The 72,089-nt window shown below is 37.2% G+C and overlaps 1 protein-coding gene across 1 annotated transcript; it reads right to left on the bottom strand.

Moving 5' to 3' along the window:
- Window positions 1-19,633: 19,633 nt before the first annotated feature.
- Window positions 19,634-66,529, bottom strand: Galnt1 (polypeptide N-acetylgalactosaminyltransferase 1). Its single transcript, XM_042675023.1, has 11 exons — window positions 66,279-66,529; window positions 58,673-58,847; window positions 47,235-47,401; window positions 41,131-41,338; window positions 37,925-38,095; window positions 35,708-35,825; window positions 32,985-33,165; window positions 31,885-32,024; window positions 23,777-23,875; window positions 23,162-23,296; window positions 19,634-21,566 (listed from the first exon to the last, which is right to left on the bottom strand). Exons 1-11 carry the CDS (start codon window positions 66,415-66,417, stop codon window positions 21,420-21,422), a joined length of 1,680 nt encoding a protein of 559 aa, XP_042530957.1. The 5' UTR covers window positions 66,418-66,529; the 3' UTR covers window positions 19,634-21,419.
- Window positions 66,530-72,089: the final 5,560 nt, after the last annotated feature.

The following is a 72,089-nucleotide window of genomic DNA, read 5'->3' as shown; positions in this document are numbered from 1 at the left end:
GGGCTACCTAGAACACCTCTGGTAGCCCAAGGACGCCTTGAGGGCTGTTGGGAGGAGGCAGTTGACCACCCCTTGGGTCAGGCCCACAGTCAGGGTTTTACCCCTCTGTTTTCTAGTGTTATTTCCACAAGAGGCTTAAAACGAGCTGTGGGACCACTGACTCAGGAAAGTGGGAGACCTAGCACAGTGTTCCCCAGCCTGCTTTGAAGCTGCACTAACCTATAGCGTGCCCCTGTGCCCCTAGAGACCACCTTGGGGAGGGGTTTTTCTGGATGAGGAGTAGCTCCTTTATAAAATTTCAGCCTCTCACACTCTGAACTATTTCATACCATAGCCTTGAAGAAAGGTGTCCATGATTTTTAAAAAAGGAGAGAAAAAAAGGTTTATAAGTCACGTGCAAGGCCCTGGGCAGCCTCCACCTGTGGTCTCATGGGCATTATTACCCACCTGTACAGGGACTAGCTGGGGTTCTGGCTCCCCCAACAGCTGCAGATGACCCTATGGGAAGAATTCCTGGGCTCTGAGTGAGGCCTGTTGTTCCCCCAGAGACACCTGCAGGCAGAGTGTGCATGAGTCAGTTGTCTTTCCCTCTCTCTCAGGATTGGGGACAAATCTCTTGACCTCTAGCCTGTGCGAAAGCCTTATCTAGAAGAGGGCCTTGGATTAGACACCTTAGTTGCTTGGCACCCATAGATATTTCCCCCAGGGGGCGCTCTGCCCACAGAAGTTTGCTTCTTCATCTCACATCCCAGGCTGCAGTCGTGTTGGGTGACAGAGGTGTTTGCCTAACCAGTCTCTAGACGTGAGTCCTTAGGGAATCCACCTTCCACCTGGGAAATTCCTGATAAACCCTTTTCCATTGTAGACGTGTTAAAGCATCAGATTCAACATCCTCTCATTAAACAAAGGAAGCTGTGCCCTCCATAGCTATCTTCTCTTGTCCTTGTCAGTGCCCCCTCCAACTCCTGCTCTGCCTGTCATCAGCCTGTGTGTAGGATAGCTTGAATTAGTCTTTTTGATGTCTTCTGGGCCCCTTGCAGCCTTCCCAGGTGCGAAGCCAGAGTGGGAGCTAAGAAAGCACCCCAAACTGATGCCATGTAAGGATGAAGATGACGTCAAACTAAAGGGCACAGCTTTTGCCCAATCTTGCTTTTTACTGAAGGCTTGTCCTGTAGATGTATTCCAGTGTCATGGAAACCCTCCTTGGAATTCCTTTCTGGAATTATCAATTCATGGGAGAAAGGTGACATTTGATCTAGACCTGCTCCTCTTTCTCTAATTCCTCTCTCCTTATGCTACTTTCTCTCTCTCTCTCTCTCTCTCTCTCTCTCTCTCTCTCTCTCTCTCTCTCTCTCTCTCTCACTGTCTCTGTCTCTCTCCTCTCTCCCCTCTGTCTCTGTTTCTGTCTGTCTCGTTGTCTCATTTCTGTCTGTCTCCTATGTCTGTCTGTCTTATGGAGAGGACATATAAACTTTTAGGTTACACTGGGGTTTGGAATTTTTCACTTTTCTTTCATGTGATGCTCTTGGGAAAATAGCAGATCATAAAGCTATGTTCTTGTCTTCTATTAGCTGTCAGGTGTTCAGAGGTTCAATGATCAATCCTGCATATGTCGGGGAGGGCTCCCATCACCCCTACTCTACAATAAGTATTTATTGACACCCAGATCAGTTGCTAAGCTGAGGCTAAATCTCCTCCTGGAGGATGAAATTAATCTGGGATGAATGAATCTAATCTCATAAAAGGAGGCACAGTGAATTCCAGAATCACATCTATTGAGGAATCTCCGTAATGGCATTGGGGCAGGTTTTCAGCTCCACATTCTCACTGTTTGGAGGTGTGTGTGTGTGTGTGTGTGTGTGTGTGTGTGTGTGTGTGTGTGTGTGTGTGAACTAGGCTGGCCCAAGTCCCATTCCTATTGCTAAATGACACCTGGCTCTTCATTCCCCAGTGTGGTGTACAAAATCTGGACCAGGCTTGAAAAAGGGCATCAGCTGTAGTGTTCCAAACACAGTAACATACACAGGAGGGCTGGGGCTTAGGAGCAGATGGTCCCTTGTGGTCTTCTCTGGCCTTACCACACCCCTCCTCCCAACCACACCCTGCCCACGTTCCAGTCCATTCAAATCCTGCTGAATTAACAACCTCTTGCACAGAAGCCGAATTCTTCCAGCTGCTCTGACTCCTTGTTTCCTGCGGTTAAAAATAGGTGGAAACTTATAGAAAACATCACACCTTTAGGTTTCAGAAGCAATTCTAGTCATTCTGGGGGATTTTTGCTTTAAGGATCCATAATGTGTGTCAGTAATTAAAGCCTGCTATTCTCTGGCAAATGAATTCCTTTTAGGAGCGCATTATTTCAGACTTTAAAAATAGTAAATGACTTATTCCTAGTGGGGCCTGTGGCCTTCAGGAATGGGTTACTACAAAGCCCTCACCATGAGAATCTGAGGTCCCAGGGCTGCAGGAGTCTCTCTCATTCATCAGGAAGGATGATGAAGGAGGCCCCAGCATTAATAATAATAATAATAAAAAACAACTGTGTGTCACTCTAAGGGTGTTGACTCTAGGTAATCAGACCACTAAGTGATGAAACCTTGTTGGGTCTGTTCAGTTGGGGATGTGTGTGCGCATGTGTGTGGGGGGAGAGGGGAGGAAGGAGGCAGTGGTGGTACAGGGGTTGGAAGACAGGGCCTTATGCTTGTGAGAATGGTGTTCTACCACTTGACCCACAACCCCAGCATGTGTTGTCTTAAACGTAGAAAAAAAAGAGTGTGCTTTCACTGAAAATTAGAACCAAGTGCAATGGACTCAACCCATGGTGAGTGCAAAGCAGATAAGTACAGCCAGAAGACAAAAGACTCCTTAGCTGTGTCATGTAAGAAGGCCATTGGAGACAACGGTCAAAGTAGTCTCTCTGAGAACAGAGAAATCAACTGACTTTTATGATAAGGAAATAAAATCGGGTTCTTAGACCCCCAGGTTTAAAGGCCAGGAGCCCATAGCTAAGATATGGAACCAACCCAGATGCCCCTCAGTAGATGAATGGATCAAGAAAATGTGGTATATATACACAATGGAATTCTATGCTCCATCAGAAAGAATGACATTGCCCCATTTGTTAGGAAATGGAAAAACTTGGAAAAAATTATATTAAGTGAAGTAAGCCAGGCCCAAAGAAACAAAGGCCCCATGGTTTCCCTTATTTGCAATATCTAGTATAGGTATGAGTCAAGCGGAAAAGGTCAGATAATGTGATGTCAGGAAAATGAACCCTTAGATATGTATTTTAATGTTTTTTTCTTTCATGCATGTGTTTCTAACGCATTTATAAGATTATCTCTTTGTTGCTTTGTATGTCCCTCCCCCACAGTATAACCCCTGCTTTCACTATATTTGATGTCAGTATAACTTGTGGAGGAGATGGGGAAAAACCAGTTGTTTAAGGATACAGGTGGACCTGTTGCAACAATGAGAAGTACAAGTTGTCATGTCCAAAAGGAGCTTTACAATGTCAGTGCGGGGGGTGGGGGAGGGAGAAGGAGGGGAAGGAGAAGGATTGGGATTGGGGGGGAGGGGGGAGGCTGGGAAGGGATGTGAAGGGTAAACAAAGGAGGAGGCTGCAATGCTTGGTAAGAAATGTACGCATTATCCTGCCCATGTAATTGTAACCCCTCTGTACAGTATGTTCACAAATAAAATTAAATTAAATTAAAAAAAAATAAAGGCCAGGAGCCTCAAGATAGGTCCAGCCACTCACACCCCCTATACCAAATAAAAAGATAGAGTGATAAGCAGAGAAAGATGTATTATATGGTAGCCATGGTGAGACCCTAGCCTTCTGGCAGCCTGTAGAGGCCTAAGATAATCACTGCTGGGGCGGGGGGGGGGGGGGGGGAGGGAAAGGGGAGCGGGGGGAAAGGGAAGGGGGGAGAGGAGTGTTCAGGATAGTCTGTCCTGTGTCCTGGGAAAAGAAAGGGGGGTTGACGGGGGAGATTACATTTCTTCAATGACATATTCTGCCTCCCTGGAGTGTCATGAGGCCAGCCTGCCCCCTGCCCCCCACCAAAAGAGTCCAAGGGAGTTGGTGAGGGTGCTACTCCCATTCACCCATCCTCCGAGGCTTTATGTCCAGTGGCAGCTATGCAGGTTGAAGGCACCCAGTCTTGGTCAGTTTATACATTGAGCACTGAGGGAGGACTTTATCCTTCCATTTTCTCCAGGTTCTTTGGCCAGGCTGCAAATGAAAGTGACATAAAACAGATGAACAAGAGAAACATTGGATATTATGACATACATAGACATAGCAGTCCCCCAAAATATATAACTCAAAAAGAGTCAATTGATTGAAGCTTACATAGAGCATCCTGAGCTGCAGGAGGGAGTAGGGGCCAGGGGCTCTGGAAGGTGCTAGGTGGAGAAGAGAGAAGAAAGGAGAGGGGAGGGGGGGGGAGGGCAGGAAAAAGAAGAGGAGGGGAGGGGAGGGAATGTTTGACATGTAGTGCCTTGTTATGCAGGTTAGTCTCTCAGGCAATTCATGTTCTCTACTGACAGCTTTCTTAATGTAGCTGTCTTTCATAGGTTTAACTGTCTTTTGGGAAAAAGCAGCTTTTCAGAGTGACTCCCATATCTGCAATTCTCAGAATAACCTGCTCAAAATACACCGAAGAACTATATTTGGGGTGGCATATTCTGGTCTCCTACAGTCACATTTTGAGGCAATGCATCCCAGCTCATAGCTGGGACACTTAGGGGGCCACTAGGAGTAGTCTATGCATGGGTGGGTTGGGAGGTACCCGTAGATCCCAAGGAATTGCACTTTTCATTAACCCAGGAAAACTTGCCTTCACACACTGAGACCTGGCCCTCAGACCACGCAGAGTTTGGAGAGTGTGAGCCATAGGCTTATTACAAGTTTGTGATATTGTCATAAAAAGGAATTTTAGAACACATTGAGATAGAAACCAAGAAGGTCTATTAGCAAAAGAAAGAAAGGATAGTACACATCCAGACATGGGAACAGAAAAGATAGGTTCACCAGATGCTCCTTTCAAACCAGATGTCCACACTTGAGATAAATATTTTCCTTTGTAAGCACTTTTGTGATCAAAAGAGTCATTTCTCAAAAGTATTATTCCTGGGACAGGTGTCTTTAAGATATTTTTGCTCAGTTCCAAGTGTGCTCTACTATTAAGGCAAGTAGGCCAAGTCAGAACTCTTTTGTTTATTGACTGATTGACCTTGGTATGTGCTGCAGCTCAGTGAGGAAATGTAAAGCTAAGAGCAAATAAAGTATTGCCTTTTTTTTTTCTAGTTCTGGAGCTTGAAGTCAGGGCCTGGGCACCGTCCCTGAGCTTCTTTTGCTCTAAGCTAGTACTCTACAACTTGAACTACAGTACCACTTCTGGTTTTTTTTTTCCTGTTTATGTGGTACTGAATAATGGAACCCCAGGGTTTCATGCATGTTAGGCAAGCACTCACTACTAAGCCATATTCTCAGTACCTTGTATGCTTGTAATCAAGCTATATTTTCTTTTTCTTTTGTTTTGGGATATGAATTTAGTGTCTGAAACTTTCACTCATTGGCTGGCTTACTACAACCTAAGCCATGCCTCCAACCCCTAAGCTATTGCTTAATACAAATGCTTATTTCTGAATTTCTGACTGTTATTTTCATATCTCATTTCCCTCGATCTATCCTGCTTCAGTTGCAATTTGGTAAACTCTTACTAAACACATGAGGAGGATACCAACCTGCTGTATCTGACAGTCAACCCAGAGCTTGTAGCCCAACAAGAAAGGGACTGTTCGGGATCTTTTATGCTCTGGTCTTGGATGCAAATACAAATGAAGTCCTCAAAGGCTAGAGCCCTTTCTTTATGCAAGCCTTGAGCTAGTTCTGGAGGCTTGCAGGTATATAAAGAGTCTACTGCCCTCCTCTTCCATTTCTTCCCTATCCTCTATCCTCTTCTCATTTAATTCTCCACCTCTAGATATTCTACCAACTGAATTATCCAGGCTCACAATTCTCCACCTCTTGCAGCTCAGTTAAATCCTCCTGCCATCACTGGGCCTTTCAAGTACATCCATGATGGGAGGGGCTGGCCCAGATGCCTCAACCACCTGGGTGTAGGATCTTTGCAGGATTCTATGCTGCTCCACTTCTCCATTCTGTCAAAGCCCACAGTTGTTTATTAACCCAGAGGCTTAGCTCCCTACTTGGCTGTGTGATCTCAGCTAAGACTTCCTGAAAATCAGCCTTCCTTCATCCCTGTACTGGAGCTGAAGAGAGCCAAATGAAGGCAGAGGAAGCCTAGGTTCTTCATGACAATTATTTTTGGTATCCTTATCAAAATGATGAAGACATGAGCAGGTACCCCCCACCTCCATACAGTAGCAGTCTGAGGGCTACCCAGAAAATCCCATGGCCTACACCCACCCAAGTACCCCAGGAGAGGAAGGTGGGGGCACTCTTTAGCTTGTTTTTGCCTCTTGGACCTGAGACTGGAGCAGTGGCCAAGGTACTGGGTAACTGGGTTCCCAGGCAAGCATGCTTTACCTTACACCATTTGGATTGAAAGGGCTTTGTACTGTTAAAGTCTGGATATAATTTAGAAGTGTTAAAGGCTTCATGCCTAGGGTGATACTATTGGAAGCTGTAGTGTCTTTAAGAGGTGGGGCCTGGTCAGAAGTCCATAGGTCATGGGAGGCATGGCATGGAGGAGATTTTGGATTTTCTGTCATCTCCTTTCTCTCTTGCTTTCCAGACAAAGGTGAGTCGGGTTTTTTTTTTGGTTTTGTTTTGTTTTGTTGTTGTTTAAAAACTCTTCTATAGTCTTTGACCATGATGTACTGCTTTACCATAGGCCCAAAGTAATGTGGCTGACAGAGCCTTCAAAACGTTGATCTTCCTCAGGTTTATTATAGTGACTGAAGGTGGACTAACACACTGTGCTGTGAAATGCGGATGCTCAGGACAATGCTCTGAAATGCAGATGCTCAGAGCGCTGTACTGGCCGTTCTCATCTACAGTGCTTCTGTACGGTTTGCAGGCACTTTCCATCAGGCACCGTCTAGTCTAGCAGCCCTGATAACAAAGTTTGGCACATCCTCCCTCTGTTGCTATGGGCTGGGAAGGGGAACTGAAGGGCAAGATTGACCTAAAAGCAAAGGAGCCAGGATACGGATGCAGACACATGCCACATGAGTCTCTGCTCACCTCTTTATCTAGTCAGGTCCATTATAATCACTGTCTGGGGCCTTAAAGAGGAAGAAGGAGACCAAAGATAGGGATAGAGTGATAAAAATGTGAGCATGTGATTGACTGTTGCTGGTTTTGAAGATAAGGTATGCAGAGGTGGAGGAACCAATAAAGAACGCAGGAGCCCTTTACCACTTGGAAAGGCCAATACCTCTCCCCCTATGAACCTACAAAATGGAACTGTCCCCTGCAAATATCTTACTTTTAGCTCATATCAGACTTTTGGCCAACAGAATTGCAAAATAATGCATCTGTACTGTTTTAAGCTGCAGAGTTTTTGGTAAGTTGTTGCAATAGCCTTTGGAAACACATAGAGATGGTAAAAGTGGGGAAGCCCTTGTAAGCCTGGCATGTTGTGAGATGTGCTACTGACTTCATAAAGGAGACTGTAACAGCTGTCCTAAGATATGTTCCAAACCTCCAAATATTTGCAAATGTTAAGTGAAAGGGAAATAAAATGGAATAGTACACTTCTTCTTATTTGTCCTGCTGAGAATAGCTAAGGCACCAGAATATTGTAACATCAAACAACACAGGACGAGACTGAAAGGTGGGTAAAGAAGTGAGGAATTAGGACCAAGGAACAACATGATGGCATGTTTTGTTTTGTTTTTTTGCTTGATGTAACTTGGACTAGATTCTGGTCATGGCTGAAACCTGGAGAGACTAACACACACACACACACACACACACACACACACACACACACACACACACACACACACACACACACACACACACACTGCAAAAAAATCCAAAAAGTCCATCAAGGGAGCTTGAGCCAAGGAAGATGAAAATATTCCAAATTTGAGAAAAGATATAATCCTACAGATTCACAAAGTTGAGCAAAATCTCAAACCCAAAGAAAGGTACAAGAGGTACAAAATCACCATTCCAAAAACTAAACACAAAGAAATAATTTCTATTCAGTGAGAGAAAAATGACACCTTGTATACAAGGAAAAGCTATTCACATGACATTGAATTTTCTCATCAGAAACCACAGAGGCCAGAGGAAGTGGCACAACATTTTTCAAGTGCGAGAAGAAAAGAACTGTCAAGCCAGAATTCTGCATCCAGTGAAAATATGCTTTGGGAATGCCAAGTAAATAAAAATATTCTCAGATGAAGAAACACAAGACAATATGTTGCCCACAGAATCACGCCATAAGAATGGCTAAAAGAAGTTCTTAAAACAGAAATGATGGAAGAGTGAATCTGATTCCCGGTCTTATTTCATATATTAAAAAAAATTATCTCAGGGCTGGGTATGGTGGCATGTATGTGCACCCCCAACTATTTGGTCTTTCAGTGTTTGGTTTGTTTGTTTTGCCAGTCCTGGGCTTGAACTCAGGGCCTGGGCACTGTCCTGGAGCTTCTTTTGCTCAAGATGAGTACTTTACTGCTTGAGCCATAGAACCACTTCTGGCTTTTTCTGTTTATGTGGTACTAAGGAATCAAACCCAGGGCTTTTGGCATGGTAGACAAGCACTCTACCATTAAGCCACATTCCCATCCCCAGCCCCAGCCCCAGCTACTTGGGAGGCTGAGGTAGGAAGATCACTTAAGACCAGGAATTTGAGACTAGTATGAGCCCATGGTACACATAAAACTAAAACATAACTATAAACCTAAGTTTAAGAGTACTTAGAAGAAAGAGAACATGGGAATAAATCTTTGTGACTTCACTTTTGGCAATGGTTTCTTTTGACCCCAAAGTACAATCCTTCCCCCCCCCACACACAATTGTACTCCATTAAAATTAAAAACCAATATCTTCACAAAAGAATATCATTAAGAAAGTGAAAACAGTCCATCCAATGGCAGAAAATATTTTTAAATTGAAGCCAAAGGAATTGAAAAAAACAAACAAACAACACTTCTCTAAAATATTCAAATAACTAATAAGCAGAGGAAAGAGGGCTGGTTCAACAGCATTAGTAATCGGGAGGTCAAAGCAGAACCATATTGAAATAGCTCTCCATATTCACAAAGGTGGATGTGATGGAACAAAAGTAATAGGTATACAACAACCCTGAAATGAATGACAGTGAAAATGCAACAAATCAAAATGTGAATGTCAAGAAAGACAGTGTTGAGGGGGAAAAAAGCTAGATAAATGCTTATATATAAAATAACAAAGAAAGAAGGGGGAGAATGCAGTCATAAAATTTAATGCAATCCTATAAAATTTAAGAAAAGTAAGGGAAGGGGTAGATAAAAGGGATGGGAGGGAATGTTAAAAAAAGGCGATATTGATCAAAATTCATTGTATTCATTTAACTGGTTTTTTTTTTCTCACTAAAATATTCCTTTTTAGGGGCTGGGAAGGTGGCTCAGTGGTAGAGCGCTTGCCTTGCATGCTCGAGGCCCTGGGTTCGATTCCTCAGCACCACATAAGCAAAATGAAAAAAGCCGGAAGTGGCGCTGTGGCTCAAGTGGTAGAGCGCTAGCCTTGAGCTGAAGAGCTGAGGGACAGTGCCCAGGCCCAGAGTTCAGGCCCCACAACCGGACCCAAAAAAAAAAAAAAAAATATATATATATATATATATATTCCTTTTTATTCATTTAACTGTTTTGAATGGCAATTCCTTTGTACAACTACTTAAAGATAAAAATAATGATGAGGTAGTGAATATGTTAATTAACTAAGTTGAATCATTCAGCAACACACCATATTTCAAATCATAATGTTGCACAGAACATATACTAACTAAAGTAATTAAATATTTGTTTTTCAAAGGACATCTCAAATCAATATGTAAATCTTAGATTGAGAAACCAGATCAAAATCAGCCCAAAGCAATCAGATTAAAGGAAATAAAGCAATGGAATTAAGAATGAAAATACACACAACTATGTTTATTGCAGCATTATTTACCATAGCTAAGATATGGAACCAACGCAGATGCCCCTCAGTAGATGAATGGATCAAGAAAATGTGGTATATATACACAATGGAATTCTATGCATCCATCAGAAAGAATGACATTGCCCCATTTGTTAGGAAATGAAAAGGCTTGGAAAAAATTATATTAAGTGAAGTAAGCCAGGCCCAAAGAAACATAGGTCCCATGGTTTCCCTTACTTGCAATAACTAATACATGTCCGAGACAAGTAGAAATGGTCAGATAAGTTGATGTTAGGCAAAATGAACCCCAAGGTAAGGACTCAAATGTTTTTTCTTTCTTGCTCTTGTTTCTAACATATTTATAAGATATTTCTTTGTTGCTTTGTATGTCCCTCCCCCACGGTATAACCCCTGTTTTCACTGTATTTGATGTTGGTATACTTTGTGGAGGGGAAGGGAAAAAACAAATTGTTTAAATAGGGTGGACCCATTGCAACAATGAGATGTACAAGACATTATGTCAAAAACGAACTTTACAACTTTGGCTGGGGTGGGGGTGGGAGGTGGGAGGGATGGGAAGGGATGGGAAGGGGAAACAAAGGAGGAGGCAACAATGCTTGATAAGCAATGTACTCATTACCTTGCTCATTATAACTCATTGCAATTGTAACCCCTCTGTACGGTATTTTCACAATAAAAAAATAGAAGAAAGAAAAAAGTAATAGAAAAGAATCACTGAAAGCAAAATAGACTTACTGAAAAGATCAATATTACTAACAAACTCCTAGCAAGCTAACAAAGAAAATAGAGAGGCCAGGCAAAGGTGGACCATGCCTATAACCTAGCACTTAAAAGGCAGAAGGAAACTTGAAAGTTCAAGGTCAGCCTGGCCTATATACACAAGACCCAATCTCACAAAAACAAAGTAGAGCAGGGAGAAGAAGATAAAACAGCAACATCAGGAGTGCAACAATGGAGAAAATTACGACTCTGCAGACATTAAAAAATCAACAATGTAGCTGAACTTGACCAATTCCTCAAAAAGAAAAAGGTACCAAACTCACTCCATGTGAAATACATCATTTAAATTCCCCTATAATCACTTGGAAAAATTAAATCTGTAGTTAAAAAATACTGTAAAAGGAGTTTCCAGGTCCAGATAGTTTAATTGGGGAGGTCTACTAAACATTTAAAAGATTCTAAAGTAATTCTATATAATCTCTTCATAAAAATTGAAAGGAGAGAATACTTCCCAATCTAATTTATAAAGGCAGAATTAACCTAAAAACTATACAATGGTAGTACAAGGAAGTAAACAGTAGAACAATATCCCTTGTAAATACAGATGAAAAAAATCCTTAACAACATGCTATCAAACATCACCCAACAATCTATAATAAAATTCTATATAAAGACTTAGGGCACTAATTATATACCTTGTTCAATATATGAAAATCAATGTAACCTACCATGGTATTATCTTCATATTGCTGTGGTAACAAATTACTACAAAGTAGTGGTTTAAAAACACACTTAAAAATTCTAAGGATTCTGAGTCCAAAATGAATTTCATTGGGCTAAAATTAAGGTGTTAGTAAGGCAAGGTTTTAGAGGATAATTTGACTTTTTGAGACGGCATGACCCTCTCTGGAGGTCTTTATCTATAATAACTTACCTTCTAGACTCTCAAAGATTCACTTGAATCTTCTATGTAAGGTCTTAGCCCAAGATTTTGGGCTAAAATGTAAAATAAGTCTACCTAGATTCAGATTTCCAAATTTCATCACAGAAATCAAACAATCCTGTGTGTACAAACTAAAGTAGGGCAAAATTATCTATGTGCTGATTACTCAAAACATTTTGTTTTCCCCTGGACATTAGAACTAGAACATAACCCATCTTGTGTCATAGCAACATAGCCTCCTGGATTCACTGTGGTTCTTGTCAAGGGGCTTGATCTCTGGGTCTGGGCACTGTTGCTCAGCTCTTTAGCTCAAGGCTAGCACTCTACCATTTGATCCATAGCACCACTTCTGGTTTTCTGGTGATTTATTGGAGAGAAGGATTTCATGGACTTTCCTGTGTAGGCTGGCTTTGAACAGCAATCCTCAGATGTCAGCCTCCTGAGTAGCTAGGATTACAGGCGTCAGCCACCTGCACCAGGCTCACTGTGGTTCGAAAGTCATTGGTACCCATCCTTCAAACTGTAGCATTGCTATATATATATATATATATATATATATATATATATATATGTATGCATGCATGCGTGCATGTATGTGTGCATGTATGTATTTATGCTGTTCCTGGGTCTTGAACTCAGCCTGGGTACTGTTCTTGAGCTTTTATTACTCAATGTTAGTGTTGTACCACTTGGGCGATGTTTTCTCCTGCTTTTTGGTGGTTAGAGATAGGAGTCTCATAGGCTTCACTGCCAGGACTGGCTTTGAATCACAATAATCAGATTTCAGCCTGCTGAGTTGCTAAGATTACAGGCATGAGCCACATGTTTGCTCGCTTTTTTTACTCCTTTGCACACCAGGCTCTACTTTTGATTATGTCCTCAGCTCAAGGGTTAGTTTTGCTTTCAAAATCTTCAGAGAAAATTCTTCCTGAATCTCTGCTGCCACTGTTAGTTCCAATAGGTTCCCATCCAACAGACAGTTGGACTTAGGTCAGCTCATGCTACTCCTAGTCTCCAAATCACATTCATATTTAAATCAAAAGTCCTGGCTACATGGTCTGACTTCTGCCTGCTTCTCATCCCTGTCTTGGACCCTGTCCCTCTCATTATACCTGGCCATCCTACCTTGCCTAGTCTTGCAACTTTCTGGTCTTGCTTCTGTTCCAGAGCTTTGCCTCCACTGTTCCTCCATCTCAAACATTGCCCAGTTGACACAGGGCTTGGTCTTTAGTGCTTTTTGGGCTCTGCTCAACTACACCTTCCTCAGGTACTGTTCACCTGCTCTAGAACTTCCCTTTTCTTTAGTCATTCTGCCAACTGCTTTAGTTCTCTTCATGGTGATTTGTTTCCATCAGTTTCCCTCCCTGTGTCATAGAAGTTCCATGAGGACATTCTAAACCTTTTAATGGCGAACAGTGTGTAGCCGGTGAATACACAACATTAAAGAATGTAAACAAATATTGCTCCTGAGATTTTTTTTTGCCTTTTTTCCTGTTTCATGTCCTCATACATTGCCCAGAACTTCCTGAACAGTTAGGCAATAATGGAAATAGCAGGCATCCTTGTTTTGTTCTTGATTTAAATAGCAAGGTCTCTAGAGGTTTATCATTAAATATAATTCTGCCTGTTGGGTTAACAAGGAAGAGTGCTTTTGAAGATGCTTTTTTAAACACATGTATTTGATTCAAGTTCTTAGTTCTGTTTTATCAAACATCCACTGCATCTGTGGCTGCCTAACTTCACATCCTGAGCCTTTCTTCTCCTCTCACAGCTGACTTCCCAATTTGGCCATTGAAACAATACAATTACTAATAAAGACAGTGTGCCTTTGTCTACAACCCCTCCAGCCCCCACCCCAAAAAGTACAGCATGGTGTTGCTTGCTATCTTGTAGCCTGGAAAAGGTGCAAAGCTGAAGGCAGAAAAAGAAAACTTCTATGATGTAGCTCAGGCAGTAGGGGAAGTGGGTGTGCAGGGCAGACCTGTACTGTGTCCACCCCTGGAGCAGGAGAGCAGGGGGAGGGGAGAGAGGGCCAGCCCCTCCCCATGGCACCCATCAGGTCTCTCACAATAGTGGAACAGGGAGCCTCCTGGAGGAAAGGCTGAGTTGCCTCTGCCACCTGGGCAGGAGTGATAGATCGCGTTAGAGATGTGCCTTGTTTTGAAGAGTTAACAGGGAAGGTGACAGGATGGAGATTAGTTTAGTGGCAGAGAGCTTGCCTCTCATGCTTGAGGCCCTGAGTTTAAAAAAAAATAGTAGCTAGGCATTGGAAGCTCATTCCTATAATTTTAGCTATTCAGGAGGCTGAGATCAGGATAGTGGTTTGAAACCAGCCCAGGCAGAAAAGTCTAAAAGACTCTCTCCAAAGTAACCAGCAAAAAAGGCTTGACTGGAGACATGGTTCAAGTTGTACTGTTCCAGTTAAATAAGCAAACTGAGCAAGAGTGAGCACGGCCCTGAATTCAGCTTCCAATACTGAAACAAAAGGTGGTGTAGGAGTCCTTCCTGGGGAGTTGGCCTCAGAGCTCTTCCTCTGTCCTACTCCAGCAGGGAAGACCAAGGGTGAGACTGACCAGAGATCTTCCCTGCTCTATTCCACCCCTACCAAAACACAGGCAAAGGAGGGGAGAAGAGAGGAATAGCTTTGAGTCAAGTTCAAGACTCAATGTCCGAAGGAAAGAACATTTCAAAAAAGTTTGTGGGACAGGCCAGAAGTGTTAGGGGAGTTGCTCCTAAGTGAAGAGGGCTCCAAAGTATTGCTATGTGTGGCACAGTTACAGGAACAAATAAAACCATCTCAGGTGCTGTCTTCCCATAAATCCATTCCATTCACAGTTTGTTGGCTAAATGGGTTCCAGAAACTGCACCAGCTCTGCCAGTGCAAGTCCCCCTGGGGAGTCCTGGGCACAGGAGGTGTTTGAGGGATTGATGCCCAATGGCTTACCTTTGGTTTGATCCACTGCTGTGACCTCTTAAACTCAAACACATAGCTGTAACAAGCAGACCTTGCAGAAATGGTTCAGGTCATCTGATGCTGCCCTGCAACACCTTCATAGCCAGGTTAGTGCCACTTCCTGAGTAAGGGAGCTCCAGCTGAAGGAAGTGTCATATAGCATTCCTTTTTAAGGAATGCATATTAATTGTATATGTACACAGTATTTTAGTTCATCCATTCATGTGTGGACATTGGTGCTGCTTTGACTTGTTATTGTGAGTAGTGAGTAGACAATACTGGGCAAAATCTGAGACTTTGCTTTCAATTCTTTTGGATACAGAGCTATCCAAATTTGATGGCTCATCAAATTTTGTATGTGTGAACCTCCATATTTTCCATGCAATTTTACCTTCATATACATGGTTCCAGTTCATCGACACTTAAACTGTGTTTTAAAAAATGCTAGTCATCCTATTGAATGTAAGGTGCTATCTGCACCGTTTTGCTCGATATTTGATGATCGATAGAATTTTAAAAGAAATATCTAGTCTTTTTCTTCTGTTTCTCTTCAGTATTAGAGATTAAAACTCAGAGACTTGTTCTTGCAAGACAGATGCTCTACCACTTGAGCCACATCTCTAGCTCCTTTTTATGTTGGCTATTTTTGGTAGGGTCTAGGTTTATGTCATTAGGTCTGGGCTGTGATCTTGCTGTTTTTGCTTTCTTCTAGTCATTGTGATTCACCCATAGCTGGGATAATAACAGTATTTCACTGTGCTCAATTATTGGTTAAGAGTCTCTCAAACTTCTTTTTGCCTGGGCTGGTCAAGATCACACTTCTACTCCTTTAGTAGCTAGAATTGTAAGGTTGAGCCATTGTGCCTATAACTCCCCACCCAACCCTTTCTTTGTTGGTCTTGGAGCTTGAACTCAGGTTCTGGTCACTGTCCCTGAACTTTTTCATTCAAGGCTAGTGCTCTACCACTTTGAGCTACAGTGCTACTTCTGGTTTTCTAGTGATTAATTGAAGAGTCTCAAGAACTTTAATGCCAAGAACTTTAATACTCAGATCTCAGCCTCCTGAGAAGCTAGGATTACAGGCATGAGCCACTGGCCCCTGGCTTTTTTTTTTGCCTTTTTTGGTAGGTTGTGGGGCTTGAACTCTGGACAGGAGCACTGTCCATCAACTCTTCAGCTCAAGGTTAGCACTCTACCATTGATTCAGAGCACCACTCTGGCTTTTTCTGTGTATGTAGTGCTGAGGAACTGAACCCAGGGCCTCATGCATACAAGGCAAGCACTCTACCACTGAGCCACCTTCCCAGTTCCTTTTGCCTACTTTTTAATCAGGCTATTTGACTTTTTGTTGCTGAGTCATAGTTGTTTGAACATTCTGGATATTTATCATTTGTGATTTGCTTTCTCTTGTTCACAGAGTTTTTGTTTGATGCAGTCTCATTTGTATAGTTTTACTTTTGTGGGGCTTTTGGTACCATATTTAAGAAGTCATTCCCAACTCCAAGGTCATGAAACGTGTCCCCTTCATGTTGCCATAGGATTTTTGTTAAGTGTTTACACTGAGTTCATTACTATTTATGGCTGTAAGCTAAGGGTTCTATCTCATTCTTCCTCACATGGATACAGCCTTCCCAATGCTACTTGTTCAGACTATTCTTTCTCCTCCTGTTCTTGGCACTCTTGTTGAAGATCCATGGCCACCTATGTGAGAGTTCATTAGTAGGATATTTGGTGATAAATCTTGAAATGGAATAGTCTGCTTTTTTCCACTTCACTCTTTTCAAAACTTGCAGTTATTCTCCTCCATAAAATTGTAATCTTGCTTATACTTACAAAAAAAATCAGGCTGAACCTTTGGTGTGCATTGTCACACCTGTACATCTATTTCAGGAAACTGACATCTTAACTACATTGCACTTTCCAATCTATGTATATGAATTCTCTCCACTTGTTTAGATCTTCATTCCATCATCACTGGATAGTTTCATTATAGATGTACCGTATATGTACTTTTTCCCGTTAAATTTTTAAGCAACTATAAATGATACTGTATTTTTAATATTGGTGGCTAATGATGTAGATCATCTTTTCATGTTTGGTCATTACTGTATGTTCTTTGGAGAATGACTATTCATTAAAAATTGGTTTAACCTTGTCATGTCTCAGATACAAATTCCTTATCATATATGACTAGCAAATACTTTGTCCCATTTTATGGGATGGTGTCCTTTGCTCCCCGGCTACTCCTACCCTCCCCTAATCCCCCTCCCGTTTGCCCTTTTGTGATACTGAATAGCAACCCCATGGCCTCATACATGCTAGGCAAACATCCTACTATTGAGCTATATCCCTAGTGGTATCCTCTGAACCATAAATTTTAAGTTTTGAAGACTTCAACTTACTTATCTTTAAACTCTTGCTGATGCTTTTTGTAATTCAAAGTCTTGAAGATTATATCAATGTTTCCTTTGAAGAGATTGTATAGCTTTAGCTCTTATTTATTTGATCCATTTACATTTTTGTATTTGGTGATATATAAGGGTTCAACTTCCTTCTTTTACATTTGTTCCTTGCTATAGTCTGAAAAAACCGGCTCCACTGAATTTTCTTGGCACTTGTTGAAAATCAATCAACCATGTTGTTAGGAGTTATTTTTGCATTCTTAACTGTATTCAGTTTACATCTTCCTTAGCATCGGTACAACACTGTCTTGCTTTACAGTAGTAATTGGAGACACGACAATAAAAAATCAAGGAGTGTTATTATCATTATTTTCTTTGGTGCCAGTACTAGGGCTTGAACTGAGTCTGGGTATAGTCATTGAGCTTTTTTGATCAAGGCCAATGCTCTTCCACTTGAGTCACGGCTTCACTTCTAGCTTTTTTGTAGTTAGTTGGAGATAAGACACACGGACTTCTCTGTCCTGGCTGGCTTCAAACCACAATCCTCAGATTACAGCTTTTTGAGTAGCTAAGATTATAGGCCCAGCAGTTTTTGAGTACTTTTAACTTAAAAAAAAAAAAAAGGAATGAACCCCAAGATAAGTCTTCAAATGTTTTGTTTTGTTCTCCTTTCATGCAATTGTTTCTATCATATTTATAAAATGATTTCTACGTTGCTTTGTATGTCCCTCCCCCACAGTATAACCCATACGTTCATCACTGTTTTTGATGATGGTATAATTTGTGGAGGGGAAGGGAAAAAAACAAATAGTTTAACTAGGGATACAGGTGGACCCATTGCAACAATGAGATGTACAAGTCGTTATGTCGAAAAATGAACTTAACAAGTTTGGTAGGGGGTGGGGGGAGGATAAGGTGAGGGGAGGGGAGGAGTATGGGAAGGGATGGGAAGGGGAAACAATGAGGAGGCAACAATGCTTGATAAGAAATGTACTCATTATCTTGCCCATGTAATTCTAACTCCTCTGTACAGTATTCTCACAATAAAAAAAAAATTTAAAAAACAGATTGTTTTAGCCATTCTGGATACCATGCATAAACTTTGATATGAAGTTTAGGATCAACTTGTCAATTTCTGCCTCAAAAAAGCATCTGGAATATTTTTAAGGGATTAAATTGAATTTATATGTCATTTTGAGGAGCATTACCATTGTAATTTCCATTGTTATGGTTTCTAATTTGGTCTTGAGGTCTTCCTATTGACAGTGGCCATGATCCAAGCTCACCACTATCTAAAGAGAGCTCTGATTTTATTTTTCTTCTTCAACATTATCCCGGTTTTCCTGTATCTGTTACACACACACACACACACACACACACATCAATTTCTACAATAAAACATTGTGGGATTTTGACTTCATTGCATCTATAAATCAATTTGGAGGAGGCTGGTATCATAACATTACGTAATATTTCAAACCATCTATTGTACTTTTTTCAACACCATTTTCGAATTTTTATACATCTTCATCTTGCTTAACTTTCTTCCTAGATATGACTTCCTTAATGATATTAAAGCTATTTTAAAGTTTCAAGTGTTTATTACTGTCTATACAGTTGAGTTTTGTATACATGCCTCCTAGTCTGAAAAAATAGTTCTGATAGATTTATCAAGCAAATGGGAGGTGAACTTTTAAGAAATAAGAGATAAAAAAGGGTCCTGTAATTAGAAACAGATCTAATTTTCCAAACAGTATAAAAAGTAGCTTAGCTCTTTGTGTATATCTCTTACAATGATTACTTCAGAAACATTCCCTTCCAAATTTTCTTCTTTGAGGAGCATTAAATTTCCTTTGGTATATACTTCTTAAAAGATGAGGAGAGCACCAAGTCCTTATAAAATAGGGACTGTGTTTTTTTCAGCTAACTGTTTGACAGGACAAATGAAGACATGGCCTACATGGTATTGTCCATTTACAGATAGTGAATAGCAGGATCTGTCAAGAATTAGGACAGAGAAATATATTAAAGTAGACTGTGAATGAAGTATAGTGAAAGATTTGTGAGATTCAAATTTATCTTTGTCACATTTCATTTCTTATGGTCAAATAATCCTATGTATCTATTTTTCTTTTTCACTCAGTCTTTTTTATCTCAATTCACAACTAGATTAGATAAATACTAATATACTCTGCCTAATCTACAAATTGCTATGATGTAAAGGGATTAATTTTAACTTCAAATAACACCAATTTTAGGCACAACTAGTGAGGAATATTTTATATTTTACAGGTATTTAGGAATATTTTAATTAGAAAAATAAAAGCAATGGGATTATCTATCAAGTTCTAAAAGTACCCATGAATTAAAAGCACTCAAATATCCCTCTTAAAAAATAAAACCAAACCTTAAGTCACAATGCTGTTAATCTTTCCTACAATAAACAATGATACCAAGCTATTCTGGAATACAAAAACCTGAAATGCTGAGCATGAAAGTAATTTATTGATTAGACATTCAATTTTTTTCAAGCATTAGGTCTACTGAATAGAATTAACACAACTCATGGAGTAGGAAATAAAATTCCATCCAGTACCTGTTTCATTTTGAATTTCCTTGGGACAGTTTTGCCTTCTGTATTATAGCTTCACCTAAAGCATCTACAGGCTTGATGTTGACTAAACAAACTGTATATAATCAACTTGGCAATTATCATTGGTGATGTAACTTTCAGAAACATTCTTAGGCACAAGAATTAACACTGCCTGCAGTGAGTCTTTGATAACCAAAGGAAAGAATACCATCAAATATAATCTAACAAAAACAAGCAAAATATATGCATTTTTGTCAATGGATTGCTTTAGATATTGGAGAAAGTGTCACAATGCAAGTTTCTGGAAAGTTAAAAATTTAACTTTTAATTGACATAAACTTTTGGTAATCAATTGATTTTTTGGTATTAAAAATCAGAGAAAAATAAGATCAACGTAACCTACATGGAATTTAGGGAGAAATGCAGAACCTGCAATATGGAATAGCTGCACTTCTTCAACTAACTCATTAAAAATGCCAATTATACATTTTCAGTCAAATTTTATTTTTTAAAAAACCAAATCAATGTTACAATTCAAGAATCTAATCTAAATATGTACTTGACAATAAAGCACATCTGTGTATGGAGTGAGAAAGATTTCAAAACTGGCAAATATATTATCTGCAAATACCCAAAGGATAAATCACTCCTTGTAAGCCTTTTGTTAAGTGGAGTCATAAAGAACTGAAGATTTATTGCTGTGAAACAAATCTGTACTACAGTAGTATGAATCCTGGGTATTAAGCATAATCAGTTGGATGAAGTTAATAAAGTTGTGATAATAGTGTGTGTGTGTGTGTGTGTGTGTGTGTCTCAGTGTATAAGCCAGTTGACCCAAGAACAACTGAGATATCTAACTTGTTCAGTTGAGACCAGACATGTTAAATGTCCATTTTTAAGAAGGCAATTAAAAATTACAATTCCAACAGTCCACAACCAAATAAAAATATTATAGAAAGAAATTAAAACTATGTTCAGAGAGCTTTTTGCCCAGCACCCCAAGGAAAATAAAAGCATCCATGACTATCACAGATGAAAACAAAATGAGTATCACTGGAATCAGTTATTTTTCCCCACTGAGGTATAAAATCTATATAGAAATTTGATACTATACTATAACAAATTGTACTTCTCATAGTTCTGTTTTAATTTCTTTTAAACCCTGTTTAATATCGTTTTTTATTGTTGTAAAAATGTTGTTTTCATGATTCTAAATCTGGTTCTTTCAGTTCCTTCTCATTTATTTTTATATCAATATTTAATATACTGGCTACCAGTCCTAATTAGGAAAAAAATCTTGGAAATCTCTTCTTCGTGAGAGCACATTCAGCAGAAATTACTGGTGTGCAAGTGAACCATAGAGGGTGCAGCTTTCCAGAAAGCATATTTTGTTGATTGTGTGTCTGAATATTCTTTCCCATGACTCTTGATGAAAGACTCTTTCAATCTTGTAAACATCATTGTGCACAGTCTCACTACTATGCATTTTCACGTCCTTGGACAGGAAGGCTGGTTCACAGCTAGTGAAAAGCTATAAGTCTGAGTTTAATGGCTGATAAACCTTACATCCTGCAGAAGAGGAAAGTATTTTTCCTTTTTTGCTACTTAAGAATGTGGCAGAAATGTATGCTGAGGTAGCCCAGTCAATCCTTTTTTTCGTTTTTGTAAATTTGGTCTCAAAATATTTCTGGAAGGGTGACGTTTCGAAGAAGCCACTGTTGGGACCGGCTTCCATTGCAGTCTCTAATGCTGGGCACCTGGCTATCCTCTTCTGTGGCTTTATCCAGGCACTGATTACTGTTCACATGCTGCAGGGTTAATTTCTGAAAGTGATGGAGAGAAAAACATCTCAGCGATTATTTTTGATAATTGCTAAATTCCCCTATAGAAATGAGCACCTAAGGAAATCCAGGTGCTGGGGGCTGACACCTGTAACCCTAGCTACTCAGAGGACTAAGATCTGAGAATCATTGAGGCTAGATCAAGTAGTAAAATCTGGGAGATTCTTATTTCCAGCTAAGTCTCCCAAATCCAGAAGTGGAATTGTAGCTCACATGACAGAGAAATTATATTTAAAGAAAACATCAAGAGCTATAATGGGAAAAGCAATTGAGTAAGTACAATGGTGTATAATGGATAAAGATCATTTAAGATCTTCCAACCTATTTCTGAATAGCTAGTTCAGCTTTATAATTTCCATAAGATAAGGCCTTCAACTTCTACTCATATAAACAGTTTGCTGGATCTTATTTTTGAAGTTCTTTTGATCTAAGATTTCACAATTTGAGGCTTATATTACAGAATGTTGACATCTTGGTTCTTTATCCAAGGTGTTATGTTTCCAATGGATGAACATAGGGCAGTTATGATGGGCTGTTTCCCTTCAGAGCTCTCTATGCTGTCAAGTTCAGGCTACTGGGTCAAGTATTGCAATTTGAATTTTCCTTTTGTCCAATTTTGCCTTTCCATTTTTTTCACAGCTACTGATTAATAAAGGTGCTCCCCGGTAGATATCTGAGCAATAAACTTTTCTTTTAAGAGTTTGCCTCTGGGAGAAACCACTGTGTAAGATTTTATTTCAGGAGAAACGCTGTAAAATGATCCTTAAGTTTCAACACTTTATATACATAACTAATTCTTTTTAAATACTCCAAACTATCTCCAGCTTCTTACATTCTAACCAAACATTTACTTTTAGAAAAACTGTTGTATATTGCGCTGATTGGTTAGCCAAAAGCCATTCCTAATCTTTGTCTTTGTTATTCTCACTATAAATATTAGAAAAACCAAATGCTTGCTTCCCTAGCCTTCCTTGTTGTTGGTCGTCATTTTGGACTATATTTCTGTCCCATGATAAACAGTTTACTAAAGAGGATTCCTGGAAAAGTTTTTTTTTGCTTTTCAGGAAAAGAGCATCATATGTGGCAATGAAATATTCCTCCTTTCCTTTTCTTTCTGCCTTGAGTTGGAATGTGAAAATGTGAGTTGCAGTAGCTACATGATGAAGCTGAGAATGTTAAAGTATCTTATCCCAGACAGCACAGTGCCACTGAATCCACTCCAGACTTATGTAAAAATAATAGAACTGTTTGTTTAAGCTACTATAAGTAGATCTTTTAGGGCCCAATTGATATGCTGGTTTTTTTCTTATCAGCTTAAAAATAGGACCTTTTCAAATTAAGAAAAATTTGGGTTGTCACCACAACTATGTTACTCTTCACTTTTCAACATGTGAGGCAGTCACACACAAAATAGCAGTAGCCTGGCATCAAAGGACGAATTGGAACAAAATATTCAGGCCATGTCCAATGGCTATCTTAACTATATGCTAATATTTACCATCTTAGCAATAAAAATATAAATATGCCCAATGACACTTGTAATTTTTTTTATTTCTACTCAAAACTAGATAACTTACCACTGGGTCATATTCCCAGAGTTGGTTGCCTTTTAGGTGGTGGCATTTAAGCATGGTAACTGGGCCATTAAGTTTGGAAACATCCAAACAAAGATCATCTGTTCTAATTTCTTTATTGGCAGTATAAGAGAAAACCTAGAAAACAAAAATGCACACATGTAAGCTTTAATAGTAAAAACAAACTAATTATAGCATTTCAGATGTCAATAATCTAGCAGGGAAAATACAGGTCTTTCAAGATACATGACTTTTGCACTTTATTAAAATAATGGAGAATAAAATGATGCAGAAAAGTTTCCTCAAGGTTTCCACAGAGGAAAGTAAAATCATTTCGTTCTTTGTGCTCACTAGTATCAAAGGTTGTTATTTGTTTGCCTAACAAGGACAAAAGAAAACTTGTGTTCAGCAGTGTCAATACATAGAAATTTTTACAAATGCTTTGTTTAAAAGAAATGATTAGATTAAAGGCTCCTTTAACCTAATGGTCTTTATTATTTTCTCGGGACATCTAAGAATATTTCCAGGATAATGTCATGGAATAAAAGGGATAAAACAAAAAGGAAAAGTTAAAACTTTTAAAAAGTTACTTTTAAAAAAGTTTACTAAGATACTCACCTGATTACCTCCCATACCATGACAATTAAAAATTCCAACTTTTTCATTCTCTTTTCTAGCCATGTTATCTAGACATTGATTTGTTTCCACATTTCGTATCTATGAGACAACAATAAAAATATCAGGAGTTAAGAAAGGTTAACTAGATGAATTGCCACACATACAACTAAAGGTCACTCTGAGCTCAGATGATTGCAAGACTCCTAGGTGGCTTATAGGTGGGGGGAAAACCACTGCATGGTTCCCCAAGATTCTCTGGTTTAGAAATGTTTTCCAAAACTGTTCATAAAATCTATGTTTAAAGGGGAAATCTATCATGTTCTAATTATTTTTTATTTCTTCTACACTGTTCCTCTAGGATTTGTGTTTATTTCAGTAAATTCTATTCTAATAATTTAAAGCAACTGAATGACTCATTCAAGACAACTGTATCAACCAAAATAAGGGTATTACATTTTATAGTTATTCTAGTGACTTCTCAGTGGACTTCCTCGGCATTTTCTTGCCAAATGATTTGGCACTTGAAATCACAGACATGCTATGGTGCAAACTTTACTTTCTCATTAGATACTTGTTATTCATATAAAGGATCCTGAATCAACCATCAGAATTAGGAGAATATTTTAAGCAACATCCCTTGCTGTTTTGTTTCCTCAAAACACCTGCAACTTAAAAGCATTTGGCAATCTACTAAGCCCATAGGTGGTACAATAGTACCACAGGGTCATAGGGGAGAGGTGTGGCAGGTTACTTCTGTCATGCTGTATAGACAGAAAAACATGTAGTTTTATATGATAAAGTGGAGTAACGTTAAAGCTAAAAATAAGCTGTTTGCTTTCATAATTTGTATATTATGCCAATATTGTAGTAAAGCACTAAGATTTTGGAAAACAGATAAAATGTTCCAATCCTTGAGTGGCTTTAACACTGGAGTGCAGAGAAGCTTATTTGCCTCAATGAACTTGGACTTCTTTGTAGGCGAATGAGTGGTACACTCTCCAGTGAATTCTTCTTCATTGCCTGGCTTAGAAGATGCGGTTTTGAAAAAAGGAGTATCTCTTTCTCTCCTTGTGAGAATATATGTGGACTACCTCATCTATGGAGTGTTTTTCCCATGACATTAAAAACCAGGAGACTAGTCCTTTTGGATTCTAAGAGGGAGAGAGTTAAATCTGAAAAGGTTCTGGAGAAGGGAAAAATTAGGAACACTTTCTATGGGATACTGCATCTGATGCTTCATATAAACAAGTTATCAGCTTTCTAGTATAAAGTGTAGAAAGAAGAAATAGTGGTAACATACACTTGGTTCAGCATTTTTATTGATATATTAATGGATTATAGGTTATTCAATATGTGACACTCTATAAAGAATAAGAAATAATAGCATTTGTAAATATATAATGACAAAAACATAGGCATATTATTAGGGAAAAGGTAAAATATATGAAAGATTTTTTTTTCCCTTTAAGAAAGGATTTAGTATGTAGTCCAAGCTAGCCATGAACTCCAGATACTTCTGCTTCTATCTCCCAAGTGCTGCAATTATAGATGTGTACCACCATGCCTGACATATGCAAGAATGTAACACTAAGGATGGCTCCAGATAAATGTCTCTTGTTGAAACGTCTTAAAAAAAAGTGTGAATATTCCAATAACCTAAAGTGTATTCTGAAGGTCAACACAAAGAAGAGTAGCTTCTTTCTGGAGTTTTCCCAGTCTTTACGGGCTATATCCCACTTTTTGATGTACATAGTGTATAGCTAAATGTTTAGCAGTCTCCTAACACTACCAATTCCTTTTAGTTTGCTCATCTTCCATATATCTTGATGGTTCTCTTGGAAAGAAGATGGCTCCCTGTTTGGTAACATATTCAGTAGTTATATAATTCTAAATCACTAGGGACTCAAACTAAATGGCTGATTTGATATGGAAAATAGGAGGTTTTCCTGGTTGAAATAGGAATGTCAGAGTATCATGGCTTTGATTCGCTACTTAACCTACGAGGAAAATAACTATTGACAGGATCCCTTGGGAATTTAATATGGTACATCCAATGAGAGGACGTACCATATTTAAAGGATAACTCTAAATCAGGAATGAGGACTATAAAGGGTAAGCATAACCTCTGGTTTTTGAAAACAAGCCAAATACGGATGCTTTACCTTCCATTAACAAAGTAACTGTACAAGGTAGACAGAGAGAGAATCTCTGTGCTATTTGAGTGTCTCCAGATGGTCCAAATATCATTTTTTGTAAAAATGGAAATGTATGTATTTATGCTGTCCAATGTAGTAGCTAGTAGTCACATGTCCACTGAACATTTTGCATGTGACTACTATAATTTGGGGACCTGAGTAATTTCAATAGATTTAAATTTAATGTGGCTAGTGGCTAACTACTCATTGGATGCACAGATCTATATGCTGACAATAGAAAAAAGAAAGTCATCATTTGTGAGGAGCTCCTGTCAAAGATCAAAAATGATTCATAACATGTTAATAATCACATCGTTAAGACACTTGGAAAAGTCAAGTGTAAAGTTTGGTTTGTACCTTCTGAGAAGTCCTGGGGATAAATTATTATCAAGAGTAAGCTAATAGTCCTTTCTTTTTCTTTCTTTCAAACCCAGGGCTTTGCACATGCAAAGCAGCTCTCTACCACTGAGTTATACTTTAGCCCCCATAGACCTTTTTTTTTTTTTTTTTTTAGCCCCCATAGACCTTTTAATATGATTCAATTATGCCTGAAAAACACAACTTTTTTTCCAGGCTTTTATGAATTCAACTGCTTTTTCCCATAGAGTTGCTAATATTTCTAAGAATAGAACATAGTTTGAGACTACACTGAATTGTTCTTAAGCAAAATATACTTGAGAATAAGCACACTAACATATATTAAATAACAAGAAAAGCAAAAGGAAATACAGGCATACAGTTAACAAACAGACCAAATAAATATTTCTTTAGTATAGCATCATAAAAGGCAGTCCCAACTTCTACCAATAACTAAAGCATAGTCAGTTCTCTTCCTTGTTTAACTCAAGTATTCCCCACAGATTCCTTTCTGATTTTCAGTCTTCAGTGGAACCACTGCCAAGACTCAGATCTTCATAAAAACCCATTATCTTTGAGGTTGAACCCTGAGATACTGGAGAAAATATGAAGACCCAACATCCAGGATAAGCAAGGAATTTCTCCTGATCAGCAAAAACTGGTCTCTTGCTGGTAAGCAACTAGAAGATGGACGTGCTTAGTCTTACTACAACCTTCAAAAGAAATCTACTCTTAACCATCCACTGAGACTTCACAGTGGTGCTAAGAAAAGGAAGAAGTTGTATACCAAGAAGAATAACCATAAGAGAAAGTAGGTTACATTTACTGTCCTGAAACACTATAAAGAAACATTTTTTCTTACAGTAGTTAAGATATGTTGTTGAGTCAAGCCAAAACAATCTTAGGCAACTAACTTGCCTACATTCTAAAAATGTCATAATGTTAAGAAACTATTAGAAACAGTAACTTTTCTACTTCAATAGCAGTAATACATGACATATTGGTCAGAAGACAGTATCTACAGGGTAAGAGTACAGGCTGTGAGGATATAGAGACCTCAGTCTCATTCTAACTTTACCATTACTAACTAGGAGACTTTAAGGTGGTTACTGACTCCAAGAGAGTGACTCCCAAAACCCTGATCTAGGGGCTGGGAAGGTGGCTCAGTGGTAGAGCGCTTGCCTTGCATGCCTGAGGCCATGGGTTCGATTTTTCAGCACCAAATAAGCAAAGAGAAAAAAGCCGGAAGTAGCGCTGTGGCTCCAGTGGTAGAGCACTAGCCTTGAGCTGAAGGGCTGAGGGACAGTGCCCAGGCCCAGAGTTCAGGCCCCACGACCAGACCCCCCTCCAAAAAAAAAACCCTGATCTAAAGAACACCATCATGCAAGATGGTAACATATGTACTAAAAGAGAGGCTTGGTAAGCAAATGTGTTTTGAAAACCAATTAAACCAATTTTACGTGGGTTTATTTACTGAAGGACTTCAGACAGTTTTCTAATACTGTCATTCTTGGGAGGGATGGGGAATAATGGTACAGGAATATATAAAGTTAAGACATAAAAACCTAGTATTTTAAAAACATTTTGTCACAAAGTTTACTCTTTTCCTCCTGTGTCTTGCTTAATCAAGTATCTTTGGGGATCATCACCTTCCAATTTCTCTTCAGTAAAAAAAAGATAATAATAAAAAAAACCCAAACAGAGTTCTAAGTGAGATAATACTGGCTCAGTGGTAGCGTGCTTGACTTGCATCCAGGAGGCCCTCAGTTTGATTCCTCAGCACCACATAAGCAGAAAAAAGCCAGAAGTGGCACTGGCTCAAGTGGTAGGGTGCTAGCCTTGAAGGACAGTGCCCACACGACCAAAAAAACAAACAAATCAACAATAACAACAACAACAACAAAAATCAGGGGCTTCAGCAGCGGCTAACACACAGAAGGCACCCAATACTTGTTTTCTTTCCTTATCCACAGAGCCAGTAACTCTTCAATTTCACTCTGAAGGATGAAATTAGATACCACTTTTGAAGGATGAACTTAGATATTATGACTACTACACTTGTGAAAATACTTGTGAAAGCATTGATTTCTGCTGTAGAAATTAGAGCTTTAGTTTGTTAGCTTTTCCAATAGTGTCCTCAGGGTACCAGATTCCCGGTTTTACCTGCATTAGGTTTGACAATGTAAGAGTTATGTGAATATAGTACTGAATCTAGTATTAGGTAATCTAGATTCACTTATTTATTCTTGTCTACAAAGAAAATTCTAGAGTTGAGAAAGACCATATTATTTGTATTAAAAAGAGCACAAGCTTAGCTGGGCACTGGTGGTCACACCTGTAATCCTAGCTACTCAGGAGGCTGAGATCTGAGGATCATGGTTCAAAGCCAGCCCAGGCAGGAAAGTCCATGAAACTCTTATCTTCAATAAACCACCAGAAAACCAGAAATGGCGCTGTGCTCAAGTGTAAAGCACTAGCCTTGAGCTGAAGAACTGAAGAACAGCACCCAGACCCAGAGTTAAAGCCCCACAACTGACCAAAAAAAAAAAAAAAAAAGAAAAAAGAGCACAAGCTTTCAACCAGATGCCCATGTTCAACATTTATTTTTTCTGTTTTGTGGTTGTTACCTTAGCTATGCTGTTTAAATCTATGTCTGTCTTAATTTACTTATGTATAAAATGTAGATAATGACGTCTATCCTACAGTGTTAAGGTCAGAATGAGTTCATATTGGTGACATATTCAGATTGGTTCCTAAAATAAAGTATGTACCAAATAAAAATGTTAGAATTATAACATCTGCTTGGGGAAGTGATTGGTCAATCCATGAACATGGCTAATTTGGCAACAAATGATCTGGACTGTTTGCTTTTTGTGGTTATTTGCAATATCTAATTCCTGAATTAACTATTAGGTATTATAACCAAATACATGCATTTGGTCCAAGTCCTACAAAAGTTAGGGATATTAGGCTTGGTTGAATACACATACTCTAAACTGTGATTATTAGTCTAGACATATTTCTATTTCCCAGTTTCTCTTTCTACTCTAAATTCTATGAATTCAGGTTTTCCTGGGTCCTTGAAGCACTGCCTTCTCTGGAAGGCTAATTTCTAGACACTGGCAAAGGAAGGCTCACATGAATGAAGCTATGATCAATTGATCATAAGAATAAAATCCCCAGCTGCAATGCCATAGATGCTTGCTAAAAACTGTGCCCTAGAAACCAGACTTTTCAACAAGATGATGTGATTTGGTATTAAATTATGGGTCCACAAAGCTGAGTTAACCAAGAAGGCCACAGATGGTAAAATCTGTGACTCACCAGAAAGCCAGCTGGCAGGAGACAGGTAAGAGGCCAGCTTGTCTTGACAATTATCTATGAAGGGTAAGACAAGTGTCTCTTTGTAAAATGCCTACATTCTGATCCAACTAATAGTGCCTAGGCATTGTTCAAAACTGGGTCAGTTAGAAGGAAAAATAAAAACCAACTCATTTCCTATTCTACATCATGTTACAAGAGTGATTACTCTAAATCTTACCACAGCACATCCTCCATTCTGGGCCTTTATTCACTGGAAAGAGCTATAGCAATGGAAACATTCACTACTGAGAAGTCAGTGAGGATCACGTGGAGGCTCGAGAAACGCAACATGCCCCTCGCTTTGTGTGAGGCTGAATTTCTTAAGTGACAACAAAGTTCAGAGGTTAGGGAGCTGAAGGCAACCCTGGAATAGCCTCAGTAATGGGAAACTGGAGAGGTTGTGCCTGCCTGTCGTAGAGAAAATACAACCAGGTTGAACAGTTTTAATTTACCACTATTTGGCGCCCCTCTGATCTATTTGCTCTTTTACATCCTATACTTTTATTACATTATATTTTTATTATCTTTAAGAAGTTGTATAAAGTTCTGTTTCATATTTTTCTCCAGACTCCAAGTGCCAACACACTTCCTTCTCTCTCAGTCTTAAATTCACCAGTAGAATCAAGTCTTTGGAAAAGAAAAGATACATTTACTCACACTTGTCCTATCCCTTCCACTCTTCATTCTATTCCAAAGAATGAACTGCTTTCATCCATCCCCCAATCAATATCCTCCCCACTGTGCTTTGGATCTCTTCTCCCAGACATTTACATATGACACTGGCTCTGTCTTTCACAGATAAGAAAAATTTACTATATTAACTGTTTCCAACTATACAGTTTAGCAGTATTAATATAAAGTCACACAGATGTGAAATACATCCATAGAACTCTTCTATCTTGCAAGCTCAAAGTTTTAAATACTTATTAAATAAATCATCTTTCCTACCTCCCTCCTGCCTCTGGTAGCCACTATTCTACTTTCTGTTTCTATAAATTTGACAACTTTATATAATTGACATAAGTAGAATTATTTATATATATATATATATATATATATATATATATATATATATACTTTGTCTATGGCTTATTTCATTTAAATCCATTCTAAAATACTTAGTAACTAAGTTGCTAAATTTTTTTTCTCTTTGGTCAGTTGTGGGGCTTGAACTCTGGGCCTGAGCGCTATCCCTCAGCTTTTTAGCTCAAGGATAGCACTCTTTACCACTTGAGCCACAGCACCACTTCTGGTTTTCTGGTGGTTTACTGGAGACAAGAGTTTCACAGGCTTTCCTGCCAGAGCTGGCTTTGAACCGTGATCCTCAGATCTCAGCTTCCTAAGTACGTTGGATTACAGGCGTGAACCACCAGTGCCTGGCTAAATTGCTAATTTTTATTAACCAATCCTAAGAATTAATAAGAATTAATAAAAGTAACAAAAGGCATCACTAGAAACAAACATGTTTACAATATTCTTTCCAATTTCCTTGTCCAAAACAAAAAATTGAAACTCTCAAAGGAAAAAAAAAACATGTACCAAAAATACAATTTATTATGAATGGTCTTTCTTTCCTTGTTTTGTTTTTGTTTTTTTTTTGGTCAGTTGTGGGGCTTTAACTCTGGGCCTGTGTGCTGTTCTTCAGCTCTTCAGCTCAAGGCTAGTACTCTACCATTTGAGCCACAGTGCCACTTCTGGTTTTCTGGAGATAAAAGAATTTCACAGCCTTTGCTACCCTAGCTGTCTTTGAACCATGATCCTTAGATCTCAGCCTCCTGAGTAGATAGGATTACAGGTGTGAGCCACTGGTGCCTGGCATTCGCTAATTCTTTACAATTTATCTTGACTTTAAAATTTCCCAAGCTTTGACACAGACTAAAAAAAGAAGGGACAGTAGAATTAGGAGTACTTGATCACAAGTAAATGACATTTTGTTAAAGTAACACATCTAAGGATGTAAAAAGAATTTAAGCTCTTGGACAAGGTCTAAAAGATAACATGCAGAGCATTCTTACTTCAATAAAATAAAACAAAAATTCAAAAGGAGTCTGCAGCAGACTCTCACTGCTAAGAACTTTCTCACACTTGAGGTTATGTAATTTTAAAACAAAGATACTTAAGTGTTGTAAGAACTTGAAAGGTTAACTTCCACTTTTTAATTAAAAATAAAAGTATATACATATATATTTTTACCTCTCCCAGTGAGAAATAGTGACGTGGAATTTGCGAATCAGGGTAAATATTCTCTAGGTACCAAGAGAAAGGTTTGCATTGTAGTTTGTGTCTTAGACCAAGTCTTGATGATATATCTCCATAATCTACTTTTGTAACACCTGTTGAAAGAAATAATCAACTCTGAATTATTAGAGTTTATTAGACAACTCACATCTACTTATGTTGGTTCTAGCAGCTGAGTGGTAATATTGTTATCATTTGGGTGATATGTGACTAATATAAATTCATCTTGTAGACATAAATGTATCTTACAAAATATCTTACAAGGAAGACATTAACATGTTTTACTTAAAAAAAATAAAATTTAAGATTAAAGCACCAACTAATAAACTTATATACAAATGTATGCTATATGGGATCAGAAAGCTTTAATGCACGTTAAGGTAAAAACAAAGAATCAAGAGCTATTAAACAGTACAACTGTTTCCAATCAGTTCTCCCTTCTATATTATTGAATCATGCCCACTGCCACAGTATAGTCTTGTAGTAAAAGAACTGTGAAAGATGAGGACAGAAAAGTAACAATGCTAGGCAGATTTCTTCCTGATGAAACAATGGTACCCTTCAAACACTAAATAGTTGAGGAAAGTTCTTGGAGAGAAGTCCCTTGAAACACGTTCTAAAACTCTGGTCCTGTAATGCTTGATGGTTAGATAAAGGCCTTGTATGATGGCATCAAGGCCCAGTTATGAGAATGTTCATGACCTGCTGTACAGCAGTGGTTTTCTTATGTTGGATAAAAAAGTTAAATACCCAGAAAAGGCCATGCAAGCCAGGAAAATGACTGAAAATTAGGAAGATGAAACCACAGATATAAATGTGAAATGCTACAATTGAATCTAAAAAATAGCATGTTGTTAAACACCTGGGCTGGGTAATTGCATATTATACTAATAATATATTATTGTGAATTCTGCCAAGCACTTTGCTATTATGGTTTCAATATTCTTTACAATGGTCTTCCAAAGCTTTGCATCCACACTGCTTCTCCTCAGAATACATTAGAACCAAGGACAAGAAAGGTACAGTCTTATACTTCCACTGCAAAATAAACTAACCTGGAGAAATTATATAGAAGAAATTCTTGAATTCATCCATCCACACTTCTGCAAGTCGTCTATTATTTTTATTGATAATCTGCCCAGTCCCACCTGGAAACGTGTAAGGTGTAGCTTTCCGAAACACATGCCCAACATGTGAGCATGTAACTATTTCCAAAGTTCCTCCACACTGCCAAATCTGAAAACAGCAAGACACTGCTCAGTAACCAAGAAAAATTCATCTTGGTCTTTTCATTTGAATAGGGGTTTGGCTTTTATGGAAAATCTGTAGCTACTGGTAAAAACCTTTCAAATCGCCTCATTCTCAAATCTAAAAACACAGCAAAGACCATGCTGAACATTGACATTTTAAAAAATTGATCACATCTACTGAATTTCATAGTTGAAATTTCATAGAAAGTAGTGCCTAAAGTAGAGCTCTTACTTTTGGTTAAAAAGCCAGTACTTCCTTAGTACCAAATGTTTCTCTAATTTTTGGATTTGATCAAACCAAATGAAAAGATTAAAAAACAGAAAAGATAGGCTGAAAGCTAAAGATATCAAAGAAGTGAGATGTAGAACAGACTTTTTCTAAATTTTATGACTCATAAGAGCATCACACATTCAAACTGGTAAATTATAAACAGCTCTTATTAACAAGAATACACTATTGAAATGTTTAAGAAATGCTGTATTTATAATATAGTGACTAATGTAGTTTGTGGTTTTAAAAGAAGTGCAAGTTAACTGAGAATCCAGTCAGATTCTTTTCAGTTCCCTCCTATTTAAACCTTTGTCACTACTTGTACATTAAATAAACCCTAGGGATCTAAACCAGATCCATCATGAGTTCTAAGTGAAATAGTGATAAAATTATTTTGTTCTTTGTGTTAGAATAAAAATAAAAAAGAAGTGACAGAAATCAAGGGGTGACTTTGATCAAGATGCACTGTACTCATAACATGACTTATGGAATTGTAACCTCTTTGTACAGCTACTTAATGAAATTAAAACCAAAAGACAAAAAAAGAAAAAAAGTGAAAGATCAAATAAGAACTTATGACCTTAAGTCAATGTAGCCTCTCTCCTTTCAAAATATATTTTCTTCTGTAACTAAAAATTTTTTTAACTACTTATAATTAAAAAAAAATTGTTATGGCCAAGCACCAATGCCGCACGTCTATAATCTCAGCTACTTAGAAGGCTGAGAACTGAAAATCAAGGTTCAAAGCGAGCCCAGACAGCAGAGTCTATGAGACTCTTATTTCCAATTAATCACAAAAAAGCCAGAAGTAGAGCTGTGGCAAGTGAGCCACAGAGCACTAACCTTGAGCAAGAAGAGCTCAGGGACAATGCCTAGGTCCTGAGTTCAAACCCCATCAACTGGTGGCTCCCACAAAAAAAAATTACATTTTGGGGGAAAGTAAAAGAAAGGGTTGACAGTGTCCAGAAAAGAAATGTACTCATTACTTGCCTTATGAAATAGTAGTTCTTCTGTACAATACATTAATAGTACCAATAAAATTTACTTTTTAAGAATGTAAAATTTATAAGTAAAAAGTACATTTTGATTTCACAAAATATTCACTTCTAAAGTTTCCCAGGACCATAAAATGTTGTTCCTGGACAGAACCTAAGGTGGATCCCTTAACTTTAACAAAAAGAATGATTGATTGGGTTCAATTATAATGCACTTCAATGTGGTTTCTATTATAGTTATGTGTCAGAAGTTGATTTAAAAAATATACAGTAAGCAGGGTGCCGTTGCTCATGCCTCTAATCCTAGCTACTCAGGAGGCTGAGATCTGAGGATCGCGGTTCAAAGCCAGCCCGGGCAGGAAAAGCTATGAAACTCATCTCCAATAAACCACCAGAAAATCAGAAGTGGCACTGTGGCTCAAGTGGTAGAGTACTACCCTTGAGCTAAAGAGCTGAGGGACAGCACTCAGGCCCAGAGTTCAAGCCCATGACTAACAAAATAAATAAATAAATAATATACAGTAATAGCTGAGTGCTGATGACTCATGCTTGTTAATCATAGGTACTCAAGAGGCTGCGGTCTGAGTTTCAAGCCAGTTTGAAGCCAGTCCAAGGAGGAAAGTCTATAGGACTCTTATTTCCAATTAAACACCAAAAAAACTGGTAGTGGAACTATGGCTCATGTGGTAGTGCACTAACTTTGAGCAAAAAAGCTCAAAAGCCCTTGTGCGGGGAGGGGTGGTGGTGGTGGTGGTGGTGGTGGTGGTGTGTGTGTGTGTGTGTGTGTGTATTATACATCCAATAAAGTTGACTGGATTTTTTTTTATAAGGAAACAATTTTTATACCAGATAAAAAGCATATGCTTTCAAAGAAGGAGGCAACAATGCTTGATAAGAAATGTATTCATTACTTTGGTTATGTAACTGTAACCCCTCTCTACAGTATTTTCACAATAAAAAACTTATTTTTAAAAAAGCATATGCTTTTGGCAATCAGGTACACTAAAGTAATGTATATAAATTAACTTATTGCTTTTGTTGGTTTTTTAAAAATAGCTGGACTATTAAAATTGGATTATGTGTTTAAACAGTTTAAAATTAATCCTTAATAGTGTCACTAAACTTTTTATAGGCCCATGGCTCTGGAGACAGGTTAAATTCATTTTCATTTTTTTATTTAGAGATAACATGTATAATCAATGCATATCTATATTTGAGGTTAAGTATGAGGTTAAACAAAACTGTTTCCAAGGGGAACTTACCCTAAAAGAAATTTCTAGGTTTTCTCCTCCCCAAATATCCATTCCAGCATCATATGTTCCAATTTCCTGAAAGTAATCTCTGTCTATTGAAAAAAGGCCTCCTGCCATTGTAGGTGTTCTGAAATTCAATCATAATACTATACCATTAATTTTTAAAGATTTTAAATTTATTAGCAGCTTTTGTTTTTAAGTATTGCAGTTGTGTGAGTCAAAATAGTTCTTTTCCTTTAAAAAAGTATTGAAGTTTTATAATTTATAAAATAATGCTTATTGTCACACTTTCCAGAAATGTTTATAGGCTCCAAAGGGTTTTCAGTTTCACGTTTCATCCAATCATATTCATGCTGAATGCTGGACTACTGTCACCAGACATCTTCCACCTGACATTTCTGTCTTAAGCACTTTTCTGTTTTTGGTCCTAAGTGATTTTGCTCCTTTAACTGAAGCTATGTCTTATAATCCTTTCCATTTGATTGTGATCCATAGTTCCTACCAACTATAAAGATAGTTGGCTATTTTAACCAACAAGACTCAGGTTAGGGTCAAAATGCCAGGTTTATAAGGTAGTAAATGCTGCAGAGACATAAGATTAAAATGATGAAAACAATGACGCTCTTTCCTAAGCCTAATAGAAACTTTTAGGGAATGCAAGAGATAAAGCATAGAATAAAATCAGTATACTCCTATACTACAGAAGGTTTTTTGAAAAAGCTTAGGTATTCAACAGGTAGGGTGGAGGAGGGAATAGGCAGAAGTAAACAGAGAAATGATAATAAAGTACTTAAATAAATGACTATCAGTTAATCCTTTGATTTCCATGAAGGATGAGAACAGAAAAAATGGACTTATGTCTAGGAGAAAAATCATTAAGTTCTAGGATCCAAGGACACTATAAAGATTTGTATTTTAAGATGAAGTGATCACCCCTGCAAACCTTCTTCCCACACTCTGCTTATGGTAGCAGTAGTATTTGCTTTTCTAGTAAAAACATTTTTTCAAAAAAATAGTTTGTACTATTTTGATTTTGGAAGAGGAAGAATGAGAAAAAGGTAAACTCTTTTTTTTTTTTTTTTTGGGTCCAGTCGTGGGGCCTGAACTCTGGGCCTGGGCGCTGTCCCTCAGCTCTTCAACTCAAGGCTAGCGCTCTACCACTTGAGCCACAGCGCCACTTCTAGCTTTTTTCTTTTTGCTTATGTGGTGCTGAGGAATTGAACCCAGGGCCTCAGGCATGCAAGGCGAGCACTCTACCACTGAGCCACCTTCCCAGCCCCAAAGGTAAACTCTTGTAAAATGCAAAAGGCCAATGTCTATAGTTATCGTTTTAGAATAGGGGTTTCTTGGCCTGTTAAATCTTTTCTAAGTGTACTTTTCCCATTAGAAAAGATGAATGAAGAACAGATAGATTTCAAAGAAATTCATCAATTTTAAAAGGTGTAAGAACTAATTTAGACATAAAACTGAAGTAACAGCTAACGGGGAAAAGTCCCTTGCATACTTGAGAAAAGAATATAGTGAGAAATCTCATCAACTTTGCCAGAACCAGACATAAATTCATAGGAAATAAGATCTGAGAAGCCCAAAGAGGAGAAAGTGAAAGCTTGTTTCTGTGACATGTGGATATATTTGGGATAAATCCTAGGATGGTGCAGAGAACTCAAAGATCTCCATACCATGTCCTAAACAGCAAGAAGGTTTTTATCCTTTTCTGAAGAAAAACTGTATTGATTAACTGTGGATCAAAGAAAAACTGAACAATATAATCATGGATTTTTTTAATGTTTTGTGTTAATTCTAGTAATTTTAATGTTTGAAACAAGTTTTCCTAGTCAGTAAATAAGAATCATCATTATTGTATGAGTTTGAGTAAAAACTTTACATTATGGTACAAGGACCCAGATTTAGGTAAATATTTAACAACATACTGACACAATTAAGAGGAAGTTTGATAATGTCCCCATTGGAATGAAAAAATATACATTAAGATGTTATCATTTCCCATATGCACTAGAGTTACCTAACACATAAAAATTTCTAATTTTATTAATTTATCATGGGAAAATGTCTTTTCTCAAATATTGAAATAACTGAAATATGATAACTACATATAAAGTATACAATTCCTTGTGTTTCTCAAAGCACACAATTCTTTTAATATGATTCCTAAAGCTTCACCATACTCTGCTGATAATACTTTAAGGAACGTGTTTGGCAAATTACCTGACAGGAAGAGTCCGGTCACCTTTCCTTCTATCCATTTCTCTTTGGGGAACAGGATACCAGCGAAAATTGAGCTTCCAGTTGAATCCACCATAGGTCATATCAGAGCCTGCCATGTACTCAAAAGTATCATCACTGATCACATCAATAATAGGACATACCACTGTTCTCCTAACAACATAAAAACAAATTTTAAGACCTTTCAAAATGTTCTTATTTTAACAACTACAGAACTGAAGTGTTTCTAAAATAAAAATATATTCTACAATGTTAAAAACAATGGTGAAAAAAAATTCCTGCTGACTTATGGGGATCAAACCTAGGGCCTCAGATGTGCTCTAGCAGTGAACTATACTCTCAGCCCAATTCAGGACATTCTTATATTGCTCTAAATCTTTTAATAAAACTTTCCATTTATACTATGTTAGGTTGCTAAGTTTTTTTTCCTTTAAGGTATTTTTTTTCTTGGACTCATAAATTTTCATATGTATAATAGTCTATTAAGTATTTCCTAAAAATTGGAAGTGATTAAAGATCTTTGGTAAGTATATAATCATAGTCTTTAAAATAGTTAAATAGGGTACATTACATAAATTGGGTTGTTAATTTTAAGCCAAAGCAATTGGTCATGATATATTTTTGTGTGTGTTTGTGTATGTGTCAATAGATGGACTGAGTATTGTGAGATTTTTTTTTTTGTTCCTTCATGAGTTGAACTGAGCTATAATCTACCTCATAGGTTTTTTGTGTGTGTGTGTGTGTGTGTGTTAAAAGTTATGCTGGCTCTTAAGGAGTTTGTTTTCTGCTTTTCTGTATCTTCTTACAAATTAGTATGGTAGAATCATTTCCCCTTTTTCATCTAATACCAAGCCTGAGACAGTTAAGTTTTCTTTGATGTGGTAAAACCTATTTTTCATTCTTTCTTACACTGAGGTATAGATTTCAAGATCAACTTTATACAGGTGACTGCTAATAATCTTCCCACCTTGGGAAGGCCCTGGATTTTCCCCTCCTATTATTTTATCTTGTTCATTTATCAAGAATAAGGCTTAGACTTGGAAAAAATTATATTAAGTGAAGTGAGCCAAGCCCAAAGAAACATAGGTCCCATGGTTTCCCTTATTTGCAATATCTAGTATATGTATGAGTCAAGCAGAAAAGGTCAGATAAGGTGATGTTAGGAAAATGAACCCTAAGATATGTATTTAAATGTTTTTTTTTCTTTCATGCATTTGTCTCTAATGCATTTATAAGATTATTTCTTTGTTGCTTTGTATGTCCCTCCCCCACAGTATAACCCCTGCTTTCACTGTATTTGATGTTGGTATAATTTGTGGAGGGGAAGGGGAAAAACAAGTCATTTAAATAAGGATACAGGTGGACCCGTTGCAACAATGAGAAGTTGTCATGTCGAAAATGAACTTTACAACTTTGGTGGTGGGGGGAGGATTGGGTGGGGGGGGGGCGGGGGGAGGCTGGGAAGGGATGGGAAGGGTAAACAAAGGAGGAGGCTACAATGCTTGATAAGAAATATACTCAGTATCTTGCCCATGTAATTGTAAACCCTCTATGCAGTATTTTCACAATAAAAAAAAAAGAAGGCGGCGGCTTAGAATCCTAAAGTTCAGTATAAATCATGTACCTTATTATGGGTTACTCATTTGCTCTCATTTTAAGATATTCAAATTTCCTATTTTTATGCCAACTCAATGATACATTTATTTTTTGTATTTTTATGCAGCATTTTCATTTTTTCAGTTGAAGTTATTCAGGATACCTAACCAACCACATGGTCCAAACTGTGTATTGTATGTTGGTTAATTCCCTCTATTATCACCTACACTGCTTCCTCTCTATGGGTCTAAGTTCCTGTTTCTAAAGGTTACATATTCATCCACGCAAATGTTTTCTAAGTCAGTCATCTATTATTCATAGAGATATTACATTCTTTTTCATTCTTCAGGTCAGTGTACTCTTTCCTAAAGCTACTAGATTTTCTTCTTGGCCCAATGCTGGTTTTTCTTATTTATCTTTGAAAGGGAAAAAATACAGGTAGCACTTGCTAACAAACAGAACAGATGCAATAGACAACTCCTTCTAGCTGTCACTTCACTAGTAAATATTTACCTTTCTAATCTCTAAATGCTAATGTTAATTCAGATAGCCTTTAGCTCAAACTGCATGACAAGCAGAAATCCAACTGAAATAAGTCTAGTAGATTGAAACCAGGTTATTCGCTGAAACACAATAATTAAGACAGCCAGGCAATAGGTAATACATATAACAAGGGAGACTACAACCATAAGGGACACTGCAGTAATACTACCATATCACTTGAGCACACAATGTGCTTCTCTCAACTCTTGTACTTCTGTGCCTGAAGCTGAGTTCCAACGAAGATATGAGTATACTAACCTGCTTTCCCCAGACCCCAGAGCCTTAGAGACCAGGAACAAAGTACGGGATTTTCAAGGCTACCAAAAAGGTAATTAGAGGCACATGCCTCTAATTCTAGCACTCAGGAAGTTGAAGCAGGAGGATTATGAGTTGGAATCCAGTGTGGGCTACATACCCAAGATCTTCTCCCCTACCCCTCCAAAGGAAAAAAAAAGTAAAAATAAGAAAGCTGTACAATTAGATAGTGGTGGTATCTGTAAAACCCAAGGAAACATGTACTAAAAGCAACTGAATTATGTATCTTAAACCCTCTGTTAACACCTTAATAATAAAGTTATTATTAAAAAGGTGAACAAAAAGTAAAGTGTTTTATGTTGCCTTCCTCAAGAAGTTCATTGTCCATCAGTTATGTTTGGCAAACATAGCATCTAGTAGATATTCTAACAAACAACATGCTTTCCAATCCATCTCCAACAGCAAGGTAATTTGCATAACTGGTAAATTACCAGACTTTAAGCATCTGGTTGTCTTCACATTTTCTTTAGTATAAGCTTCAGAATATTTTAAAAGACAACTTGGGATGAAGTTATTTTTGTATTTATTAAAAATAAAGGACAGGATGCTGGTGGTTCATGCCTAGTAATCCTAACTACTCAAGAGGCTGAGATTTGAAGGTCACAGCCCTGATTCAAAGCCCACGTTTCAATGCCCATGACCACCACCACCAACAACAAAAAAGAATTTCACAACTCATCATGCAGTTTAGGACAAAAGTACTGAGAACAAATTTACAGACTCCAAAAAATTACCTGTCATGTTTGATCCTGGCTAAGAGAGGCTCCAGCCAACCTGCTGTACATTCACAATGAGCATCTAAGAAGGTGATTACTTGGCCTTTGGACACAGCAGCTCCTTTTAATCTAGCTCTGATCAATCCAGAACGTTGTTCCATTCGAATTACATGAACTGGCACTTTGAGTTTTTTCACATAACTTTCTAGAGGTCTTTTCAGAAAGTCTAAAAAATTAACAGAACAGTAACATGAAAAGAAAAGAGTGAACTGGTACTACTCCGATGTAAACATTTTTAGTTTACATTTCTTCAACATGTATTAACTGAGCATTCCTAGTAAGGTTTGCCAACAGATTTCCAAAGGGTGCCTTTTTATTTCACAGAAGTATAGACTAGAGCTGTCTTTACTATGTCTCACATGGTAGTAAGAAAGCATCATGAAGGACAGACATATTACACAATTCCTCAAGAGCACTAAATCCACACCTCAACAGAGAGAAGAAATAATACACCAACATATCACAACTGTTATATTGAAAGTTATATATATCAAAGTTGTGAGATTTCTTTAGAAGCAGAAACAAACTGTCATATTGGTCACCATAATCTTTTGATTATGGTGATTTTTTTTTTAAAAAAAACAGAAGGCAGTGATATTAAGTTCAGAAGGGAAATACTGGAGTGTAACTGCAAGGTCAAAGAGAGACCCTTAACAAATAGGTGGGTCTATGGAAAATATTTATTTTTTAATAAAAGGCAATTAAAGAGAGAAGAGAGAAAAGGCAAAAGGGAGAGCTACCTTAAGAAGTCAGATAGAGTTTATGCCCATAAAGTAAGAACATCCTACCAGCTTATATCTTACTTAAACAGTAGAAAAAGTGGGGCTTCCGCAAAGGAAAGATAAAAGATCTTTTGGATTAGCACAGAGGCTACTAATGATGATATGGCCTGGTATCTTTCCAACTATTTTCTATATAAAGACATGAGGATAATTTCCTCTATGACTATGAAGTTCTGCAATTCACAGAAATAAAGGTTATTCATTAAGGGACTCTTCACAGGTTAACAGTTGAGACCAAGATGCTTCCTACTTTTTGGGAGTGACAGATAAGAGTGAAATGATCATCTGTTGAACTGGCAACATCAGAATGAGGCAATAATAATCAGGGATATGACAATGAAGAAGAAGATTTCTCTGTTCTACCACATCAGATTACTAGTATTTTCCATTTCTGCTAACATATTTCCTTAATATTTAGGCTAAAAAGAGAATGTAAAAATTTGTTAGCATATTGTACAAATCAAGATCATAAGATCAAACTACATTCTGAGTAAAAAAAAAATGGGAGCAGTGGCAATCTCAGAGAACATTTTGTGACTAATATGTTAAACCCATTATATGTTTTCTCATTTAATATTCACAAGAACTCTGTGAGATTATGAATCTCAGGAATAGGAAATGAAAATCTAAGGCTTGGACCATTACATGAATTTGATCAAGGTGGCACAACTGGTAAGACCTGGATCCAAGATTGAGGCCCATGTTTTTTCAATTTCAACTTTTTAATCCATGGCCAAGAATATTTTGAAAGGTATATTGGTGCATACCTATCATTCCAGCACTCAGGAGGCAGATGCAGGAGGATTGTAAATTGGACATCTGCCTAGGGTACGCAGGCAAGTTTCAATGTAGCAAAGCCCTATCTCAAAAACCAAAATTTGAGAACTAATCTATACTCTGTATCTAGAATTTGTCAGAATTCCATGTGGCAGAGTAATACTATACTTGAATACCATAGTCTAGGTTAAATGTCTTATAAAAAAATGTGTCTTCTAACAAGTTTTTCCAAAAAATAGTAGATACTTAAAATGTTTCTTGAAAACCAAAGCAATTTAATTCCTAAGTCTGAAAGCTGTGATATTTTGTCCTGCCTATGAACAAAATGAAACATGTCAACTTCTGTGGTATGATAAAAAGTTATTTTATAATTTTTTTTGACTATAAAGTCTTTCACAAGAGGTTCTCTTTTTTTAGGTTTTATTTTATTTTTTTAAATTTAATTTAATTTTTTTGTGTATTTTATAATTTTTTTTAACATCTCTTGTTTTGGATCTTTGTGACTTTCACACAATAAAGTTAGAATACATGTTTTCCTTTAGGATGATACAGAATCATGGACTTGGGACTAGGTGGGAAAGTATGAATGATCATGCCTCATTTTATAGGGAATAGCTATGAGAGGTTAAATTATTATTATTAGAAGCTACTATTTCACCTAAAAAATAAGGTTGAATTGTATTTACTAGAATTACCTTTACAACTGCTATCCAATAAATGGATTTTTAAGTATCATTCTATCATGGATTAAGAGGTGGTCAGAGTAAGAATGTCTCAAGAATCTAGGTCCTCATTTCTGGTATTTGAGACTGTCTTTTTTTTTTGTAGCTTTTATAACTGCAGGTTTACTATCAATGAAAATTTTCTAATGGAATTTTGTTTGGCATCATTGTTTAGAGACTCAAACTATTGGCTTTAATGTTTAAGTCTGCTTTATCCTATTCCTGAGTTACACATTTCTCATATGGATTGCTAAATCAACCAATCTAGTCTCTCTGCATGTACTTGTACCTCTTTCCAACTGTTCAATATAGTGTATAGACAGTGAGCTTGGGGCATACAAACATGATCATGCCTCTTCATTCACTAAATCCTGTATGACCTGGCTTTTCCTTTTCCTTTCCCTCTTTCCCCTCTCTCCTCTCTTGAGATAGGGTTTCACTATGTACCCGAAGACTGGCCTTGAACTTGTGGTATCCTAGGATTACAGGCACGTACTAGCATACCTGGGTATAGATTCTTAATTTCTAGGCAGGAAGACAAAGGAGAATTAGAGTATCTCTCGGGAGTGCTTGTGACTGAACCTCTGATGGAACAAGGAAGTAGACATCTGTCCACATCTTCTGACTCACACATTCAGTCAATTTTGGATATTAAGTAAGGATTGCGGGAGAAAAGGGAATTCAAGAACTGAGATATGTAAGTTTCATTTTTTTGTTACTGTAAGGTTACATATAGAGGTGTTACAGTTACGTAAGTCTCAGGTAAAGAGTACATTTCTTTTTGGACAGTGTCACCCCTTCTCTTGCTCTCTCCCGGTTTTCCCCCAGTCTTGCCCACAAGTTGTATAGTTCATTTTCAACATAGTGTCTAGTGAGTACCGCTGCTGCCTTTGTTTATTTTTTGACCATCCATTTCTGTTCCTCTCTCTTGCCCTCCCAAAGACAGATAAATGAACAAAAAGACAAAATGAAAAGAAAACAAAAACAATACGAAGAAAAATCCTCATTTCCAGTTTCTGGCATTCACTTTGATAAGTATTATTTTATATGATCAGATGTACGTAGGCCTTGTGCCTTTGTGATCCTCTCCTAAGAGTACCTTCCTCTGGTCTCACTGTGTGTGAGTGCCTAGAGTCTTGTATAACTTATCATTTCCCATTGTTTTAGATCTAGCTTCTGCATATGAGAGAAAACATGCACTCTTTATCTCTCTGAGCTGTTTCTTTTTACATGTGGTTTCGAATTATGAGTACATGAATGTCTTTGATGAGGCTACACTCTGCCAAAATTTACTACTCTTCATATAGCCTTTGTAGCCACTTACAAATTAAGAGAAAAATCAAAGGAGAGAATGGAAAAATAATTCATTTTATTTCAGAAAAACATTTAAATTAGCAAAGTGAACACAAGTGAACTGAGCACAACTCACTTGCTGGATGTTTGCATAGTTATGTGCTTCATAATGACATTTTGGTCAATGACAGATAGCCTAAGCGATAGAGGTACATACGATTACATTATTTAATAATATCATAGACATCTTTTGATAAGTGTATTCTATATTTGCACAAAGACAAAATCACCTAAAGATACATTGCTTAGAACTGTTGTTATCTGATTGTATATCATTATGCAAAATTAGATGAATTTTCTAAAAGGATTAACTCCCAGCAAAAAATTTTCCATATAAGGCTTATATTTCTGTTGTCCACAGTAATACAACCAGACAAAAGACTCTTTACTTGTGGCAAGTCCACTGCAAATAATTTTTAAAGCAGTCTCTCTGAGAGCAAAGAAATCAATGGTTTTGTGTGCGTGCGTGCGTGCGTGCGTGTGTGTGTGTTCCAGGTCTTGAACTCAGGGCCTGCTTCTGTCCCTGAGCTTTTGTGTTCAAGGCTCGCACTCTACAACTTAAAACCACAGCTCCACTTCTAGCTTTTAGGTATTTATTTGGAGATAAGAGCCTCATGGACCTTCTGGCCCAGGGTCAGCCTCCTGAGTAGCTAGGATTACTGGTGTGAGCAACCAGCACCTGGCAGTTCTTTTTTGTAAGTGACGTATTCTTTTTTCATAACAGCTTTCATTCATATTGACAGCGAATTATGTTGTCTTATGTGATTACACATTATTTCTTTCATTAGATTAAGAAGGCAAAATATAAAGCCTAGAGAAGAACTATATCATATTCTTCCTTTGCATTTGCAGTCTGGCAAAATAAGGTTTATATTGTTATTAATACATAAATTACTCCCAATAATCAATGTCATGTGACTAAACTTACTATGTGTATGTATTCCTGGATGGAGCTTGAACTCAGGGCTTGCTCTTACTTAGCTTTTTCTCTCACAGCAGGCACTATATCACTTTAGCCATGTCTCCATTCTAGTTGTTTGTAGATTTTTTCCTTTTTTTTTTTTTTAACTGGTTAACTGGAGATTTGGACTTTACTGCCTGGGATGGCTTCAAACCATGATCCTCTGATCTCAGTCTCTTGAGTAAGCAGGATTATAAAGCATGAACTACAGGCTATAGACTTACTTTTAAGTGCATATATTTAGCATGGGCACAAGAAGGAAAGAGTGTTAATATCTGACTAACTCAGCAAATACAATGAAAACAGACAAAAAATTAATTTGAGGAACCTAACAAAAGAGGGTAAGCCATCAATTTGATAGGCCATCAACAATTTTAAAGCATGTTAAGGAAGGAATAAAAAGCAGTAAAAGCTATAGACATTATATTAATGATTACTGGACATACGTGCTGCTGTGGGGAGGAGAGGTGACTGAGAAATGACTGAGAAACTTTAGCAAGTTTCTTTACTGAAAGATTAAGTCAATCTTTTCTGTAGTACTCTGCAGTGTGAATTTCAAAGAACGATTTGAAATAAATTATGCTGGCCCAATGCACCTCATTAATATCTTTTCAAAAAAGAGAGTTTCACAGAATGTTAAAAAACTGAGATTCTTAGAAGACATTTAGGCAAGAGTCACAGACATTTATTTTGAGGTTAGTCATATTACATACTTCTTTTTCACTCTGCTTAATCATTTTATGCAGCTAGTTATAGACATTCCAAAAATTTAGAAATAAGAAATCAGAGAGACCTTAAGAATCTAGAAAACTAAGCAAGCCTCCTCCAGTCCAGATTCCATTTGGTTGTCAAATGTACCACTTATTAGACACTGAACTAAATCTCGTCATGTATGGCTATAAGAAGAATCTAGCTGACTCCACTAACCTACAACTGAAGCTTTACACAGAGAAATCAAACAAAATTACATGCTTCAATTTTTAAAAATTATTCTGCATAAGCATTTTTATTTTATTTATTTTTAGTTTTTTGCGGGGGGGGGGTCCGGTCGTGGGGCTTGAACTCTGGGCCTGGGCGCTGTCCCTCAGCTCTTCAGCTCAAGGCTAGCGCTCTACCACTTGAGCCACAGCGCCACTTCCAGCTTTTTTCTTTTTGCTCATGTGGTGCTGAGGAATCAAACCCAGGGCCTCAATGCATGCAAGGCAAGCATTCTACCACTGAGCCACCTTCCCAGCCCCAGCATTTTTATTTTAAAGCATCATTTCTTTTGAAAATAAGATTCAGATACAACATAAATTATACACCTAAAACACTTTATAAATTTCACAATGGTATACTTTATGTGTGAATGAGTTCAAATACTATAAATATTTTTAGAATAAACTAGAAATTTATATAAAACTATTAGGTAGCAATTAGCAATTAGTCAAAAGATAGCATATTATTGGCATTAAAATGACTATTTACCTCTTTCACTGGCATCATCTACAAGAACAATTTCTTCTATCATGTGTCTTGGTGAACGGTTAATGACACTATGGACAGTTCGCAGAAGTGTGCTCCATGCCTCATTGTGGAAAACAATCACCACACTTGTTGTAGGAAGATTATCTGGATAGACCTTTGTTTTACACCTGGAGACAAAGCAAATGCCTTTTATATTAATGGATATCCAGTAAAAGGGTGACAGAATAATAGAAATGGAGTGTTCTAAAGGTGAGACTCTTGTTTTCATTCCTTTGCACTTTAAGTTTTATGTTTAATAAACAGTACCTAAAGTAATACACTGATATTAAAATTATTTTAAAAGTTGCAATCTTAAAATTAGGCAGTTCCTCCTTATGAGGGTTTTTGGGTTGATTCATTTTAATGGAGAATCAATTAAACCTATATTATCAATCCCAAACTCCATGCATTTAAAGAATCCAATTGTATAAAAAAAGGTCAGGAACACAAAGTTTAAATCCAAACAAAACTGTAACTTCCATGAAGATAAGTTGCATTTAATGATACCTATTATAAACCAAGTCTTAATCTTCTTAGTTATTTTATAAAGCAGAAACTTAGAACCACATGTTACAGATGGGAAGCCAAGACAGAGACAACAAGCAAGCCTGACTGAAGGCTCCACAGCTCAGCCTCCAATGACCCAACTGCTGTTGCCACCTCTGTAAATGAAATACCAATATACATCTTGTTTTCATAGATTAGGTCTAAACATGAAGATGTCAGAACAAATATACCTGAAATACATTTACACAAAATGAACACTGTAAACGTTCTATTCCTAGCATTTTTTTATGTAACATGGTCTCTTCTTTCAACTTCATTAGCTGGGTGATTTCTGCTAGAGTATAATACAGCACCAGAAAATAGTAACAGCAATGAGCAATCAGATATCGGTATCAGGAGAGATGTAATGGAATATGTGTATAATCCTTTCTTATCCATAACTGTATCCATAATTAGAATAGTTGCTCTTGCTTTCCCTCTCTTCCTTTTCCCCCTTGCTCTCCAAAGCGTCTCAAACCTTTTGTTCAGCTATCACCTATCAATGGGAGTGGAGTAAAAGGAGATGAAAAACTCTGAAACTCCTGTAAGAATCCTACTTACTGAGCATACTATGTTAGGGTTGCATCCTGGAAACTGAACAAAAGAAAAAGGGCAGGTTAAAAGGATGGGAAGGGGAAACAAAGAAGGAGGCAACAATGCTTGGTAAGAAATGTATTCATTATCTTGCCCATGTAATTGTAACCCCTCTGTATGGTATTTTCACAATAAAAAAATCAATTAAAAAAAAGATGACAAAGGGTCTAAAAGGACGAGCAGAGACTCCCAGCAACCCTTGACTCTCCTCTCGCCTAGGGGAAAAAGAAGCAGCAAATAGTTTTCATTATTCCTCTACCCCACTATGTAACTAGTCTGAGTTTGTCTCAAACTAGTAATCCTCCTGCCTTAGCCTCCCAGGTACTGGGATTACTAGGAATATGCCACCATACCTAGCCTCCCTCTTCTTTACTACTTCTCAGCAATTATCTCACTATCTAGTCATCTCTGATCCAGAAAACCTATAGCTTCACAGTGGAATAACCACGACTCTCACCCATTGTTTATCTCAAATCTACTAGAAGACCCACACAGTTTGATGTCCTTTATAGCCTTATCTTCAAAGTTATGAGCTAAAAGATAGGGCTTAGAAGATCAGTTGTCTAGGCTGCAAAAAAGACAACATTCTTTAAAATTCCTAATACTACTTCTGAAAAGTTTTCCATTAAAACTGTGACAGTGGATGATTATTCATGTGTAAAAAGCTATGTTTTGGGTGACCATAGATGATCAAGCCAAGACAATTCAGTGTTTCTATGGGAGAATTCATCCTGTATGCCTACCAGAAAAAGACTTTAAAGTCAGGAACAGCCAGTATATAAGTTCAAATAATTTCTTATATTATTCAGCTGACTCATCTTGTGTCATACATTATCTCTTTTCCCAAGCAACTGTACCTATTATTATTATTATTTTGCTGGTCGTGGGGCCTGAACTCCGGGCCTGGGCGATGTCCTTCAGCTCTTCAGCTCAAGGTTAGTGCCCTACCACTTGAGCCACAGCACCACTTCCGGCTTTTTCTGCTTATGTGGTGCTGAGGAATCGAACCCAGGGCCTCATGCATGCGAGGCAAGCACTCTATCACTGAGCCACCTTCCCAGCCCAACTGTACTTATTATTAAAAGAGCCAAGGTGATTATGTAGCTGTTGGCTCACCAAAGTAACAAAAGAAAAAAATGAGGTACAGTATATGACTCAGGAACATATGCAGTATACAGCCGGTAACTGTTAACCATGGCCATGACTAGGAAGCAGAGAAGAAGAAAAATCTGAGACAGTAGGTTTTACAGAAATAACAAGTTAGACTTATTTCATGGATATATTAAAAAATTAAACTCTAAAATTGTATGGAAAGGAAGATTATAAGAGCATCAGATGGAATAATTAAAGAGAAGCAAAAATATGATCTAGAATAGGTAACAAAAGGAAAATCCTAATAAATGGTTAAATTCATAGACTCCCAGCTTTCTGAGTTCCAACTGTTTATAAAGCAGTAGTTCTCAAATTGTCTGATTTATGATTCCTTTACATGTTCAGAAATTGAAGACTTCAAAAGCTTTTCTTTCTTCAGCTTTGAACTACTGACATTTACTATGTACGTTAAGAGGAGACTTAAAAACCTAACAATTTATAAACTAATATTACAATAGCTTATTAGTAGTAACTCCTCACTATCATGTTGGGTATCCATTACCTACTTACTACCTCTCAGCTTGAAACTTTTCATTACTTCTTCTGCAATAATGGAAAAGACCCCTATAAAGTGATTTTCCTTTGTAGCTGGCATGATGCATGCATACATAAGCTCTGTCAGTAGAGGGTAGTGGAGGATTATCACAGGAGGAAGGCACTTGCCTTTCTGGTTTGTGTGCATCTATTTGTTTTTCTCCCTCCTACAGGTGCAGCTGCAGGAGTATGGTGAATACCCACAGGTACTCAGCGAACTTTTCTATCATCCAATGAGCTGCAATCAGACTTCCTTCAAAAAGGTTCCATTTAGTTCCAGTAGCACACCAACAGGTAGATTCTCAGTAAGTCTCCTAGGCTGTTTGAACAGAGGCTGAGATCCAGAAGGAAGGTTGGCTGTTTGAACTCTGGAAAGGAGGTTCCTATTTGCAAGTACTGGCTCTGATTTTGTGCAAATGCATACTCAAGTGGATTTCTTACTTGTAGGCCTACATATTGGTACCCACTCTGCAGAGTATTTTCAGTGAAAACCAACAAACTTTTCTGTCATACACTGAACTTCAGACTTTTTCTGATGAGGTCTGAATCCCAGCTGAAGGCCAGGACTCTTCCAGTTTTTCCATCCTTCTACTCTCATTTCTAGGTTATCCATTACAACGTCTTAATTCCCTTATAGTTGCCCCATCATAGTTAATATTAACATATTAAACTTTTCTCTATTCAAATTATTATATAAATTCTCTTCTTCAAACTCCACTATGTACTAGATGAAGAATTGAGAGCAAAAGGACAAAGAACATCTTAATATGTAATGTCATAATGTCCGCCTGACCTTGTAGACTTCCTCAAAGGACCTTGAGAATCACTGACACAGAGCACATTCTTTTGTCTGGATTTTTTCACTCATCAGCTTTTTGTACAACATTCATATTGTCACAGGTAACAGTTTATCACTGCAACAGTATTTCATTATGCAAACATTTATAGAGCTTTATTTTTCCATTGTAATATTCATGGACCTTAGTAGTTCCAAGTCTGGGCTATTACACAGTGCTATAATCATTATTCATGCATGTCTTTTGGTGACTGTATTTCTGGGAATAAAGTATATAGAAGCTCAGCCTCAGGAGATATTATGCAATTGTTTTCTAACAAGCTGTAACAATTCAGATTCCTAGCTGAAATGTGGTAAGAGGTCCAGTTGCTTCATAGAAGCATTGATACTTATTTTGTGTTATTTTTCATTAGATGAGTTTTTTGAGGGTTTAAAATTCTATGAGTTTTGAACACATGTACACATTCACCTGACCACTACCATGATTAGGAAACAGAATCGTTCCACATCAGCAAAGAACTCCCTTGTACTATCTGCTACCTGATTCTTGGCAAACAAGACCTGTTCTCCACTATTGTTTTTTCTTTTTTAATAATCTCACATAAATGGAAGCATACAGCCTATAATCTTTGACACTCATTTCTTTCACTGAGCATAATGTCTTTGAAAAACATTTAAGGTATTATATCAGTAGTCTGCTCTTTCTTTATTATTGAATAGCACTTAATTACATGGCTATGTCAAGTTTACTTATCCATTCCTCTATCAAGTTGTTTGGCCATTAGAGCAGAATGGCTATAAGCACAGAGTTCTATATAAACATGCTTTCATTTATTCATATTCAGTAAATTGGCTCACTGGGCTACATGGTTAACATAATCTTATAAATGATTGCCAAACCCTTTGCCAGAGAGTATAATAGCACTTTGCATGCCCACCAGAGTTCCAATTATTCTGCATCTTTCTCAGCACTTCACACTAGCGGTATTTATTACTTTAGCCATCCATTTAAATAGGTTTAGAATTGTATCTCATTTTTTATCTCATGTTTTACATGGCATTTCTTCAGTGGCTAATGTCTTCCTTTGTGTTCATTTGCCAGTCAAGTGATATTCTGGGTGAAGTATCAAGTCTTTTGCCTAATTTTTATTTTTGTTAAATTTTTCTTATTGGGTTGTATGTTTAGTAGCTCTTTATAAATGTTCTCAAAATAAGTTCTTTGCTGGACAGTTGCAAGTATTTTCTTCTGTAGCTTTGTTATTTCTTTTTTTTTTTTATAAGTTTTTTTGTTATTTTTAAGGAGTTGTACAAAGGGGTTACAATTCCATCAGTCAGGTTATGAGTACAATGCTTCTTGGTCAGTGTCACTCCTTCCTTAGCTTTCCCCAATTTACTCCCTTCCACCTACAAGTACATAGTTCATTTTTTAGATATTGTGTATTGAATACAATGACTGCATTTTTTTCATCCTTCTTTCCTCCATTACTGTACCTTCCCTTTGTCCTCCCCTTTAAATAGTTTCCATTTCCTGGAATTCACTTTGATAAATAGTATTTAAGATGTTCAGAGGATTTACACCTTTGGAATCCTCCCCTACATATACCCTCTTTTAGTCAATCTGTGTGTAAATGCACACAGAGTCCTATATATTATCACGTCTGTTTTATTTTAGAAATAGCTTCCATTTTAGAAAAAATGTGCTGGTTGTCTCTCTGCGCTTGGCTTATCTCACTTAACATGATTTGTTCTAGGTATATCTACTTCCCTGCAAATAGTGTAATCTTATTCCATTGGGCATGTGTATTACATTTTCTTGATCCTCTCATCTATTAAAGGGCATCTGGGCTGCTTCCATAATTTGGCTATTATGAATAGTGCAGCAATGGACATGAATGTGCAAGTGTCTTTATCAAATCCTGACTTGTAATAGTCTAGGTAGATGTCCAGGAGTATTATAGCTGGATCATATGGAAGTTCTATGTTTTAATTTTTTTGAGGAATCTCCAAATCACCATTCTCTGGTCGTCCTAGTTTACATTCCCACCAAGTGCAATAGGGTTCCTTTTTCACCATATCTTGTCAGCATTTGTTATTGTTTGAATTCTTGGTGCTGGACAATTTTACTGGGGTGTGACAGAATCTCAATGTTGTTTTGATTTGCATTTCCTTTATGTTGAGCATTTCCTCATGTGTTCACTAGTCCTTCTTACTTTTTCTGAGAAGTCTCTATTTAGCTCCTTTGCCCATTTATTGATTGGTTTAATTAATGATGGAGTTAGTTTCTTGAGCTCCATATATATGTTGGTATTAAGCACTTAGTAGATATATAGCTGGTAAAGATCTTCTTTCAGTCTGTTGGTTGTCTTTCTAGTTTAGTAACTATGTCCGCTGCTCTGCAGAAATCTTTTAGTTTGATGTAGTCCCATGTTATTTTATTCCTTAGTATGAAAGTTTTAAATTTTGGTAAAGTTCAATTTATTAATTTTTTTCTTTTAGATAAATATAGGAACGATCAGTAAGTGAATGAAAAAAATCCTCAATATAATTATTGGGAAAATTAAAATTGGATCAGAAAGGGACATTTCACACTTTAAAATGAGTATAAGTAAAAAGACAGGAGTTGATGAGGATATGGTAAAACTAGAACACTCCTCATATTGGTGAGAATGTAAATGATACACCCACTTAGATAGCAGTTTGCCACTTTCTAAAATGTTCAAGTTACCAATTCTATTCCTAGGATTCTACTCAAGAATGAACACTTATTTCCCCATAAACATTCTCAGCAACATTATTTATAAAAGCCAGGAAAAAGAGCAACCTAGTATAACATATTCATAATAGAATAAGTCTGGATAATATAAATGAACAAAACATAGGTGAACCTTAAACATTATCCTCAGGGAAACAGTCCAGTTACCAAAGAATACATGACTACACTTATTATCAATAACTTATCCCTGAAACTGGACATAGGAATGAAGAGTGCTAGCAAATGTACAGGAGAGATCTTTTAGGGATGATGCAATTTTTCTAAAACTAGCAACAGTAACAGAACATTGCAAACTCTGATTTTAAATCACTGAATTATATACTTAAAATGATGTTTCTTTGGGAAGATACAATAAGTGTATTTCATGCTATCTCACCAAGTGGAACTATGTATCTGGATAAGATTCACACTATAGATATCTATAGATTCTAAAATGTAAATATAGCCAGTTCACTGGTGAAGGAAACCAGAACTCCTAGTTTCACTGAATCAGTGAAGAGCTTCCCATTCTTTACCACCCCTCTGGCATTAGCCAACCCACAGGCAACTTCCAGTCTAAAATGCACCAAAGCTCTAAGAGAAGCCCTTTCTGCCTCAGGAATGAAAAATGAGTGTCTTAAAGCTGGAGAGAGGCCGAGTGCTGGTGGCTTACACCTGTAATCCTAGCTACTCAGGAGGCTGAGATCTGAAGGCCCCGGTTCAAAGCCAGCCAGGCAGGAAAGTTCATGAGACTCTTATCTCCAATAAACCACTCAGAAAGCCGGAAGTGGTGCTGTGGCTAAAGTGGTAGATTGCTAGCCTTGAGCTGAAGGGCTGAGGGACAGTGCCCAGGCCCAGAGTTCAAGTCCCTCGACTGACTGCCCCCCCCAAAAAAAAGTTGGAGAGAGTAGACAAAATGTATCTTTCCCTCCATTTTTCCTTTCTTCTCTAGTCTAGTAAGCTTGAAAAGCACCAGACTGGCCTATAGTGGAGGAATGCATAGTCCTATCTAGCCAGGACTTTATATATATTTTACCTTATAATTTTATTTTTTAGTTTGATCCACGTCATATATGGATATGCTTGAAAACTCAAAACTTTCAAACACATTTTTCAAAAGTTCACTTTTCTCATTCCATAAAATCACACCTTTCAATTCTATCACTGTCTTCAGGAGGTAAATACCTCCAGAATTCTAAGTATTTTGCTTCCTGATTTTTAAATTCTTAGTTCTTGGCTTCCTTTTATAGGCTGTGAGGATTTATTTCACTCCTTCTATACCCTAACACATATACTTCCTAGTCCCTCTCAGTTTAGTTACACCATAACTTTGGTGACATCCCTGCTGAATGTTTATATTGGAGCTATGTTATACATTTTATGAATTTAACTTTTCTGCACAACAGTCCCCTTCCATTTCATTCTGGGATATTTCTTCCTTTTGGTTAGTTTTCTATGTATTTTCCACTAATTTCAAACTCAGATGACATGCTCATAAAGGATAAGTGGAGATTATCATGTTTCCAAATGATACTATCATTTCCATTAGGAGCAGATCTGTTAATGGGAATGAGCTACACATTGTAGTAGAGTAGGAGAACATTTGTTGGTTCTTGAACAAGTGAAAATGCATATTGTTTAATTTCTGCTCCTAGGTACAATACTAAGTAAAAGACAGCCTACATAATAAACACTGTAAGAGATTGAAAGGATTACTGATGCAGGAAATTAACTATGTGGTCTGAGAATTTGAGTGACTACCTCAGTAACACAATTGTGTTCTGGAAATAAAGAGATTATTAATGCTTGTATAAGATAGTGCCCATTTACCACAGATATAGCTAGCCACACGAATATCTAAGAATTCAGGAATGCAGAATAACACAAGTTGTTTGATATTTACTACTGCTATTATTTTTTAATTGTTAAACAAATTAGAGTTCCTAACACTCATGACTCTGAAAAGGTCTGAAACCCTCAGGGTCTGAAAAAGTCCTGCTGACTAGTTTTTAATTAGGTTCCTGAAACTATATTAAGGGTTTCAGATATATTATTCCATTTATACTATCAATAACCCTAAGACAAAGGTATTACTTTCCCAATTTTACAAATAGGGAAACTAAGGCTTAGTGTAATGGAGTAACTCATACAATAGGATAGCCTGTAAGTAGCAAAACTATAATATGATAAAAATTCTGCCATTCAACAATCCATATATATCAAATATTATAGTAAGAAAGAATTCAGAATTTTCAGGGAGTTTCAGAATCTACACATATCCAATGAATAATCGTAACTCAGAGGGAGGATTTTCATGTATTTTTTTGTGTGTTTGTACCAATCCAGGGGCTGGAACTCAAGGCCTGGACACTGTCTCTGAGCTTTTATAAAAGATCAAGGCTAGCTCTTCTACCTCTTGAGCCACAGCTCCACCTCTAGCTTTTTGGTGGTTAACTGAAGATAAGAATCTTATGGACTTTCTTGCCTGGACTGGCTTCAATCCTCAGATCTCAACCTCCTGAGTAGCTAGGATTACAGGTGTGAGCCACTAGCTTGGTAATTTTTCCATGCATTGTCATCTATTAAGCTTAATCTGTCAATAGCTTTACCAATGACAATTCAGTATTTCACAAGAAATCTGGCCCCTAGTCAAGTAGTGATTGGCAATGTTACAAAATTTATCCTATGTACTTTCATTTAGATTAACATCAACTAAGATTATAATAAGAGTGATAACAAAGCACAATGATTAAGAGCAATGTTTTGTCATCAAGACCAGGAACAAATTTCCTTTGGGTCATTTACCATATAGACTTTGAACAAATCATTTATCTAGATCCAAGTTTTCTACTCAGTAAACTAGACAAACTACTCTGGCTTTACTCAACTGTTTAAATATGATAATGTGTATGATGCTATATACATAATTGAATACTAATGATATTATTACTTTTTAAATGTCTATGAACAATTATATAAGATGGATTTGGCATTTGAATAACTTGGAATCTGTTTTAAACCTCTTTTCTTAAAATCACAATAGTTATTCAATGACTGCAACTTCTCTTCAACTCTTAATGGTAGGACAATCTCTTCTTTCCTCTAGCTTGAGACCTACAAGGCAGTAAAGGTCCCTGGCAGATAAGATGAAGATGATCTGGACATATTATGTCCTAGTACAGAAATGCAAGGCTTTTCTGGATTCTAGAAGTTTAATAAGTCACACACTAGGGACAACTGAATACTATTTGTCCTTCCACCTTGGGATACTTGTCTAAAAAGTAGGTGCTGACCAGCTTTGCCCAGCTTAGTGTGGGGACAGTTTAAGGCTAACCTATATTTCTTGCTCAATGTCTTGTTGTGAATCCACAACTATGAGCAGGGGAGAAAAAAAAGAAGAGGGGCTGGAAAAGCCCATTTGGAGTTATTTTCCCCTGAGAATCATCCTACGACACTGAGATCACTCCCCAAGAGGCCTATATGCATGAAGTGTTCAAATCACTTTATAATTCCTTATAGTTATGCTGACAGATAAAAATTTTGATTAATAGAAGAGTTTGGTAGTTTGAAGCTATTTATTAGATAACATAGTAGGTTCATTAGTCTTTTGCTAAACTAGACATCCAGAACTATATTAATACACATACCAATTCACTTCTCTCTCCTCTGTTTCTCTTTCCAATCATTCTTTCTAGTTGTTTCAGTATTTCTTCTACTTTGCTGAGAAGATTGCTCATATTGCTTTATGCCTTAAAAATGGAAGCTCCAAATCCGAATCACGCACAAAGATCATCAGCTATATGTTTTCACAAAGGTGATTAATCTAAAATATCAATGTCTATAGGGCCTTTTCTCTACAACTAGTTCAATTTAGCTGATAAATACTCTCCAATTTCTTGCTGGGAACAGGAAAGTCTGGCTACCAGTATTAGTAGGAACCACACAGAACACAGAATGTACTTAATTAAGTGACCACTTGATTAATCCCCATCTATTTCCACAAGTACCCTGGTTATCCTCTGGCTCAGATACCTTGTGTTGCCTTCTTCACATTGAGCAACTAGACCTCGTCAATTGCTGGTAGGAGTGTGTATTGATACAACACTCCAGAAAACATGTTTCAAGCACACGCTTAAACTATATAAATGGATAAGCTATTCTTCTTTCCCCAATATACACCAAGTAGAAGTGAGAATTTAAGTCTTCTAAAAGTTATGCTTTATTTATCATAGTCAAAAAAACTGAAACAAACTAAAGGTCTACCAGTAGAATAAACTAGGGTATATTTATATAACCAATGATTTACAACCTGAAAGAATAGCTGATATATATAATAATATGAATCTCAAAGACATGAAAGAATACATGGACCCAGTTATAGAAAGTTAAGGAAAAGATAGTCTGCATTCAGAGAAGTCAAAACAACAACCTCTAAGAGCAATAGCTGGAAAGAATAATAAACTCTCAGGGGTGATAGAAATGTTTTGCTTAGTGTGGATCATCATTATACACATATACACACATATAAAACTTTAGTAAGCTGGACATATATTTCACTGCTAAAAGTTATACAAAAATGGAACTTTTTTGTAAACATTTAAATGGAATCATTCAGCAAAAATATTCTGGCAACAATGTTTTAAGCCCCCTACCAATATATTAAGATAAACAATTAGGTTCCAAATTCCTGAAATATATGGTTATTATATCAGTAATACCTTGAGGTATTATTTATCCGCATTTAAATATGCTTTAAGTACAATAAACAGTAACTTTGTAAAATAACATTGCTTTAAAAACAGATACAGATGTGGGGGTGGAGGTGGGGGTGGATCAGTGCTGGTTCTAGGGTATGAACTCAGGGCCTGGGCACTGTTCTGAGCTTTTATGCTCAAGGCTAACACTCTACCACTTGAGCCACAGTTCCAATTCTGGCTTAAATATTACTCTTTTTAAGTGAAATTTATTGGGAATGTTGGATATACTTTCCATTCACATATGGTCAAGGTAACACCAAGTACTTACCCTTCTAACCTAACATCTGGTAAGGATCTGTTGAGTGCAATCATCTCACTTGCCATTAAATTGAACTGATTGATTTTAAACATCTCTTTCATCTTTTCTTGATCCTCTTTAGGAATGACGACTGGTTTCCCCATTTCTCCAGGACCTTCATGTGGCTTTTGCACTGGCTCTAGAACTAAGAATAAGGAGTAAACTTAACTAATATTAATTTCACAGCAATTGATCATGTCTATTCAATAACATTTGAGTTAAAGCTGTGCCCTCGACAACCAGAGCCAAATTCCAGCCCTGATGTCATAAGTATCCTCCTGTTATCTGTGGCCTGTTTTAGGTTTAGAAGTTGATACTTTAAAATTAAAATATAAACATTTTATATTGATGAACTTTCAAATTAAGAGTACTAAGTTCATAAAAATGCCACCTACAATGTGCTTGTGCTGGAGATAAACAAAAGATCCTGACAATGGCCAGGCTCCTGGACCCAACTACTAGTTCACGTGAAATAGAAAAGACAGGGGTAAAGGGAGCCAAGTGCCAGTGGCTCATGCTTGTAATTCTAGCTACTCAGAGAAGCTGAGATCGTAGGATCACAGTTTAAAGCCAGCCAAGGCAAGAAAGTCCATTAGAATTTTATCTCCAACTAACTACCAAAATAACTAGAAACAGAGGGTGACTCAAATGGTAGTGCCCTAGGCTTTAGCACAGAAACTCAGGGACAGTGCCCAAGCCCTGAGTTCCAGGATTGGTGCACATGAGCACACACGGGGGGAGAGAGAGAAAAATAGAGAGAGAGAGACATTAAAGGGGATGTAAATCCTGACAGAGAAACTAGAAAAAAAAATCAATTTCTTCTTCAAAGGCAACAATGAAAAGAGAATCAGAGTTAAAAAAAAGAAAGAAAGAAAGAAAGAAAAGGAAAGGAAAGAAAAGAAAAAAAAAGAAGTATCTATACCACAGGATTAACCATGAATAGACAGCTGCTAATTTTTAGAACTGGGGATTAAACCCAGGAGTTGCCTAGCAGATAGTAGCCCCTTTGAGCCAAGTCTCCAACTCATAAGTTGATTTAACTCTTGAAGCTAGATGATGGGAGTTAAATTACATGATCAAAAACTCTGGATCTTCCCTATTATTATTGGCCTATATTAGTCAGAAACCCTGTCTTAAAACAAAACCTAGCCAGGCACTGGTGGCTCATTCCTGTAACCCCAGCTACTCAGAAGGCTGAAATCTGAGGATCAAAGGCTCAGAGATCTGAGGTTCAAAGCCAGCCCAGGCAGAAAAATCCATGAGCCTCTTATTTTCCAATTATCCAGCAAAGAACCAATGGAGGTATAGCTCAAGTGGTAGAGCCCCAGCCTTGAGTGAAAAAAATCAATCAACAGTGCAAGGCCTGAGTTCAAAGCCCAGTACTGGCACAGAAAGAAAACATTAACAACAACAACCCCAAAACCCAAACCAAAATTAAACAGTAGAAGCACATTACTACTACAAGTACTTTTCAGTTTGATTATCTGAAATTCTAATATAGAGCCTACCTTATATACTCTAACCTATTGGTACACATGAAAATCAGAGCTACATTTAGAACTTATGAAGTTACACAACTATTGCATAGCATAAACTATTATAACTCTCTAATAAAGAATGGTCGTATATAATTTTCCTAGGCAAATAAGATGGTAAAATTCAAGTGGCCACCAAATATATTTTAACCATTAATAAATATTAAAAAACAACAAAAACTGTAAGTATTAAGTTCAGATGGCTTTTCATGTACTGAAAAAAATCTTGGCATAAAATTTTACACAATAATTCTAAGAATCAAATCGATTTGATAAGAGACACACAAAGGTATCTGCTATGATTTAGGTAAGTGTCTTTCTAAACACCCATATGTTAAAGACTTTGTCCTTAGTCTATAACATTATTGGCAGGTGTAGAATCTCTGGGGCCTATAGTTTTCTGACCTTAAGGAGATACTAGAATCCTGGGACTCCACTCCTCTCTTTGCTTCTTGGCCAACATGAGGCAAGTAGCTTCCTATATATGCATTCCCATGATGCACTGTCTCACTATAGACATAGAAGCAATGGATAATTTCTCTTACATATTTCTGTCACAGTGATGGAAAACTAACAATGTTGCTCCAAAGTATTATGTGAAAGCAAAATTATTTTATTAAATACTTAAGCTTCACTTACATGAAAACAGAGAATTATCATGTTTTAGTAAACTTAGTAACAAAGAAAATTATAGATCTATTCTGAAGGCCTGAAAGTAAAACCAACATACACAAAGTATAAAACATACTTTAACGTATGTACTTTAATAAGTCTTAAATTTCTAATTTGTATTTTTCTCACAGAAGTAGAACAAAATTACCACTTCATTTTGAAAAAAATTACTAAAATAGAGGCAAAGATTGTTTCTTCCTCACTGTTTTCTATTTTATTACACAACTGTTACCCTTTACTGCCTATATATATTCCCCTATTCCAAACATTTTGATATTTCTGAAATTGGAATGTTGCTTACAGTAATTGGAATGTTTTTGCTTTCACAGTGCCACATAAGTATTGTATAAACACAAGTATGATATTATGAAATGCTTCATAGTATTTTAAGTACCAAAATATGATCTGTAACTAAACTTATTGGTAACACTGCTACTTCAATATCTTTGCCAATTTCAACCCCTGTTCCAACCTTCTGTTCACTTTATAAAATGTTAAAATACTTAAGACACAATTTCTAAGCATTTTGGAAAACCTTTATAGTGGGGTGGGGAACACTCATCAAAGCTTGTGAAATCACTGGGGACAGACACATGTACTTCTCACATGCTTCCTGTCTGCTGCCAGTGGCCATCTACCTGTACTGATAATTTTGTATGCACCCCAAATTATGTTATATATTATAAATAGTTCTTGGCAGAAAAAATAGTTCTCATTCCTACATATTAATATCTTCAATTTTTAATCACTGAAATTTTTTCTACAAATTGTGGCCTCAATGTTTCTTAATGTTTGACAGTTGAAATAATTTCTAATATAAAAACATTTCAGAGCTGAAAATCAAGTACACTGGGAGCATGATAATCAGTTCTTATAATATCTGTAAGAATACTGTATATCCTATGCAACATCTAAATCATAAATTGGATAAATTTTTGCTAAATCTAGAAAACCCTACAAGACTAGTGAAAACTTTTCCCAGTCCATAACCTATGCTAGTCTTGTTATTTTGATTGTTTCAGATCATCTCCAGTATAAAAATACAATTTATAGGGCTGGGAAGGTGGCTCAGTGGTAGAGCGCTTGCCTTGCATGCCTGAGGCCCTGGGTTCGATTCCTCAGCACCACATAAGCAAAAAGAAAAAAGCCGGAAGTGGCGATATGGCTCAAGTGGTAGAGTGCTAGCCTTGAGCTGAAGAGCTGAGGGACAGCGCCCAGGCCCAGAGTTCAGGCCCTACGACCAGACCCCCCCCCCCCAAAACAAACACAATTTATAATTATTTAATACCTACCCTACTAGAATTACCAAAGATGGCCATTTTGTACTTAAAAGAAGGCAAAACAAGTAAAGGTGAGAATAAGAAAACTGTTAAGTACATCAAAGAATCTTTAAGGGGCATTAAGCATTAACAACTGTAAGTAATTGTACTTATAGCTACACCATCTTTATTCATAACAAAAGAAGAGATTTTGGTAAGTTTTACTTGTCAACAGAGTTGAATGTTCAAAAATAAGATCCTTGTAACACTACTCTACAGTCATTAGTCTACTCTACAGTCATTAGCTACTGATTATTTCTTTTTTATTTATTTTGTTTTTGCTCTTTAGTTTTCAAATGCCATAAAAAATAAAAATCCTGGAGGGGCTGAGTTCTATCAAGAGAGATTTTTAGATACAGAATGTAAATGCCAATCCTAACACAAAAGCTAATACGCTTGGTGCTATTATAAAGCATACTTGCTTCCCCCAACCACTTTAGTAAAAAGACCTCTTTCAGAGGCTCCACAGCAGTTTGTCACGAGTGGAAACAGAACAACAAGCATATGAGCTCTGATACAACTTTGGCCCCCTCAGCAACCACTGCACTGAAACTTCATACATCAAGGTAGATTTTCAAACTATCCCTCTTCCGTATCAGTTATCTTCCTTTCTCTTCAACTCCTTATATTGAAGATGAAGCCCTAGGAGGAAGCTTGCCTCTCAAGGCCATGTCCCTTAGCTATGTATTCACCTTCAGCATTCCTCCTCTTCCACTGCTGACTCACTTCACTTCCCTGGCTATTACAATGCCTCTAAACCATCCTGCCTTGTATATACTGTAACTTAAAACTAAATCTCTTTCAGAATATACTAGTCTCATACCTCTTCTAGGAGCCTTTTCTCCAGAGGCAATAATACTGTATCTCCTAGCTCTACATTGTTATTTCCAACCTATTTTTCTTTTGCTTGGCATTTTTGAACTTTGTACAAAATTTACAACTTTTCTTTGAAATATGTGCCATTAGTTGTTTCCAAAATTCTTAACCTTAGAATCCTCTTCAAGTATTCTTTTCATTTATTTTTTTATGCCCATCCTGGGGCCTGGGCATTGTCTTTGAGCTGTTTCTTGCTCAAGGTTAGTACTTCACCACTTGACCACAATTCCATTTCTGGCTTGTTAAGTGCTAAATTGGAGATAAGAGACTTAAGGACTTTCTTCCCCAGGCTGGCTTTGAATGTGATCCTCAAATCTCAGCCTCTTGAGTAACTAGGATTACAGGCATGAGATATTGGAACCTCACTAAGAATTATCCTATTCTTATAGCCTTGATATGATGCTGTCTCACATGTTGATAACTTGCTCTTTCCAGTGTTTCTTTTATTTTTCCTATATTTTAAACTTCTCCCTCAACATAAATAATATATGCACACAAGTTTGGCTTTGTTCCTTTATCTTTTGTATTACCTTCTCCACAGGCATATCTCTACTTCCCTAAACTGCGTATGTTGTTTTTTTTAAATTCTATTGTTTCCTTTTCTTGGCATTCATTTCATAAAGTGTTATTTTATTATGATCATATTGCATAGCTATTGTGCCTTTGTCTACCACTCCTATGCATATCCTCCTGTGGCCTCTAGACTGAGTTTCTTGTAAAGGAATTCTGTCTTGCTGTTAATCACAGAACTAGTAGCATTTCATATATTGCTCAGCTCTTGTCTGAGCTTTGAAAACATTTATTAAAGTGAATCTTCACATGATACAAATCCCTTTGAGTGTTTGCACTTGGGATAGAACACCATAAACTACCATGAGAAGTGGCAATGAATCAAAGTAGGGTGAGGGGAAAGTTTGTATCTAGTATCCAAATTTCTTGCTGGTGAATAGGAATACTTGTAGATAAGGAGGTATATCATTAACAAGTTAAGGTGACCATGGTTTGTCACTTAATAAAGTTACTAAACAGGGGCTGGGAAGGTGGCTCAGTGGTAGAGCGCTTGCCTTGCATGCCTGAGGCCCTGGGTTTGATTCCTCAGCACCACATAAGCAAAAAGAAAAAAGCCGGAAGTGGCACTGTGGCTCAAGTGGTAGAGCGCTAGCCTTGAGCTGAAGAGCTGAGGGACAGCGCCCAGGCCCAGAGTTCAGGCCCCACGACTGGACCCAAAAAAAAATAAAGTTACTAAACAGCAGAGCCATAGAGTATATACTATGTAAATGGATGATCTGAATAAGAACAATGGAGAAAGTGAAAATTAAAAGAAGTTAGGGGCCAGTCTGGGAACTACAAGCATCTAATGCTAGCCAGTAAATATAATTTAAGACAAATTTCTCAAGAGTAAATAAACTGAACTTGTTATATAAACCTATCCTCCTAAAATTATGATAATGGGCAATACACATAATTTTTAGATTGTAAATATTGGGAACCAAGTACCCTTTTTATTATAAAAATGTAAAAAAATTTAAACATGACTACATATGCAAAGAAAATTTACATTGAAAAAGTATTTGTATATAATTCTTAAAAAGAGGGGAAATAGGCAAAGTGCTATAGAGCTATGGGTGTGTGTGTGTGTGTGTGTGTTTAGTCGTGGAGCTGGAAATCAAGGTCTGGGTGCTGTCCCGGTGTGTGTGTTTGTGTGTGTGTGTGTGCGCATGTGTGTGTGTGTGTATGTGTGTATGGGGGTGTGTGTGTGTGTGTGTGTGTGTGTGTGTGTGTGTGTGTGTTTAGTAAGGTCTGGGTGCTGTCCCTGAGCTTTTTCATTCAAGACTAGCATTCTACCACTTTGAGCCACAGATTCACTTCTATTTATCTAGTGGTTAGTTGGAGATAAGAGTCTTACAGACTTTTCCTGCCTGGGTTGGCTTTGAACTGTGATCCTCAGATCTCAGCCTCCTGAGTAGCTAAGATTATAGATGTGAGTCACCAGCACATGGCTAGTCATGTGTTCTTTAATGATAGAGACCTTTATAATTCAGAATATGCTGAATTACTGCCTCTTATAGTGTAGTCATTCATTATGGCTAAAAAAAAAAAAAAAATAGGAAAAAAGGTAGCATTGTTTGTTGGCTTGAATATCAGAAGCTTAGAACTCAATCTTCCAAAATTATCAGTACTATCTTTTTATGTTTTCAGTAACAATGCAATGATTTCACTATCACCCATATTCTATAGCCTGATCTTCAGCCCTTTTACTGTAAGAGTGCTAACTGGAGCTATTTATATAGCATTAATAAAAAAGGATTTTCTAGATTACACATTATTTATAAAGACTTCTCCCTTGGGCTGGGAAGGTGGCTCAGTGGTAGAGTGCTTGCCTTGCATGCACAAGGCCCTTGGTTCATTTCCTCAGCACCACATAAGCAGAAAAAGCCAGAAGTGGTGCTGTGGCTCAAGTGGTAGAGCGCTAGCCTTAAGCTGAAGAGCTGAGGGACAGAGTTCAGGCCCCACGACCAGCCAAAAAATAAATAAATAAAAAAAATTTTAAAAAAAAATAAAGACTTCCCCCTTAGGAATATGATAGAAAAGCAGAAAAAAACTCTTTTGAGATCTGATAATATAATTTTAATCATCCACTCATTATTATGGTAGACTAATCTATACAATTTTAATAATTCCAACTACATTATTTGGTAATAAAAATAACTTATAGAAAATTAAATATAGTTAATACTAACACAAAAACTGAAATGGGCAATTCAACAGTTTTCGCTGGTCCTGGGGCTTGAACCCAAGTACTGGGCATGTCCCTGGACCTATTTGTGCTCAAGGCTAGCTTTCTACCACTTGGGCCACAACATCACTTCTGGCTCTTTTTGAGTGGCTTATTGCAAATAAGAATCTCATGGACTTTTCTGTCCAGGCTGTCTTCGAACCATGATCCTTAGATCTCAGTCTCCTGAGTAGTTAGGGTTAGACATGAGCCACCGGTACCCATCTAATTCAACAATTTTAACAGAAAAACCAACTATAGATTTGTTGGAAGTATAATCATCACATATGTAGAAAGCTAGATATTATTATTAATTTTAAAAAGTTAATTATATTGTTCAAATAAATAAAAACTAGTGATATATTCATAAATATAGTTTTTTGCAAAACATCACTCACCATCTCCAGCAGGAAGTCCTCGTTCCTTTTTCTCATCACATTTGTTGCACTCACTGAAGTAAAGCAGCAGGAACATATCCAAGAGTACCCAAATCAAGGAGGTGGCTAGAACCACCTTACAATATGCAAATTTTCTCATGGCACTTTAAGTCAAATGCAAAATTTTAAAATATATATATATATGTATATAAATATACAAATATCATGGAAATTATTCCAATCCAGTTTCATCAGAAATCACGTTCATATCCTAGAGAGGAAAAAGTAAAAAAGACTAATTTAAAAACTCAAGACTTAGAAAATCAATTTCATGATTAATTTGACTATTAATACAATTACATTAACAATGAAATTTTATGATTATATAAGAAACTTGTACAAAGCAATATAATATGCAGTAGGAAATTAGGTTAAATGTTATAAGCATGCACTTTACAATAAATGTGTAGAAATATGCTCACTTCCCTAAATTAGACATGTAAATTAAAACAAGTGAGCTATTTCCCACCCATTAAACACATGGATTTTAACACTCTTTCAATTCAACTGCTATATTAAATACTAAGGCAAAAGCCAATCTACTAACTGCTACAGGAGTCTAAGCAATCAATGACCCTAGTCATTAGCTTATATGCTAAGTCTTGTCCCTCTTCCCTACTCAGTACCATCCAAAAAAACCTCCAATTACCAATAACTCAGGAAACACTCACAAAAAGCATCATGAAAAAAAATATTATAAGATCTGAGACCTAGTCTTGGCTCTGACGTCCCTAATTTTGATTTTGTATTTGTCCTTCTCCCAATCGCTCTTGTAACCACTGCTAAAATACCATAAGAAAATTTGTAAAGCAATTTGGGATACTCTGTCTAGAAATGTTTCTGGCACATAAGATATTATCTTGAGGAGCTCTGGAGCCTCAGAGAACAAAGAAATTATGTCAGGGAATTGCTGACACTACAGCTAAAAGAAACAAACCAAATGTATTCTAATATGGTAACAGAGGAAACACACTTTATATATGTGCCCCACACTGAAAGCCATGTAAGCAGATACTCTGAAAGAATTGGTTGATAGGCAACCGAAGAGCTTCTTACAAGAATGGCCAGCAAAAATGAATATACGTGAACAATTTGAGAGAGCTGAGTTCATTTATGAACTTATGACTTTTTACAAGGTTACTAGACAGCAACCTGAAAATCACGTGGAAAGAAATTAGGTGGTATTTTTTGTTGTTGTCAGCCGTGGGACTTGAACGCTGGGCCTGGGTACTGTCCCTGAGCTCTCCAGCTTAAGGCTACCCCTTGAGCCACAGCACTACTTCCGGCTTTCTGGTGATTTACTGGAGGTAAGAGTGTCACTGATTTTGCTGCCCTGGCTGGCTTTGAACCACTATCCTCAGATCTCAGCCTCCTGAGTAGCTAGATTATATTGTGAGTCACTGGTGACCACTTGGGCTATACTTTTTTTGGGGGGGGAGGGGGTGGTCCGGTCGTGGGGCCTGAACTCTGGGCCTGGGCACTGTCCCTCAGCTCTTCAGCTCAAGGCTAGCGCTCTTCCTCTTGAGCCACAGCGCCACTTCCGGCTTTTTTTTTCCTTTTGCTTATGTGGTGCTAAGGAATCGAACCCAGGGCCTCATGCATGCAAGGCAAGCACTCTACCGCTGAGCCATCTTCACAGCCCCTGGGCTATACTTTTAAATATAAAGAATTATTACTTCTGCTCATCTCTTTGGGAACTTCAGTGTCTTGCTATATTTTTCCTTCTATCAGACCAACATTCTCTGACTTCAAGGTAAGAACAAGGATGCTCCTGTCATATTCCTGCCTTAAAAGCATGCTATTCAATGTGAAACTTGATACTGTATCACATGTAGTAGTAGCTACTAACAACTATGGCAACTAAGAGAATTACATCATGGAACAACAGTTTTAGATAGATAGATAGATAGATTATATATCACATCTATATCTATCTATATAGATATGTATATATCTCCAGTCCTGGAGCTTGAACACAGGGCCTGAGCACTCCCTGCCCTTCTTTTGCTCAAGGCTATCACTATACCATTTGAGCCACAGTGCCTCTTCTGGTCTTCTCTCTTTATGTGGTGCTGAGGAATCAAACCCAGGGCTTCATGCATACTAGGCAAACATTCTACCACTAAACCACATTCCCAGCCCCATTTTAAAATATATTTGACATGAAAAGCTACCTACTGTTAGTATTATGCTCACCTTTGGTCATCAGCTCCATCCAGACCTGAGCCCCTCCCATCCCTGGAGTTCTCTCCATAAAGCTGGCTCCTCCCTCTCTCCTCCCAGATCCACCTGGGCTTCAATCTACCTCACTTTGCAACCCTCAGAGTCTCTTGCTACCTGGTTAGGGACAGGTGCCATGTGCTCCCTCTTGGGGGAAATATAGCTCCTCTAATAAACCTTATAATAATCTTTCTCCTGCCTGCTTCTGCATGGTCCCCTGGGATGGATGTGTGGGACCCTTCACCTACCTCTTTTGATCACTGGCCAACCTACTTGCTGCTAATATAATGGACTTAAAACTGGGTGTTGGTGGCTCACACCTGTAATACTAGCTACTCAGGAGGCTGAGATCAGAGGATCTTGGTTCAAAGCCAGTCCAGGCAGAAGGTCCATGAGATTGTTATCTCTAATTAATCACCAGTTGCACTAGAAGTGCAACTGTGACTCAGTGGTAGAATGCTAGCTAGCTTTGAGCAAAAAGAGTTCAAGGGCAGTGTCCAGACCTGGAGTTCAAGTTCAAGCTCTGACTGACCAAAAAGAAAAAAAAGAAAAAAGTGTACCTGATTACTAAAATATAATGTCAGTTTTACTAGTATCTAGTTAGTTTATATATACCTAAAAATTTACCTTCTCTTATCAGACCCTTCCAGAGAAAGGTAAACTTTTGTCTACACAAAGACTTAGCAAGAAAATTGTTATAGCAGTTGAATCATAATTACCAAAATGCATGAATAATTATCTACCACCTGATAAACAGATAAATAAACTGTGGTACTGAGCATCCATTATTTGAAATGTTTAGGATCAGAACTGTTTCATATTTCAGAGTGTTTCAGATTCTATAATATTTGCAAAAACTTTACCAGCTGAGCATCCTTAACCTGAAATCAGAAATGCTCCAAAGTTTACAACTTTTTAAGCATTGGACCTGTACTCAAACGTTTTGTATTTTAAGTATTTAAGTTTCAGATTAAAATGTGCAATTGTAAGTCTAGACAATGAAACTTGACAATCCAACAAACTATTATTTATTATTACTAATTACTACCCTAAGCTGAACAAAGAGAACAAAATTATCATCTGAGGTGCTCACAGTAGATTTCTACAAAGTTTACTGGCACAATTATTCCCATTTAGGGTTTGCAATATTTGATGATTTAGCAGTGATTAACTTCTAGCACTATCTTTTAAGTTTATTTTCTTTATAAAGAGAATACAAAGAAGGTTGCTAACACAGAAAAGTAAAATACAAAACTGCCTTTAAAATCACATCTCAGATACTCTATTATCAGTGTGTTAAGTGTCCAGTCCATTCAGTTATTTAGAAAAGCAACTTCTTTAGGAAAACTAAAGAAATTTAGTTATTAAAGCAAGTTTGTAACACCCATTTTTACCTCAAATACTACCTCAAATGTGCTTATTATAGAGGGAAGGTAAGTGTTATATAAAGTGGTACCATGAAAGATCTTCATGGTAATACATTAAGTTTTTAAAAATAAAACAATGGGTTTGCAATGGGTCCACCTGTATTCCTATCTAAACGATTTGTTTTTTCCCTTCCCCTCCACAAATTATACCAACAATGAGATGTACAAATCATTATGTCGAAAAACGAACTTTACAACTTTGGCGGAGGCGGGGATGGGGAGTGGTGGGGGGTGGAGGGGTGGTGATAGGATGGGAAGGGGAAACAAAGGAGGCGGCAATAATGCTTGATAAGAAATGTACTCATTATCTTGTCCATGTAATTGTAACCCCTCTGTACGGTATTTTCACAATTAAAAAAAAATACATTTGCTCAGTAGACATTTCTAATCCCTCTCCCTACCTCCCCACCACAAGCACTGAGCATTGTGTCTTAGGCAGTACCAGAGTGTCTTCATACTAAGTTTAAAACAGCACTAATATCTACAAAACCATGTCAAAATGCCATTCACATTGTTTTATAGTTAAAAGACTGTATCACAGATAAAACCAAAGAGCCTTCCTGAATCTACTCCTTGTCTCTTCCCCATCTCCTTTTTCTTTTGGTAACACAGCAGGGCCTTTGGCCACAGGATAAACAAACGGCCTAGGCCAACCACAGAATCTGACTTCTTGGTCTCTTTTGTCACAGACCTGGAAGGCTATGGTCATACTTCTCATCTGGAGAAAGCCAAATGAAACCAAGCAAAGGCAGAGGAATGAGGGGTTCTCCTGGTAATCAAGCCCTAACCTTTTGTGACCACCAGTAATCTTACTAATTCTCTTTGCCGCTAAAGAGTCTGAACTGAGTTTCTGATATAACAAGAATGCTTAGGATGGAGAGGGGAGCAGAGATGGTAGAGAGTATTCTGAAAGTAATATCAGGACTGCTCAATAAGCTTCCCCTGTATTGGTCAACTTATATATACATTTTGAAGCAACACTATTAAAATATACTTTTTAATGTATCAAATCACAAATACATATAAAATACCAAGAGTATAAAACATGAAATGTCAAATGTTTATACACATGTAACAACCACTCATTTAAGAAGAAAACATGACCTTTAAAGTTCCCTAATTCCATCTCTTTCCTTGATCCTCAAAGGCAACACCTAAACTTATTAACATGTCCTTTCTGATGATTTAACCTTACTGATATTCTTAACAATGTATTGTTTCTCTAGTTTCTGAATTGTTTACTAATGGAAAATTGAGACTTGCTCTTTTCTGAGACTGTGTTCCTGAGATTCATCCATCTGGTTGCATATAGCTATAGTCAATTCCTTTTCAGTACTGAATATTTATGAGATTAGTTACCCACACTTCTTCCACTTTTTAAAGGCACATTGAGATCCTTTCTAAGTATGTTATTACAAGTAGTATAGGATAACAACACATGAACATATTTCCTAGTATACATGCATAGCAGTATTTAGAGCAGAGGCTGACATTCTTGGCAAAGGCCAGATGGTGAAGATTTCTAGGCTTTGTGAGCCAAACTTTGTTGCAACCGTTCAACTGTGGTCTTTTACAATAAAAGGAGCCATATATGACAACTTTCTAATAATTTATGAGCATTGAAATGCAAATTTTACATAACTTTTACATTAGAAATTTAAAAACATTTTTCAACCACACATAAAAATATTTTAAAAAATTCTCTCATGAGTCATCACACCTACCCTAATCTAAAATAGATGCTTGGGAATTCTAAGTCAAAGTTCTGCATATTTTCACTGTAATTAGATAGCACCTACTGTTTTCACTGTTGTCTCAAGTGGTTGAAGCAAACCATCCAAAAACTCTGGTGAATGCGCTACAGTGTTTGCAACATAAACTAGTCAAGCTTTCCTGTTTTCAGCAATACTGATGAGTACATAATTGGTATATTTTTTAAAAACTTCTTTATTGTTATTGTTTTTCAGACAGGGGTCACTAAACAGCCTGGGCTGGCCTGAAATTTACTACATAGACCAGGTTATCCTGGAACTCCCCATACTACTTCTACCCCAATTTCCTGAGTGCTGGGATTACAGATGTGTACCACCATGTCCAGCTTTGTCTTTGATAGCCTAACCTAGTT

This window comes from Dipodomys spectabilis, unplaced genomic scaffold (assembly GCF_019054845.1).
Source record: "Dipodomys spectabilis isolate Male_0828 unplaced genomic scaffold, ASM1905484v1 ptg000024l, whole genome shotgun sequence".
In the NCBI taxonomy this organism is placed as follows: domain Eukaryota; kingdom Metazoa; phylum Chordata; class Mammalia; order Rodentia; family Heteromyidae; genus Dipodomys; species Dipodomys spectabilis.
The sequence above is the reverse complement of the archived record's forward strand: the minus strand, read 5'-3'. Positions and strand labels throughout refer to the sequence as shown.

Bases quoted from the DNA above. Each gene is read 5' to 3' on its own strand.
- Galnt1 (XM_042675023.1), bottom strand. From the start codon at position 66,417: ATGAGAAAATTTGCATATTGTAAGGTGGTTCTAGCCACCTCCTTGATT. The intron at 33,166-35,707 runs GTAAGTTCCCCT...TGCTGTTTTCAG, and splicing joins ACCTAGAAATTTCTTTTAGG to ATTTGGCAGTGTGGAGGAAC. The intron at 32,025-32,984 runs GTTAGTTTATTT...TTCTTTCAACAG, and splicing joins CTTCTATATAATTTCTCCAG to GTGTTACAAAAGTAGATTAT.